This window comes from Denticeps clupeoides, chromosome 6 (assembly GCF_900700375.1).
Source record: "Denticeps clupeoides chromosome 6, fDenClu1.1, whole genome shotgun sequence".
NCBI classification, from domain to species: domain Eukaryota; kingdom Metazoa; phylum Chordata; class Actinopteri; order Clupeiformes; family Denticipitidae; genus Denticeps; species Denticeps clupeoides.
In genome coordinates, this window is record NC_041712.1 from 3,313,100 (window position 1) to 3,374,236 (window position 61,137).

General features: G+C 41.5%; 2 protein-coding genes across 5 annotated transcripts; one reads left to right on the forward strand and one right to left on the reverse strand.

Annotated features, from left to right (window-relative positions):
* The first annotated feature begins 19,697 nt into the window (after nucleotides 1-19,697).
* On the forward strand, nucleotides 19,698-33,874 carry samsn1b (SAM domain, SH3 domain and nuclear localisation signals 1b). Of its 3 annotated transcripts, XM_028982336.1 has the most exons (16): nucleotides 19,698-19,854; nucleotides 21,017-21,169; nucleotides 22,510-22,550; nucleotides 22,856-22,902; nucleotides 23,337-23,420; nucleotides 23,747-23,844; nucleotides 24,887-24,949; nucleotides 26,945-27,059; nucleotides 28,455-28,858; nucleotides 30,281-30,361; nucleotides 30,442-30,573; nucleotides 31,729-31,858; nucleotides 32,251-32,402; nucleotides 32,493-32,702; nucleotides 32,857-33,007; nucleotides 33,388-33,874. In XM_028982336.1, the coding sequence occupies exons 1-16, from the start codon at nucleotides 19,831-19,833 to the stop codon at nucleotides 33,558-33,560; spliced, it is 2,058 nt and encodes a 685-aa protein (XP_028838169.1). In that variant the 5' UTR covers nucleotides 19,698-19,830; the 3' UTR covers nucleotides 33,561-33,874. The 3 variants fall into 3 exon arrangements, with proteins under 3 accessions (XP_028838169.1, XP_028838170.1, XP_028838171.1); XM_028982337.1 differs by lacking the exons at nucleotides 19,698-19,854; nucleotides 21,017-21,169; nucleotides 22,510-22,550; nucleotides 22,856-22,902; nucleotides 26,945-27,059 and having other exon boundaries at nucleotides 23,362-23,844; XM_028982338.1 differs by lacking the exons at nucleotides 19,698-19,854; nucleotides 21,017-21,169; nucleotides 22,510-22,550; ... (4 more) ...; nucleotides 26,945-27,059; nucleotides 28,455-28,858 and adding an exon at nucleotides 28,868-29,933.
* Nucleotides 33,875-35,710: 1,836 nt separating this feature from the next.
* On the reverse strand, nucleotides 35,711-57,900 carry gdpd5a (glycerophosphodiester phosphodiesterase domain containing 5a). Of its 2 annotated transcripts, XM_028982339.1 has the most exons (17): nucleotides 57,029-57,899; nucleotides 51,537-51,711; nucleotides 46,442-46,545; nucleotides 45,804-45,897; nucleotides 45,548-45,607; nucleotides 45,076-45,174; nucleotides 44,768-44,861; nucleotides 44,503-44,648; nucleotides 42,779-42,861; nucleotides 41,669-41,819; nucleotides 38,752-38,973; nucleotides 38,444-38,601; nucleotides 37,678-37,825; nucleotides 37,480-37,562; nucleotides 36,931-36,945; nucleotides 36,472-36,584; nucleotides 35,711-36,386 (listed from the first exon to the last, which is right to left on the reverse strand). In XM_028982339.1, the coding sequence occupies exons 2-17, from the start codon at nucleotides 51,651-51,653 to the stop codon at nucleotides 36,283-36,285; spliced, it is 1,791 nt and encodes a 596-aa protein (XP_028838172.1). In that variant the 5' UTR covers nucleotides 51,654-51,711; nucleotides 57,029-57,899; the 3' UTR covers nucleotides 35,711-36,282. The 2 variants fall into 2 exon arrangements, with proteins under 2 accessions (XP_028838172.1, XP_028838173.1); XM_028982340.1 differs by lacking the exon at nucleotides 36,931-36,945 and having other exon boundaries at nucleotides 57,029-57,900.
* Nucleotides 57,901-61,137: the final 3,237 nt, after the last annotated feature.

The window sequence follows — 61,137 nt, forward strand, 5'->3', positions numbered from 1 at the left end:
ATTCAACAAGCCAGTATTTAACCTCCATAATGTCTTCTGAACATCTAGATGCCAGAGTGATCAGAAAGATCCCGCTGCCGCAGTAAAGTAATCTAGTAATCTATAAGTAATCTATACTTCAGTGCGCTGCATGTGGTGCTGAGTAAAATGTGCATCCTGGTGTTGATCCAGATGTAGCTCGCCATACTGACGTCAATAAGGTGATTTTTCACCTCTCAGCTGCAGAAAGATCAAAATCAGAATCATATTTTTTGGCCAAGTAAGTGCAAGCACATACAAGGAATATGATTCCGGTAGATGGTGTCTCTCAAGTAAAATGTAGGGAAAAAAAAACAACAACAACAACAACAATGTGCAAGGATGTGGTGTTATTGTCCAAGTTGTGGATTGTTTGTGATTTATAAATAACTATATCTACTTTTTATGAATAAATAGGCAAAAAACAAACTAAATCTTATATACAAGTGAACATAAAGTGCAGTGTGCAATGATGGAGGTGATTTACAGTATCAGTTGTTTAGGAGGGTGAGGGAGGAGGGTGGAGGGAGAGAGGTGTGACAGGGGTCATTGTCTCTGGGAAGGGGTGGGTGACAGAGGAGGATGGGGGGGAGTGTGATGGTGGTCATTGTCACTGGAGTGGGGTGGTTGAGGGGTCTGAATCTGTCCCTCTCAAACCTGCAGTAGAAGGTGTTAAGTTCTTCTGCCAAGTCTTTGTTTGCTGCAGCAGGGGGTGGGGGTCGTCTGTAGCTGGTGAACTCTCGCAGGCCTCTCCAGACTGACGCAGGGTCGTTGGCTGAGAAACGTTCTTTCAGTTTCTCAGAGTAGCTTCTTTTTGCCACTTTGATCTCCCTGGTCAGCGTGTTCCTGGCTTGCTTGTACAGGACCCTGTCACCACTTCTGTAGGCCTCCTCCTTGGCCTGGCGAAGATACTGCAGTTTGGGACTGAACCATGGTTTATTGTTGTTGTATGTGCAGAAGGTCTTGGTTGGTACGCACTAATCTTCACAGAAACTGATGTATGATGTCACAGTGTCTGTCAGTTCATCCAAATTTTTAGATGCAGTTTCAAAAACAGACCAATCAGTGCAGTCAAAACAGTCCTGCAGTTCCTGCTTTGCTGCATTGGTCCACTTCTTCACAGTTTTGACCACAGGCTTGGCCCGTTTGAGTTGTTGCCTGTAAACTGGAATAAGATGGACCAGGCAGTGATCAGAATGTCCCAAAGCTGCCCGGGGAACTTTTATGGTGTGTTGTAACAGTGGTCCAGTGTCATTTTTTCCCTGGTGGGGCAATCGATATGTTGTCTGTATTTTGGGAGTTCGTGATTCAGTTCTGCTCTGTTGAAGTCCCCGAGGACAATAAAAAGAGAATCAGGGAATTTCCTTTCCAGGGTGGTGATCTGGTCAGCCAGCGTTGGCCTGAGGAGGGATGTAAACTCCGACCAGAACAAAGGAAGAGAACTCCCGCGGTGAATAAAATGGTTTGCAGTGGGTGAAAAAAGTTTCCAGGTTTGGGCTGCAGAGTTTCTGCAACACTGTGACATCAGTGCACCAACCTTCGTTAATGTAGAAGCAGATTCCACCGCCCTTCGATTTCCCCGAGAGCTCCGATACGCGGTCTGCGCGGTGGAGGTGGAAGCCCGGCAGGTTTAGTGCCGCATCGGGGGTGCGTTCACTGAGCCAAGTTTCAGTGAAACAAAGAGCAGCAGAACATGCAAAGTCCATGTTGGTCCGGTTGAGAAGCAGCAGCTCGTCCATTTTGTTAGGAAGGGAGCGGAGGTTCGCCAGGTGGATGGAGGGGAGTGCAGTGCGGAATCCCCGCTGACGTAGTTTCACCAGCGCGCCCGCACGCGTCCCTCGTCTGCGTCTCCGCCAAGCCCCGCAGATAGCCGCTGCTCCTCCGACTAAAATCTCCAAAAAACTTTCCGGGTTTGTGAAGAAAGGGTAAGGAATGTTTTGAGGTGACTGCCTGAAGTTTAGCAGTTGATCTCTGGAGAACGTGATATGATCTGTGTGACCAAACACGCAGAAAATAAACAAAAAAAGACAAAGTAAGAGAGAGCAGTACCAAGGCTGCCATCCGCGGCGCCATCTTGGAGTTCCTGGCAGAACGCCACGCTTATCCTCTCCTTTTTCATTTTTGCAATAATATGTACTTCTTTTAAATGATTATTTAATCCATTTACGTCTTAGAAGCTTGTATTAAAGATTTCAAGTTTTTAAAAACTTTGGGGTCCTCATAGTTAAATATTGATGAATATGACTGATGGATCATAATGTTCACAAATGCATAAAGGCAGGTGTATTACGACTGAAAGGAACTAGTCGGTATTTTGAGATCTCTAGAAATTCCCTGTAGTCAGGGCACTAAAGGAGTTGCTGCATGGTGAGGAGCTTTGGTGGTCCAGGACTTTTCCCAGTAAGGTACAGGAACATGTCCTCTCCCAGTATCTGTATCCAGGTGTCCCGCTTCTCTTCCAGACTCTTCATGCATGATAAGCGAGACTGGTGAGTGAACATTAGTGAGATGTCCAAGGTGGAATGTAGATGCTGGCTTTCATATCTGAACCAATCTGAACTTTGAGAAACGTAACAGTCCCACATCTATCCCAGAATTATTTTCAAAAGCCAGATTGAGTCACAACCATCATACAGCATGTCGCGCAGGGCCATCAAGTTCAGCGTCTGTAACATCACAAACACTACTTAGAGTTAATTTGGACAATCTTTCAGCTTACCATACAGCATTAATAAATATAAGTCGTGGGGCTCAGACTCTTCTATACTTTATAGGAATGTTTACATATTTTGGGTTTCCAGCATACCTTGAACCCCTCTGTCACGAAAGAAGAAGGTGTCAAATGGGGTATCCCAAATATGATTGTGGTATTTGTCCAGCAAGTACGCATAATAATCATCATTTTTTCCATGTTATAATGGTTCCAACATGGCATCATTAGAACTGAGGTTTAATAACGATGAGCGTAATTTGTCCAGATGTTCTAAAGACTCTTTGTTTTTCAAACATTCTTTAAATTTTTATTCTATATCCATTTTTTTTTTGGAGAAAAGATGATCTCGCTTAAATAGATGAGTGTGTGACTGTAAATGCTCCGCGCACGTGGCTCGGCGGCCAGTGACAGATAGCACATCAAAAGGAAAATTGAAACAATAAGTTTAAATAAAATAAAGAAACTGTTTTGCACTTCATTGAGTGAAATAAGAATTTGAACCCCTACCAATCATTAAGAGTTCTGGCTCCCACAGAGTGGTTAGACACGCCTTCTCAATTGTCTTAACTAGTCACCTGTATAAAAGGCACCTGTCCACAGACTCAATCAATCAGGCAGACTCCAAACTCTCCAACATGGGAAAGACCAAAGAGCTGCCCAAGGATGTCAGAGGCAAAATTGTAGACCTTCACAAGGCTGGAATGGGATACAAAACCATTAGCAAGAAGCTGGGAGAGAAGGTGACAACTGTTGCTGCAATTGTTCGTAGATGGAAGGAGCACAAAATGACCATCAATCGAACTCGGTCTGGGGCTCCACGCTAGATCTCACCTCGTGGGGTCTCAATCATTCTGAGAAAGGTGAGAAATCATCCTAGAACTACACGGGAGGAGTTAGTTAATGACCTCAAAGTAGCTGGGACCACAGTCACCAAGAAAACCATTGGAAACACATTACACTGCAATGGATTAAAATCCTGCAGTGCTCGCAAGGTCCCCCTGCTCAAGAGGGCACATGTGCAGGCCCGTCTGAAGTTTGCCAATGAACACCTGAATGATTTAGAGAGTGACTGGGAGAAGGTGCTGTGGTCAGATGAGACCAAAATTGAGCTCTTTGGCATTAACTCAACTCGCCGTGTTTGGAGGAAGAAAAATGCTGCCTATGACCCCCAAAACACCGCCCCCACTGTCAAGCATGCAGGTGGAAACATTTTGCTTTGGGGGTGTTTTTCTGCTAAGGGCACAGGACAACTTCACCGCATCAACAGGAAAATGGACAGAGCCATGTATCGTAAAATCCTGAGCGACAAACCTTCTTCCCTCTGCCAGGAAATTGAAAATGGGTCGTGGATGGGTGCACCAGCACGACAATGACCCAAAACATACAGCAAAGGCAACAAAGGAGTGGCTCAAGAACAAGCATATTAAGGTCATGGAGTGGCCTAGTCAGTCTCCTGACCGTAATCAAATCGACAACCTATAGTCATTGCTGCGATCAGCGTTGTTTCGTATGTGTATGATACATTAAAGGATTATAAACCCTCAAGTCGCTCGAAAGATAAAAATTCCCTTGCATGTATCATATTTTACATTTTTTAAGTGTTTAAATTGATTCGTGTAAGAATTTAAATTCTTTATTGAAGAGTTTCTTTAATGATTTTCTTTATTATTCTGTGTTCTTTTAGTTCCCTTTAGTTTCACTGGTTTACTCACCATCTTCAAAAGATTTCTGCCGACATGTTATTTTAGAAAACAGTCTTATTTATGTTCGTTACATTATGACAGCCAGAAAATGTGTATTATGTAATTAAAAGTAATAGAGAAGAGTCATAAAAAAACAGATAACCAGTATTCATACTAGTGGTGGTCCGTTATCGGCGTTAACGTGCTGCGTTAACGTGAGACTCTTATGGGGCGATAAAAAAATATCGCCGTTAATCTAATCGTTGTGTGACGCGATGTTCTGACGCGACTTGCTTTTGTACAGTATTGTAAATTGTGAATGCTTTATGTTAATGTTCAGTTCTCTTGGACACATGGCGTGAGTTGTGAGAGAGAGAGGTGCAGAAAGACGCGATGTGTGACCCGATGTTCTGACGCGACCTTGCTTTTTGTACAGAATACACAGAAAATCTCTTGGGTATCAGCTCATCATTTGTGGTTCAAGAAACGAAATCAAAAAGTTACACAACGCAGAAGAAGAACCGCTACACTATGATGACTTTCACCTTGATATTTTAGCGCGGATGTATACCTAGCCGAATTGCACTGTAGGGGGCGAGAACGTGACGTGGAAAACATGGATGCAGCTATTTAACTGAATAAACAGTTGGTAAACACAAGTACATCTTATTGAACATAATTTATTTTCATCACCAATGATCATAGTAGAACAGCTTTCTCAAGCAGTTTGTGATGCTTTTTGGAAACAGGAGATGAGCCCCTGGTCTAATGCGCCACCTGGCTTGAGAAACCCGTTCTCAAAGACTTACTTTTAGTCATTATTTGGGTAGCACACATATTCTGAATGCCTTCATCAGAATTCAAATGAGCCAAATTAATCTAGAGTAAGCAAAATTAATCTAGATTAATGTAGATTAATCCTTTAATTTAGATTAATCTGATTAATTTTGCTTACTCTAGATTAATTTTTCTTACTCTAGATTAATTCCAATATTACAGTGAGATTAATCTAGATTAAGAAAATTAATATATGGTGTTGGTCTTATTTATCGCATACCAGGGATCATAGATTAGTTTGCATATTTCAAAATACTTGAAGAGGTCATGTTGTCTTATGCTGAAGAGGACATGCCCTTGAAATGGTTTGTTTCACCAAGACAATGACCCCAAATACTTTTTTCACAAAGCACAATAGCAAATGGTCTGGCCGAGCTATTAACGCTGATGAAACAGGGTAATTTCCCATTAGAATGCATTGAATGCTAATTTTAGCATTGGTAGCATTGGTAAAATGGGGCCCCTTTTAAGTGGTACTGCTACTGTGTCATTGCCAGCAAAGGGGGGTCCTACAAGGGGTACTGATACAGCAGCAGCGCCAGCACTGTAATTCAATGGCAGATTAAACCAGCAGCTTCATTAGGATGACAATCATCCACATTATTAAGACCACCTGGTCCTTTGGCTGCTTTATTAGGGACATTGTCCAAACATCACCAAATCTAACATGACGCATCTCGGCCACACCCTGTTAGCGTTTTTGATGTTAGCATTAGCATGCTAACATGCTAATTTTTAAACATGCTCCAAACGTCACCAAATTTACAGTGACGCATCTTGGCCACGCCCTGTTACCATTTTTTGATGTCAGCATTAGCATGCTAACATGCTAATTGTTAAACATGCTCCAAACATCACCAAATTTAACGTCACGCATCTTGGACACGCCCTGTTAGCGTTTCTGATGTTAGCATGCTAGCATTAGCATGCTAACATGCTAATTTTTTTAACATGCTCCAAACGTGACCAAATTTACAGTGACGCATCTTGGACACGCCCTGTTAGCGTTTTTGATGTTAGCATGCTAGCATTAGCATGCTAGCATGCTAATTTTTAAACATGCTCCAAACGTGACCAAATTTACAGTGACGCATCTTGGCCACGCCCTGTTACAATTTTTGATGTTAGCATCACGATGATATATTTTTTGTTTTGTCCCCATTTTTTAGTCCCCAAACAAGCAATCAATATGTCATTTTCGGCCTGACCTCTCCGTTTTTTTTTGTGCGTCTCACGGCCTTAGCGTGGCAGCCACAAATGCGAGACATGGCCTTTTTGGCCTCCTTCCCTATTTCCCATGTTTTCCTGACCACTGTTGGTGGTAGCAACACATCCAATATGTCAGATCGTGTGTCTCGGCGAGGCATGTTACACAATAACCAGAAAAAGTCATTTACACTCCCAACAAATTATGAGTGTTTTACATATAAGTTAAACTAAACATGAATGATTTCAAAACTCAAAAATGACCTTACTCTTCTTTAAGATTTACTAAACAGTATGATCATGTAGCTATATAAGAATTCAAAGAATGTCAATATATAAACCCATTTGGTGTAAAGGATATAACTAGAACGACAGAATGATTAAACAGTCTCTAGCAACATAACCAATTTTCAGAAGGCCTGCTGGAATGCTGATCTTCCTGTCCCAACTTCTTGTCTCCAAAACGTATCTTTACCTTTCTTACAAGTCCGTCCTTAGAAGTCACTGTCTCGATAACTCTAGCCAGCCTACACTCACCCCATGGCAAGTCATCTGTCTTCTCCGTGACTATGTCGTTGACCTTCAAGTTCCTTATTGGAGTATGCCAGCGTTGTCTGGTAGCAATATTGGAGAGATATTCTCTTTTCCATCAACTCAAGAATTGCTCTGCAAGATACTGAACATGACGGCACCGCTTGCGAGCATACATGTCTTCTCTGATGAATCTCCCAGGAGGTGGTAATGTCATCACAGGTTTTATGGCGAGTAGGTGGTTAGGGATAAGTGGTTCAGTGCTACCTGGATCATTCAGGTTTTCAAACCGTTAGTGGACGACTATTCACAATAGCCATCGCCTGCAGTGAGGCATCGTCTAGCCTTCCTGATGAGAGTGAGAGAGTGGAACGAAGAACATTCCTCACTGTCCTGATCTGTCTTTCCCATACACCTCCAACATGGCTTGAGTACGGCACATTCAAGTTGAAGTCACACTGCTTTTTCTGCCAAAAACGTTATCAGACGATTTCTGTCCACTTGCTTTAGAGCATCCTTCAGTTCATTTCTAGCTCCAACAAAATTACTTCCTTGATCACACCTTATTTCACGTACTGCTCCTCTTAAAGCTATAAAACACCTAAGGGCGTTGATGAAAACATCTGTTGACATGTCGACCAACATTTCAATGTGAATAGCTCGACAGCATAGACACGTGAAAGGAGTTCATATATTTTGTGTACCTTACGTCCTTCCTTAGTTAAAAACGGACCAAAGCAGTCCATTCCGCAGTAGGTGAATGGCGGTGATGGATCCACACGCTCTAAAGGCAGATCTGTAAATCTTCTGAGCTTCCGGCATTTGACACACTGATTGAATAAGTGTTGCAACAGTCCTATTGATTCCTGGAATCCAATATCCATTCGATCTTATCTAATTGATCGGCCCTTTCCTTGATGTCTGACTTGTTCATGATGATGAGAAATAATCATCTTGGTGATGTGATGATCCCTTGGAATAATCATAGGATGTTTCTCTGAAGTAGGGAGACATGCATTTTTCAGTCTTCCTCCCACCTTGAGGATTCCATTTTTATCAAGAAAGACATCCAAATGGTACAGCTTACTCTTAGAAAAAAATAGCATATAGTGATAAGTTCATTATTTCCTGTAATGTACTGATAAACATTAGACTTTCATATATTTTAGATTCATCACACACAACTGAAGGTAGGTCAAGCCTCTTATTGTTTTAATATGATGATTTTGGCATACAGCTCATGAAAATCCAAAGTTCCTATCTCAAGGGTTCTCTAAACGAGCAATTAACCTAATCATCTGAATCAACGAATTAACTCTAAAACACCTGCAAAAGATTCCTGAGGCCTTTAAAAACTCCCAGCCTGGTTCATTACTCAAAACCGCATTCATGGGTAAGACTGCCGACCTGACTGCTGTCCAGAAGGCCATCATTGACACCCTCAAGCAAGAGGGTAAGACATAGAAAGAAATGTCTGAACGAATAGGCTGTTCCCAGAGTGCTGTATCAAGGCACCTCAGTGGGAAGTCTGTGGGAAGGAAAAAGTGGGGCAGAAAATGCTGCACAACGAGAAGAGGTGACCGGACCCTGAGGAAGATTGTGGAGAAGGACCGATTCCAGACCTTGGGGGACCTGCAGAAGCAGTGGACTGAGTCTGGAGTAGAAACATCCAAAGCCACCGTGCACAGGCGTGTGCAGGAAATGGGCTACAGGTGCCGCATTCCCCTGGTCAAGCCACTTTTGAACCAGAAACAGCAGCAGAAGTGCCTGACCTGGGCTACAGAGGTCAGGATGAAAGCAAATTTTGCATGTCATTCGGAAATCAAGGTGCCAGAGTCTGGAGGAAGACTGGGCAGAAGGAAATGCCAAAATGCCTGAAGTCCAGTGTGAAGTACCCACAGTCAGTGATGGTCTAGGGTGCCATGTCAGCTGCTGGTGTTGGTCTTCTGTGTTTTATCAAGGGCAGGGTCAAAGCAGCTAGCTATAAGGATATTTTGGAGCACTTCATGCTTCCATCTGCTGAAAAGCTTTATGGAGATGAAGATTTCATTTTTCAGCACGACCTGGCACCTGCTCACAGTGCCAAAACCACTGGTAAATGGTTTACTGACCATGGTATTACTGTGCTCAATTGTCCTGCCAACTCTCCTGACCTGAACCCCATAGAGAATCTGTGGGATTTTGTGAAGAGAAAGTTGACAGACGCAAGACCCAACACTCTAGATGAGCTTAAGGCTGCTATCGAAGCATCCTGGGCCTCCATAACACCTCAGCAGTGCCACAGGCTGATTGCCTCCATTGAAGCAGTCATTTCTGCAAAAGGATTCCCGACCAAGTATTGAGTGCATAACTGAACATGATTATTTGAAGGTTGACTTTTTTTTTGTATTAAAAACACTTTTTTTTCCATTGGTCGGATGAAATATGCAAATTATTTGTGTGCTGTCCTCACAACACGTGACCATGTGAACAAATAACAGCCAACGAACAAATAAAAGAGGTCTCCACACAAGGCTTGCTTTTCTTGCTTTTACTGAAGAACTCTTCTTATATTGTACCTGAAAATTCAAAAAAGGAAAAATAAATGACTAGCTAATACACACGTTTCAATGCCACACTTAATTATTAGCCTAGCTTACACATGTGCACATTGCATTACATTAGCGTCATATTTTAAAAAAGGGATTCCCATACATATCTGCATGCTTTATGAACACATCAATACTCACAAAGACGAAGTTTCCCAAGGCACAAGCGTGTAGGGCACATTTAGCGTGTAAATGCGTTGTTTTCTCTCCTAATTCTGCCAAAGCACTCGTTCACATTTCCGGAGAAAATACGTCAAAGCGTCAAAGACAACTCCATTGTGAGAGCGCCCCCTCGCTCATGTTTCTGCACGTACAACACGTACAACAAGATCCTTTTTTGATACAGATGTCCCACTCGGATCAGATTTTAAACCCAAAACATTTTAACAGTTTTTAGCATGAATTTACTTATACTATTTTTAACTATGAACATATTTATCAAATTATTTATGAAGTAATTACTGCCTTTGACCTTGCAGTCACGTCGTTCTGTTTGTTGGATTGTGCGTAGACGTCATTCAGTCATTCCCTGTAGCTTCTCTACTTTTTGGCCTTTTACCGTTTTTAATAGAGCTGCCTTGGCTTTGAGCTTCTCCCCTAATGACTGCTTTAGTTTTCATCCCGTACAATACTAGGGTTTTCCTCTCCGTTGTCATTATCCTGTTTGAGGTCTGTCTCCATTGCCCTACTGAAGGCAGGATCATTCAACAAGCCAGTATTTAACCTCCATAATGTCTTCTGAACATCTAGATGCCAGAGTGATCAGAAAGATCCCGCTGCCGCAGTAAAGTAATCTAGTAATCTATAAGTAATCTATACTTCAGTGCGCTGCATGTGGTGCTGAGTAAAATGTGCATCCTGGTGTTGATCCAGATGTAGCTCGCCATACTGACGTCAATAAGGTGATTTTTCACCTCTCAGCTGCAGAAAGATCAAAATCAGAATCATATTTTTTGGCCAAGTAAGTGCAAGCACATACAAGGAATATGATTCCGGTAGATGGTGTCTCTCAAGTAAAATGTAGGGAAAAAAAAACAACAACAACAACAATGTGCAAGGATGTGGTGTTATTGTCCAAGTTGTGGATTGTTTGTGATTTATAAATAACTATATCTACTTTTTATGAATAAATAGGCAAAAAACAAACTAAATCTTATATACAAGTGAACATAAAGTGCAGTGTGCAATGATGGAGGTGATTTACAGTATCAGTTGTTTAGGAGGGTGAGGGAGGAGGGTGGAGGGAGAGAGGTGTGACAGGGGTCATTGTCTCTGGGAAGGGGTGGGTGACAGAGGAGGATGGGGGGGAGTGTGATGGTGGTCATTGTCACTGGAGTGGGGTGGTTGAGGGGTCTGAATCTGTCCCTCTCAAACCTGCAGTAGAAGGTGTTAAGTTCTTCTGCCAAGTCTTTGTTTGCTGCAGCAGGGGGTGGGGGTCGTCTGTAGCTGGTGAACTCTCGCAGGCCTCTCCAGACTGACGCAGGGTCGTTGGCTGAGAAACGTTCTTTCAGTTTCTCAGAGTAGCTTCTTTTTGCCACTTTGATCTCCCTGGTCAGCGTGTTCCTGGCTTGCTTGTACAGGACCCTGTCACCACTTCTGTAGGCCTCCTCCTTGGCCTGGCGAAGATACTGCAGTTTGGGACTGAACCATGGTTTATTGTTGTTGTATGTGCAGAAGGTCTTGGTTGGTACGCACTAATCTTCACAGAAACTGATGTATGATGTCACAGTGTCTGTCAGTTCATCCAAATTTTTAGATGCAGTTTCAAAAACAGACCAATCAGTGCAGTCAAAACAGTCCTGCAGTTCCTGCTTTGCTGCATTGGTCCACTTCTTCACAGTTTTGACCACAGGCTTGGTCCGTTTGAGTTGTTGCCTGTAAACTGGAATAAGATGGACCAGGCAGTGATCAGAATGTCCCAAAGCTGCCCGGGGAACTTTTATGGTGGTGTAACAGTGGTCCAGTGTCATTTTTTCCCTGGTGGGGCAATCGATATGTTGTCTGTATTTTGGGAGTTCGTGATTCAGTTCTGCTCTGTTGAAGTCCCCGAGGACAATAAAAAGAGAATCAGGGAATTTCCTTTCCAGGGTGGTGATCTGGTCAGCCAGCGTTGGCCTGAGGAGGGATGTAAACTCCGACCAGAACAAAGGAAGAGAACTCCCGCGGTGAATAAAATGGTTTGCAGTGGGTGAAAAAAGTTTCCAGGTTTGGGCTGCAGAGTTTCTGTAACACTGTGACATCAGTGCACCAACCTTCGTTAATGTAGAAGCAGATTCCACCGCCCTTCGATTTCCCCGAGAGCTCCGATACGCGGTCTGCGCGGTGGAGGTGGAAGCCCGGCAGGTTTAGTGCCGCATCGGGGGTGCGTTCACTGAGCCAAGTTTCAGTGAAACAAAGAGCAGCAGAACATGCAAAGTCCATGTTGGTCCGGTTTGAGAAGCAGCAGCTCGTCCATTTTGTTAGGAAGGGAGCGGAGGTTCGCCAGGTGGATGGAGGGGAGTGCAGTGCGGAATCCCCGCTGACGTAGTTTCACCAGCGCGCCCGCACGCGTCCCTCGTCTGCGTCTCCGCCAAGCCCCGCAGATAGCCGCTGCTCCTCCGACTAAAATCTCCAAAAAACTTTCCGGGTTTGTGAAGAAAGGGTAAGGAATGTTTTGAGGTGACTGCCTGAAGTTTAGCAGTTGATCTCTGGAGAACGTGATATGATCTGTGTGACCAAACACGCAGAAAATAAACAAAAAAAGACAAAGTAAGAGAGAGCAGTACCAAGGCTGCCATCCGCGGCGCCATCTTGGAGTTCCTGGCAGAACGCCACGCTTATCCTCTCCTTTTTCATTTTTGCAATAATATGTACTTCTTTTAAATGATTATTTAATCCATTTACGTCTTAGAAGCTTGTATTAAAGATTTCAAGTTTTTAAAAACTTTGGGGTCCTCATAGTTAAATATTGATGAATATGACTGATGGATCATAATGTTCACAAATGCATAAAATCAGTACTAAAGTCGGTACGTTATTATTATGTCAGGATCTTTATTTTTATGGTTAAGCACAGACAAAATGGAACCCATCAAGGTAGAACGTTCACGTAAATGCGTTAAAAATGAAGTTGTGATTCACTATTAAATGCTGAAAGTGAGATGTTTGATGTACCTGACCTGCATCACCAGACTCTTACAGAGAACGTTTGCTGCCACCAAATTCAGCATGGCCTTATATTTTTCTCACCTCAACATGTGACACACATTTCCTTTATTCGAATGTGTGTAAAATACAGTAATGATTGCTTTGCCGTCTCCTCTGATTCATTCAAATAATCTTATTAAAAAAAAGTAAGACAGGTGTATTACGACTGAAAGGAACTAGTCGGTATTTTGAGATCTCTAGAAATTCCCTGTAGTCAGGGCACTAAAGGAGTTGCTGCATGGTGAGGAGCTTTGGTGGTCCAGGACTTTTCCCAGTAAGGTACAGGAACTTGTCCTCTCCCAGTATCCGTATCCAGGTGTCCCGCTTCTCTTCCAGACTCTTCATGCATGATAAGCGAGACTGGTGAGTGAACATTAGTGAGATGTCCAAGGTGGAATGTAGATGCTGGCTTTCATATCTGAACCAATCTGAACTTTGAGAAACGTAACAGTCCCACATCTATCCCAGAATTATTTTCAAAAGCCAGATTGAGTCACAACCATCACACAGCATCTCGCGCAGGCCCATCAAGTTCATCGTCTGTAACATCACAAACACTACTTAGAGTTAATTTGGACAATCTTTCAGCTTACCATACAGCATTAATAAATATAAGTCGTGGGGCTCAGACTCTTCTATACTTTATAGGAATGTTTACATATTTTGGGTTTCCAGCATACCTTGAAGGAAGAAGGTGTCAAATGGGGTATCCCAAATATGAATGTGGTATTTGTCCAGCAAGTACGCATAATAATCATCATTTCCATGGTATAATGCTTAAAACATGGCATCATTGTCCAGATGTTCTAAAGACTCTTTGTTTTTCAAACATTCTTTAAATTTTTATTCTATATCCATTTTTTTTTTTGGAGAAAAGATGATCTCGCTTAAATAGATGAGTGTGTGACTGTAAATGCTCGCGCACGTGGCTCGGCGGCCAGTGACAGATAGCACATCAAAAGGAAAATTGAAACAATAAGTTTAAATAAAATAAAGAAACTGTTTTGCACTTCATTGAGTGAAATAAGAATTTGAACCCCTACCAATCATTAAGAGTTCTGGCTCCCACAGAGTGGTTAGACACGCCTTCTCAATTGTCTTAACTAGTCACCTGTATAAAAGGCACCTGTCCACAGACTCAATCAATCAGGCAGACTCCAAACTCTCCAACATGGGAAAGACCAAAGAGCTGCCCAAGGATGTCAGAGGCAAAATTGTAGACCTTCACAAGGCTGGAATGGGATACAAAACCATTAGCAAGAAGCTGGGAGAGAAGGTGACAACTGTTGCTGCAATTGTTCGTAAATGGAAGGAGCACAAAATGACCATCAATCGAACTCGGTCTGGGGCTCCACGCTAGATCTCACCTCGTGGGGTCTCAATCATTCTGAGAAAGGTGAGAAATCATCCTAGAACTACACGGGAGGAGTTAGTTAATGACCTCAAAGTAGCTGGGACCACAGTCACCAAGAAAACCATTGGAAACACATTACACTGCAATGGATTAAAATCCTGCAGTGCTCGCAAGGTCCCCCTGCTCAAGAGGGCACATGTGCAGGCCCGTCTGAAGTTTGCCAATGAACACCTGAATGATTTAGAGAGTGACTGGGAGAAGGTGCTGTGGTCAGATGAGACCAAAATTGAGCTCTTTGGCATTAACTCAACTCGCCGTGTTTGGAGGAAGAAAAATGCTGCCTATGACCCCCAAAACACCGCCCCCACTGTCAAGCATGCAGGTGGAAACATTTTGCTTTGGGGGTGTTTTTCTGCTAAGGGCACAGGACAACTTCACCGCATCAACAGGAAAATGGACAGAGCCATGTATCGTAAAATCCTGAGCGACAACCTTCTTCCCTCTGCCAGGAAATTGAAAATGGGTCGTGGATGGGTGCACCAGCACGACAATGACCCAAAACATACAGCAAAGGCAACAAAGGAGTGGCTCAAGAACAAGCATATTAAGGTCATGGAGTGGCCTAGTCAGTCTCCTGACCGTAATCAAATCGACAACCTATAGTCATTGCTGCGATCAGCGTTGTTTCGTATGTGTATGATACATTAAAGGATTAAACCCTCAAGTCGCTCGAAAGATAAAAATTCCCTTGCATGTATCATATTTTACATTTTTTAAGTGTTTTAAATTGATTCGTGTAAGAATTTAAATTCTTTATTGAAGAGTTTCTTTAATGATTTTCTTTATTATTCTGTGTTCTTTTAGTTCCCTTTAGTTTCACTGGTTTACTCACCATCTTCAAAAGATTTCTGCCGACATGTTATTTTAGAAAACAGTCTTATTTATGTTCGTTACATTATGACAGCCAGAAAATGTGTATTATGTAATTAAAAGTAATAGAGAAGAGTCATAAAAAACAGATAACCAGTATTCATACTAGTGGTGGTCCGTTATCGGCGTTAACGTGCTGCGTTAACGTGAGACTCTTATGGGGCGATAAAAAAAATATCGCCGTTAATCTAATCGTTGTGTGACGCGATGTTCTGACGCGACTTGCTTTTGTACAGTATTGTAAAATGTGAATGCTTTATGTTAATGTTCAGTTCTCTTGGACACATGGCGTGAGTTGTGAGAGAGAGAGGTGCAGAAAGACGCGATGTGTGACCCGATGTTCTGACGCGACCTTGCTTTTTGTACAGAATACACAGAAAATCTCTTGGGTATCAGCTCATCATTTGTGGTTCAAGAAACGAAATCAAAAAGTTACACAACGCAGAAGAAGAACCGCTACACTATGATGACTTTCACCTTGATATTTTAGCGCGGATGTATACCTAGCCGAATTGCACTGTAGGGGGCGAGAACGTGACGTGGAAACATGGATGCAGCTATTTAACTGAATAAACAGTTGGTAAACACAAGTACATCTTATTGAACATAATTTATTTTCATCACCAATGATCATAGTAGAACAGCTTTCTCAAGCAGTTTGTGATGCTTTTTGGAAACAGGAGATGAGCCCCTGGTCTAATGCGCCACCTGGCTTGAGAAACCCGTTCTCAAAGACTTACTTTTAGTCATTATTTGGGTAGCACACATATTCTGAATGCCTTCGTCAGAATTCAAATGAGCCAAATTAATCTAGAGTAAGCAAAATTAATCTAGATTAATGTAGATTAATCCTTTAATTTAGATTAATCTGATTAATTTTGCTTACTCTAGATTAATTTTTCTTACTCTAGATTAATTCCAATATTACAGTGAGATTAATCTAGATTAAGAAAATTAATATATGGTGTTGGTCTTATTTATCGCATACCAGGGATCATAGATTAGTTTGCATATTTCAAAATACTTGAAGAGGTCATGTTGTCTTATGCTGAAGAGGACATGCCCTTGAAATGGTTGTTTCACCAAGACAATGACCCCAAATACTTTTTTCACAAAGCACAATAGCAAATGGTCTGGCCGAGCTATTAACGCTGAAACAGGGTAATTTCCCATTAGAATGCATTGAATGCTAATTTTAGCATTGGTAGCATTGGTAAAATGGGGCCCCTTTTAAGTGGTACTGCTACTGTGTCATTGCCAGCAAAGGGGGTCCTACAAGGGGTACTGATACAGCAGCAGCGCCAGCACTGTAATTCAATGGCAGATTAAACCAGCAGCTTCATTAGGATGACAATCATCCACATTATTAAGACCACCTGGTCCTTTGGCTGCTTTATTAGGGACATTGTCCAAACATCACCAAATCTAACATGACGCATCTCGGCCACACCCTGTTAGCGTTTTTGATGTTAGCATTAGCATGCTAACATGCTAATTGTTAAACATGCTCCAAACATCACCAAATTTAACGTCACACATCTTGGACACGCCCTGTTAGCGTTTCTGATGTTAGCATGCTAGCATTAGCATGCTAGCATGCTAATTTTTAAACATGCTCCAAACGTGACCAAATTTACAGTGACGCATCTTGGCCACGCCCTGTTACAATTTTTGATGTTAGCATTAGCATGCTAACATGCTAATTTTTAAACATGCTCCAAACGACACCAAATTTCATGTGAAGCACCTTGGCCAAGCCCTGTTAGCATTTTTGATGTTAGCATGCCCGCGCTCCTACGAAAAACGCCCGGACAGGCCCATCAAAATTTCCCCTGGAATTTTGGCTTCTAGTTGGGTCTGTCAGGAAGACAGACCATTTATTATTGTGCTATGAATGGCAAAAAAGAACATGTCTCATGTTAAAGACCGCCACGCGAAGACCGTCAAACGTAAAGAAACAACGGAGTGGTCAGGCCGAAGGCCTGACCACTCCGCACACGATGATATATTTTTTGTTTTGTCCCCATTTTTTAGTCCCCAAACAAGCAATCAATATGTCTCCGTTTTTTTTGTGCGTCTCACGGCCTTAGCGTGGCAGCCACAAATGCGAGACATGGCCTTTTTGGCCTCCTTCCCTATTTCCCATGTTTTCCTGACCACTGTTGGTGGTAGCAACACATCCAATATGTCAGACCGAAGGCCTGACCTCTCTACACACAATGACGTATTGGTTGCTTCTTTGGGGATTACAGGAGGGCCACAAATCGCGTCCAAAACATTAAAAGTGTAAAAAAATCTGGTTTCCAAGAATTTACGATGAAACGCTTCACAGCACACACACGAATCTCATATCAAATCGTGCGGCTTGTCGTTACGCACGGTTTGACGTATGGCTCGGCTCGGCCGGATTTACGGTCCGCGCGCAATTAGCCAAAAAGCGTTTTCGGATCGTGTCAGATCGTGTGCCTCCCGTGTCTCTAGCTTTTACGGCTGGTCACAGGGAGCTGAAAACCTCTTCCTCTGCGCAACAGTAAACTGTACTTTTTACTTCGGCCTGACCACTCCGTTGTTTCTGTGCGTTTGACGGTCTTCGCGTGGCGGCCTTGGACGTAAGACGTGTCCTTTTTTGCCATTCATAGCACAATAATAAATGGTCTGTCTTCCTGACAGACCCAATAATACATATTAATTTGTGTCAAGAATTGGCAAAACACAGACTACAACAAATAAAATGGTTTGTTTTTTGATGGTGGGTCAGGTGGTTGGTGTTGTTTTCCTCACACCTCCAAGGTTGTGAGTTGAACCAGTATCCTCTGGGTTCTCCAGATTTCATGTAAACAAGGTGGACTGCTGATTGTAAATTGACCATAGGTGTGTGTGTGTGTGTATATGCCCAGTGGTGGGTTGGCGCCCCGTCCCGTGTGAGTGCTCCCAGTATCCCAGGATGGGCTCTGGCATCCATGACCAAGAGCAACAGGACTAAGAGGTTCAGGATAGTAAGTGAGTGTTTAGTTGACAGGCCATCAATTTTTGTTGCAAAAATCATTTCTCTCCACCAGATGATGCTGTTTGCACATATTGTAAACAGCTTTCCACTTCAGCAGTTCCTGCCATGGTTTATTGGCCAAGTATGTGCAAACACATACAAGGAATTTGATTGTTAGAGACAGAGACAGTATTCTGGGACTGCATGGCAATTAATATGAAATTAATGTGAGTTAACCAACTGCTGAGTTTTTGTATGTTGTACTCACTGTCCACAGGTATAAATTGTGAGGAGTGTTATTAAACTTTAATTTAAGGAAAACTGTTGATTTGCTATGTTTTGGGGCATTTGACATTTTGATTGTCAAAAATATGGAAAATCTGAAAGTTGATTTCTCATTGTAGTCCTAGAGTGGCTTGTTTTAAGGTCAACAATCTTTTTCAACATTAATCAACATCACTTTCTGTTTGGTCTCTGAAGTTTCATTAACTCGTTGTTTAAATTAGTGTGAATCATGGGTCATGAGCAATATATCATATCATATTATGTCTGTTTTTAGTGTGGTGGTGGTTACTTAGTGTGGTGGAGAGAGGATAACCTTTCAAAAGAATAGCTATTCCCAGTGCATGACAAACAAGATTCTATGGTCTGATGAAACAAAGACTGAACTCTTTTAAAAGATCATGAACTTTGATCTTTAATAGGAAAAAGTTCATTTTTGAGTCCATGTGAACAGACTGGCATACACTTCAACAGCAGAAAAAGAGTCAGTAGAAGAAGAACAAGTAGATGATAACAAGGAGTGAAGTGAAAGTGAAGTGATTGTCATTGTGAAACACTGCAGCACAGCACACGGTGACATGGTGAAATGTGTCCACTGCATTTAACAATCACCCTTGGTGTGCAGTGGACAGCCATGACAGGCGCCTGGGTAGCAGGGTGTGGGGACGATGCTTTTCTCAGTGGCACCTTGGTGATTCGGGTTATGGCAACCATCTGATTACGGGCCTGTTTCCATACATGCTATACCACCACTGGCCCAGGATGCTCCTTGAAAAAATGGATGAAGAACCACACCCTCTATCCAGTGCGTTTTTTTCAAGGTTCAATTTTCTTTCACTTGTGAATATTTCTTGGCTTTGCTTATTTTGGCTTGCCTCCTTTCTCCATATATCTAACGTTAGATGTATTTTAATTAATGTTCTGAAATAAGCATGTGAAGCATGTGTATAATTGTTAGTATTAGAAATTATGTGTTATCCCCCTATATTGATTGATGGCTATGCATTTGGGATATTTAATCATTTATATCATAAGCCGTAATAATCTGAAAATGTCTGCAATTTATTGGAAATCACATGCAAATAATATTAATAAAATTACAGATTTTGGTAGATCATATATAAATTATGTCATATTTGAAGAGCTTTAATGAATAAATCCCAATTAAACTACAATGGCTTGCCTTAGTGCATCAGGCTGTTACTATCCAAGAAAAAAACTAATTTGAGACTAATGTCCATGCGTTTGCTTGCTGTGTGTGCCAGCAGAGTGATTAGGGGACCCCGCCTGCCAGTGAGGGCCGTAGTGGTGAATAATGGCTCCCTGCATCTATTGGATTATGGGAGGGATTTTCAACTTGCATTAATCTGTGGGTCCACAGCCAGCCAGCCAGCCAGCAGAGTAAGACTCAGACGGAGGGTTTGTGTTTGTGTATCTACATGCACACACGCAGTCACACTGGTGTTGCTCTCTGCTGTATGTAACTGGAGGTTGAGGACCACCCGACTTGTCTCAAAATGAATCTCTTTTGCTTCAGTCTGGTAAGACTGACTTTTCCTTCTTAATCTTGCTGGCTGTTCAAATTTGGAGATGAGGACTGTTCATTACATTACATTACATTACATTACATACTGCTGTGCAATTGTTTAATGTTTTCTGGAAATCATTTTCTAAATTATTAAAAATAATAATGTTGAGCCTGTATATGCACTAGATAATCATTCGTATTGAACATACTGGATATACAACACCAGTGAGTTTTTATTTTAATGCTTTTTTTATCTTGAAGCATAAGCATGTAAACATGTGAGATGCCTGAAAGGGACTGGGACAATGGTCAGCACAGTTCAGGATTAATGAGTGAAAACAGCCGAGAGGCTCTTAAAGCAGATCACTGATCACCAGATTGTGTAGTGAGGAACGTGTCTTATTCATGGTTTGGGAATAAGTAACCACCTACGGCAAACTAAGATTCAGTCATTCTGCTAATATAAGCACAATGCAAGCAACAGGATGGCTCACTGATAACATCCAATAATTACATGGACCATATTTCATGGAAGAAATTATTCAGACTCATCCTGGATGACTACAAGCAGCCTTGCACCAGTGATGACTGTAAACTAACAGTCAAACTGTGGTGGTGGTGCTAGTTATGGAGACTAAGATGGAGCCGTTTTGAAGAATCCAATGCAATAAACCTATTTAGTATATTTTGTATCAGGAGAAAATGAAGTATGTTTGGCAACCTTTTACCTTTTTGCTTCATTTTTTTTATTATTATATAACCTCACATTTTATTTCATAGTCCTGTGTCTTCAGTTTTGATCTATAATGTAATAAATGAAAGAGTAGGTGTGTCCAAACCACTATTTCATTAGATTTTACTTAATTGGCCTAAGTTTCATATACATTAGCTTTTGCGTTCTGCTCCCTGAAAGCATGCTTGATAACACTAATGTCCCAGTTTTTGTCCTTTTTATGCCTCCCACGTTCTTAACCTCACACACTGACGTTAACACACTGATCCATACATTGCGTTAATGCCAGTGTTAATGCTCCATTAAACAATTTGGAACAGATCATTTACCACACCCTTAATTATATAATTCTGTCACAAAATGTCTGATAATGATGCAGTTCACTTTAAAAATACATTTTAAACATTTAAATGCAATTTTATCCTGTCTGGATTTTGTTCAGGAGGGTTCAACGGACAGTTTATATGAACCAACACAAGGCTTTAGTGGTTTGCATGAAAAAAATTATGCCAGGAGGCCGTGCAACCCACCATTTTTGCAGGAGCGCACCAAGTGGAGTGGGTCAGAGCCGAACATCCCCCTTGCAGAACTCAAGGTATTGTGTGGGAGTTTTCCACATTTTCTCATGCTGCAGCGTTTCGCACAGAAGTTTTACATGCAGATTTGAAACAGCTTTTTGTGTGTTTTGTCCTCTGCTGATGTATGTGACCATTCACTGTTTAAATGGCAAGGTAGATAATATTAATAAGCATTAAAGGGCACAATCTGGACAGTCACCGACTAATCTTCCATGCAGGAACAATCACTTGGAAAATTGTCATTTCAATGACTTATGGATCATTTTGTTATGTTCTGCTTAGTAGTATATGCTTGGGCACTGAACTCTCATTCATAAATCTCATATTCTGGCCTATAGAACAGACTTTGGGTTTATGAGGGGAAGTGCACATTGAGGAAGGTGAGGCAGGCTTCAGAACTCTCCAGCACATCCCAAAGGTCTGGACCCTGTTGTGGCCAATGCATGAGTGAAAATGATGTCTCATGCTCCCCGAACCACTCTTTCAAAATGAATCCTGGTATTGTCATCAGGGAAGAAAAAAATCCCTGATGGAAAACATGGTTATTCAGTATATATTCAGGTAGTCAGTTTACGTCACTGTTTAGGGACATAACATTGCTGAGCCGCGACCGGACTAATCACAGCACTGGCCCCAACATTACGATAGGAACCGTTCATGTTCATCTCTTCTTTGCATGCACCATCACTCTGGAACCTGGTCATCCTGGACTCATCCGGCCATACAACCCTATTCCATTTTCAGATTAGTTTCACTAATTAATGGGTTTCTTAAGGCTACACGGCTGTTTAATCCCAATCCCTTGAGTTCCCTTTGCATTGTTCATGTGGAAGTGTTCGGACGGTCACTGGTAAACATGGCCATAATTGTATTTCTTTCTACTGACTGCACCAGTTCAAATAGCTTGTTGCCAGCTGAAACATAATCATCATGCAGTAATTATCCAATGGGCGTCTCTAACCTATTTGCTTTGTTAACTCCAGGCATTTTTTAACACTTTTAGTCGGTGTAATTCAACACAGGTTGAAACACAATACCACACACACACTGCTTGCTATACACTCATATATGTTTGTATATCTTGGTTTCACTCATGGTTTCATCCATCCAGGGAATTTTGTCCTGCCCACTGCCCTTTTGAACCATTTTATATTACATATCTTAAATGGGTGCTGCTTGCAGGTGTACTGTATAATATTTGCTCTTATTAGATACCCTTGATAGGTGCATCAAAATATAATGGCATGCCGTTACCATTTACAACCCTAACTTTAATTGCAAAATGGTTTATAACATTTTGTTTTGTGGTTACAACTACTGACTAAAAAACATGACATTTTCTCTTTTACCATTTTAGGAAAATACTCACTCACCAAGTCTAAAAAAGTCAAAAAGAAAGTAAGTTTCCCTGCATTTTACATTTTCGCTTGTAAAAGCGAAAGCACACACAGCTTAGCCAGCCTCCTGAAGATAATGGATTAAGGTGAGGCTCTTAACATGCCTGCACTTTAAATCTGTCCCAATGAAGCCCTTCTCACTGCTTATTAGCGCTCAGCTTACAACACAAAGTACAGAGTAATATATTCTGAAGATTCCTACGCCAAAATATTATTAGTGCTCTATGCATGATAACCTTACAAAATCATGTCAAAAATCTGTAACACTATTACACTTCACCATCCTCTCTGCTCTTTGTTTTTCAGATCACATACACTCACAACTACATTATCGTCTGACCATGAAGCTAATGGCAAGTATAATTTTTGTATTATAATATTTTGTTGCATAACACAATGCAACACAAAACATAACCAGTGAATGGGCATCAGGATCATGGGTGGTTAAGGCTCACTGGAGCACATGGGAAGTCATCCATGTTGTCTGATCCAATAGAAGAGCTACTGAAGGAGCTACCTGGTTAATGCAGGTTTTGATGATAACATATCAGAACATGCTTCCACAGGTTAGGGCTGGCGGGAACGGAAGGACGCAAACAGCCGATTTACTAAACTCAAATAATCGACACACAGAAATGGTGAAAAAGGGACAGCGGCGTGTAAAACATTGATGAATGGACACGGACATGACACAACATGATATATTTATGAACATAGACACAGATGAAACCATTTAGGTACACACACACAAAACTTCATGGTTTCAACCTTCCCCTTCCCTCATCAGACACGGCAGATGACATTCATGCTCGCTGGCATTCATGCAGAAGGAGAAAGGATTTGGCAGATACCATGAGCAGTCAGAAGGAAGGTGAGTGCTCACGTGAGGTCAGTAGCGTCGTAATGTGTTTCCCTGATTGGCGTGGTGCTCCGTGTGTCTCACAAAATGGCACAAATCCATGCCGGGGCTCTATGCTGTGACGAATGGGAGATTGTCTACAGTCACTCTGGATTTACTGATAAAGGCATAATGGCGTGGAGATGATTGGTGAACGAGACCATACCTCTCATGTAGAGCAGCTCACACACTTTCATGGTCCAAAAACAAAAAAAATTCTTCAAACACAGATGGAAGGACTAACAGGTTCTTAGGATATTGCTGGAGACTAATGTAATTCAGTTGACTATGACTTTCAGGATCGGATAAAGACTTTCAAACATCTGGCTTATTATCTGGGTTGGACCGAGTGCAGAATGTGAACGCAGAGCGAAAAGAGAAAGATCACCCAGTTCAGGTAATCCAACACCTTCAATGCTGTTGAAGACAGACAGTTTGCATTCCAACTCACACTGTTTACAATATGCAACATTCATTTTGAGGCTATTATGATCGTTTTGGATCTGTGGACTGTGAAATATAACCTTAGACAATACCACTTGTCACAATATGTGTTAGTCGCTACACAGTTCATCTACTTTGGACCCATGTAGGCACATTTGTAGAAATGAAACGAATGTCATGCTTCTCTGCAAATAAATAAATAACAACATATTTCTCAGTGTTCCCATAAATCCTGTGATTGTCATCTAGAGTCTTAATGAAATTATTTGTTTCGCTTGTGACATTGGTGTCAGTTTAGAGAAACAATGAAACTGCTCTGCACCCAGACACCATACCCATAGATCCTGAACCCAAACACAAAAGAATATTGAACTGCCAAGGCATCAATGTCCCCACACACTACTCCCTGGGGCCCTTTCATGGCTGCTCACTGCTCACTAAAGGTGATGGTTAAATGCAGAGGACATATTTCATTGTGTCACCATGTTCTGTGCTTGCTGTGCATCACAATGACAATCACTTCACTTTAAAACATTGCATTAAATGTAACATGAAATGTTCTTATGCTCATTTGACTAATACAACAGAAAAGCAATCATGATTGTAGTAAAGGATATGAGGTGCTGATTAGACTGCAGGTAGTTAACTGGATCAGTGCTGACTAACAGACATCCATACAGTCTGGGCCTGTAAGCGCATTGTTGGCCATCATGCCGACAGAATACGTTTGATTAAAGCTTTGGGACAAGCAAAGTCATATCTGATTATCTGTATTGTTCTGTCAAAAATTTTAGGCAAATCAAGTCACATGTCTGAAAATGTGGCCCACCTTTGCATGATATAATCTTTTGCTGATTAAATTGTTCATTTTGTTAATGCAGTCCATCCAGATGAGCTCCCCTCCACTGTGAATCAGAAATCCGTCAATGTCATGTTCTCAGCTAAAAACTGAGTGTGTAGTGGAGATGCTATGACACCTAAACGTTTTCTTACAGCTGGTAAATTTTGAGGCCTGGAACCCTAACTGGGACTGCTGCGATGCCCGACAACAGGATTTGGTGAGTTTCTTCATGCACCCTTTATTTGCATCAGCACAATCACACGTGATCTCAGAAGAGCCTCAGCCAAAGACCTGAAGTTATAGATTATCATTAATTATGGAGCAGTTCATACTTAAAAAAGAAAACAGCCATTTATAACAGAAAAACTATTTGTTACACCTAATTTAGAAGATAGCAATGCACAAGGACGGAGAAGCATCTGAGAGTCAGCCAGGATGTTTTATACAGTGGGCAAAGACAGCTGCCAGATCACATCTCACTCAGCAAATGATGATTATTTGTAATGGAGTACAGATGGCAGGGTGTTTAATCTCTTTCTGTGCAGCAGGCCTGTCATGATGGCCTGTGATGATGGGTGTGTCTATCACTAGTACAGTGACAAACCATTTTACTATTCATTGGTGTGTGAAACCAGTGTGAAAGTGCTATGTGAAGTAGGGCGTGGACCATATTTATAAAGGGTGCTTTCAAAGCTGCTTCCAGTGAGTGTTTTAAGAGTTTGTAGAAGTGTGTACATACATTTGATAAAAAAAATTATACATTTGCACATTACTATGCAGTGTAAACCAAAATAGATTTTTTTAGTTTATGATTGGCAGACCCTCAGTTGTATTATATGTACATATGCTATAACTATATACATCTATGTACATATCTATCTACATATGTACATTTTTTTCAAGGGTCACAATGCCTTTTAGTATAACTGGGCAAACAGAATGAGAAGAAGAAATGAGAATGAAATCCTTTCCAATTAATCTGTAGCAGACTTTATGAGACCTTTTTACAGAAACAGTGCTGACCCTAACAAATTTTAAGCCCTAGACAAGATTTTAGGTGGCACCCCCATGCATTGCAAAAATTCTAAAATGCAGTAAGAGTAGAGGGGCAAAAAGGAGTCAGCATGAGGCATTTGGCATTAGGAAGAAGCGAAGGTGAGTAGCAATCAAAGATAACAATATTTATAGAGGATGTGGACCTCTTCTTCGTCTGTAAGTAAATGCCATTCATTAATCCAATGCACAGTTCCCATGTCAATATTGGGCCAGACAGGTAACCACCATTTCTAATAGCTCAGAATTTTGAGTGGGCACAGATATCCTCACCATATACAGATTTAAAACATACTTTATTTCTGAAGCAGATTTCCTGGCTAAACTATACAATACAATTGCAGCCTGCAAATTGAATAAGGAGCTAACTTCAGCGCCATGTTTTATTTTTTGATCTGGTTATTAGATGCTGCTCCAGCCAGTCAGAGAATGTCCTGCTGCCCCCTCCCTCTGAGAGCAAGCCGCTGACGCACCTTGTAAAATGAGGTTGTTCATACTTCCTGCAAATGGGGAATCAAAAACCAATTAGTGCCAATTCAATCATAATGTCATGATGGCAGCATGGACGTGTGCAAAAAAAAAAATGCTGATGCCCATGATGCCGCTCCCACCACGAGGCCTCCCTGGGCTGCCCATGTCGTCCATATCAAAAACCACCACTCGTTGCATGAATGAGAGATCGTGGCTCGGTCCTGATTAATTTGCCAAGTTTGTGACAGCCCTGAGTATAGGAATTAGCACCAGCCTGTCTGACTTGTGGGGGGCATCTGGTCTCAGTGGAAAGGTTTGCGCACTCTTGAGTTTGTGGCCCAGGCTTCACCCCTGGACAGGATGCCCCTCATCTATAGTCTGACCTCTGGACCTGCATTGGAGAGGGAGAGGCGTTCCAGATCCTGGGTTTATGAACAAAGAATGCACCAAAGGTTCTTTTATTAGGAATGATTCTTATGTCCCAGTTGGATTAGCTGTGCAGGCTTATGACCAGACTCCCCCAGCGTGTGTCCCCTACACTGAGGTCATGAACCCCGCATGACCGATTCCAGGGTCCGTGTAACTTTAGCTGAAGGCTACACATTGCACACTTACCTTAATCTCAGTCACATGGCCAAGGTAAATTGACTAGCCCAGCAGTGATCACTGAAATGCCTCTGCTCATCAGAATGAGGAGGCATTGGAATCGCGAAGAACACTCAGACGAATCCAGAAACTTGTGAAGGTGAAAAAAGGCAGGCAGAGCGGCTCTGAAGAGGGGAAGGCTGCAGTGGAGACTGGTGGTGAGTAAACTGCCTTCAGGAGTAAATCAATTTATTCTGGGCTATACAAATATTGGCCCATATTTGTAATGATGTCAGAAGGAATATCACAATTTAGTAAGTGCTACAGGGTGGCTGAGGTGGAGGCAGTCAAATCTGGTTTCAGCACAGTGCAGTATTAGCATGCAAACAAAACTTTCAAATGTCCATAAGATGCGTTAGTAGAGAATTCAAATGGGGATGGGCTAACAAATATATGATGACACCTGGCTAGTAGATGCTTGCCAGTCTTCTCCCAGATAAGACTCCCCTCTGTCATAACACCAAGGAAGAGGAGGACCCTGGTGCAGGTGCTTTGTACAAAAACCAGTTTATTGAATTACAAAGGATTCTACTTTGGTGAAGGGGAAGTGGAAACGGCCACACACGACAACACCTGAAATAAAAAAGACAACACTGAAACAAGACAAAGACCCCACGGAGTGCACAGGGTCTGCCTGGTGGCCAGAATGGAGCACCACGGCCACACCAGCCCACTGACCATACACTGTACATGTGGCAGTGGTGGCCTAGTGGTCAAGAAAGTAGACCCATAATCAGAAGGGTGCTCAAACACTGAGGTATCACTGATTAAAGCACCATTCCCGCACACACTGCACCCTGGGCACCTGTCATGGCTGCCCGCTGCTCACCAAGGGTGATGGGTTAAAAGCAGAGGACACCTTTCATTGTATGAGCCGTGTGCTGTGGTGTGTTTCACAAACACTTCACTTTCTCTTTACTTTCACATACTCACACACTGTGACGCTGACAAACAAACAAGACTGGAATCCTGGTGCAGATAATCTTTAAACGGTGGGGGATTCAGGGGGGGTGTGGCCTGCACTTAGTGCCCTGTAACCGGTGATCACGCCCAGCTTATGCTGGACGCCAGGGATGATCTTTACACCCCAATTAAGAAGTACCACCACCTTGGGGAAAAAAATTAATAAAAAAGTCTCCAAAATAGTACAACAATCCAAAACTAAATCAATAAAAAACTGTATATACAACGAAACACACTCGATCATCCATGCATTTAATAGAAACATGGTTTCTCCCAGTGTAGCTATGGAAATTTCCATCTAAATACTAACCTGCAGATGTGAGTGTTGCTGCAGTTTAGATGTGACCTGGACAAATTGTCATCTGTAAGATGTGATATGAACATTGAGATCTATTCTTGCCTGACAAATGCCTATTTTGTAAATGCATCATCTGCAACATTATTAGATGTAAAAACCACATTATTTTTTCAAACTACACGTTTTTGAGGTCACTGCAGTCTAGCTGTACACATTTTAAAGGTGGATTTATGTTAGGCAGATGCCAAATCATTTCATTCATAATTACATTTTTTTCATTAACTTCATCTAGGTCCTTCAGCTGACTTCGTTTTTGAGCACACCAATCCAGTGGTGATGTGCATTGGTCTGGCAAAAAGGCCTGAGCGGAAGTATGGAAAAGAGACACCACAGGATCAGCAGCACACACAACCAACAGTCAAGGAGGTGGATGATGATGATGTGGAGACACTGTGGAGTCCTGGACTGTTCCACCATGGATGGAATACCACAGAAAGTGCTTTTGCCTGGGAAAGCCATTACCATACTTGCCAGAGAACAGCTGAAACCCGAATGCACAACTTCAACTTTACCCTGCCCCGTGGCACAGACTGGGACAAGTACGAGTGTCTGATTCATGAGCTGGACATCAAGGAAGAACATCTGCCTCAGCGCATCATTCGCTCCATTACTGATCTGGATATCTCTGACCCCATGGTACGTACCCATTTCTTCAAGAGCCAGTTTTAACCTCAAGATTGGATAAGATTTAGATTAGATAAGAATGGAAACTGATTTGTGAAACACTGCAGCACAGCACACGGTGACACAACGAAATGTGTCCTCTGCTTTTAACCATCACCCTTGGTGAGAGGTCGGGCTACAATGAAAGGGACGGTATTTTGCCCAGTGGCACCTCAGTGGCACCTTGGTGGTTCGGGATTCAAACCCACAACCTTTGATTAGGGGTCCGCCTCCTTACCCGCTAGGCCACCACTGCCCCACCTTTGACAATAGAAGCAGTAAGAGGAGTCATATCTTTACCTTCCTAAAATACCCTTTCCTGGGAAGATTTCTATGATGACCATGATAAACATGATTAAAAAAATGGGGCAGATGTGTCAATCGTGTCCATCATAAATGCTTCGTTAGAGCAAAAGTGCAGAAAAAAGTGCAATATTTGTAATATTGAAGTCAATAGCAGTCTCAAAAGCATTTCACTGCATATCATGCCATGTATGACTGTCTATGTGACAAATAAAATTTGAAATAAAACAATAATAATAATTTGCTATTTTACAACTGTTAAAGTCAGCACCAGAGTAATGGTGCTGATGCTCTCCTAAATCTTCAGTTTGCCATTTATTTCAAGGGAAGCTGTGATGTAATGAACATTATGTAATTAGAGCAGAAACTGAGAGCTTCGCCTTGTTCACTTGACTCGCTGAATTCTTGAAACGTGTCAATGAAATGCATTTGTATAAAGGATTTTCTTTATTTTAATGAATTGGTTTTTTTTACTTGACACTCATATACATAATATTTATTTTATTAGTTCAACATATTTTAGGGCGTTTCATTTCATTTCTGTAACATTTATCTTGATGATGAAAGATGAAGGACATGCAAATTCACCCACATCCTGTCTACTTTTGAGGAAGTCTAAACTGTCACAGCTGCTGAAATTACTGTGGTCATGTGTGGCAATTCTCTAGAGCTGATCAAAATTAACTAAAAAATGCTTCATAGAAAACCGGCAAACATTTCAGATACACCCAAGAACAAGCCAAAGGTAAGATGTGAAAAAGTCCTGTTTACCGTCTTGTTTCAACATTTTACAATGTTTTTACAATGTTGTACATCTAACGATAGATGTAGAATGTGGATCTGCTCGTGTCTTGACTTTGAAGGTTATACCCAATTTGTATAGGGCAATTATAGGGTCAAGGGTCAAGTTTGTGATCATGCAGCTTGTGAAGGCAATATCTCTTGTAAATGATATGACACACATAGACTGAAAAGTTCAATCAGTTTTTCAAGCTTTCTCACAGGACAGCCATGAACAAGACATCATTATCTTATTTAGTTCATTTCAATATTCATGATAAAAGATCGATTCTATGATGTCATCTTCTTCAGAGGTCATCAAGCTTTGGAAAATTTGATTCCTTCAGACATCATACAGCCCAAGTCAAGTCTGATGAGAATGGAGGCAATGTGGTAAGTCATGGTCTATGTATGTCTTTAATCTCACTGTGTATAGTCTGATATTTGCTGCCTTTTTTCATCTGTTGCCATAGTCCACAGAGGTCGAGGCACCTGATGTTGATCACAACAAGCCAGGAAGCATTGGAAAGAAGATGAAGGCCATCTCATTGACCATGCGCAAAAGGATGGGAAAGAAATATGCCAAAGCCCTGTCAGAGGAAATGGTGAGCAGTGTTATAGCATGGCATCTTGGCCATACACATTTACATATATGGCATTTGGCTGATGATCTTGTCCAAAGTGATTTACGAGGTGCTTTCAGGTCACCATCAGTGAAGTAATCAGTTGTGGTTCAATAGGACCATAACTATGAATACACTCATTCTATGTTCTCTATGTACTTTGTAGTCCATTATGTTTGGCTCTCAAGAATCTTGGAGTATGTTCCTTTGACTTTGATTGGGGCTGCCCAAATATTCAGATCAAATATTTATTTTTATGGAATTTATCAGACAGCCTTATCAAAAGCGACTGGTAATCAGCAGTTTATATAAAGCAATATTGAATGCTGCAAATGAATAATGACTGCTGTCAATAGGTTTTGTGCTTCAGGTTGCAGGCCTGTATCGCTATACATTGGGGTAGAAACGAAGCACTATTTTCCAATTAATTTGAATTGTTATAGCTAATGTAAGACTGTTGAGAAGTGGTTGCAGGCCCAGTTTACAACATAGTTTACAACTTTCTGTGAGGCCTGACTAGCTGCATTACCAGCTGGACCAAATATTTTCCCTGATCATACAATAAAAATGTAACAAAACCATTGTAGTGTCCCTTACATAGAGAATTTCATAAAGATGTGGATGGCAGAGTGAAAGGAAATCCAGTTGCTTATGTTTGAACCACATACTAGCATACTTACTAAAAATATCATTTTCCAGGCCTTTTAAGGCCATGCAGCCAGCCCCCATCTTTACCAAATTTTGTGAAAACTGGTTTAAGCTATATAGTTAGCAACAGGAAACTTTGTGTGTGTGTGACATTTGCTGTGGATTATGAACACCTGCCATGCCTCAGTTATAAATGGCAAGGAAGCTCGCTGGGATTAAGGAGGTCCGTGCCCTTGCATAAACTAGGGTACTGAGCTGCTTTGGCACATGTGGAATTAAACACGTCACAGCTTAGGCCCCGTCCCTGACTGCTCTCTGTTTAATACATTTCTCTAATGGCAGCAGCAGATTGAAGGCACTCCCCAGACCATGAGAGTGCAGCAAGTGCTGTCTGCTTTTTTTTAAAGGAAAGAGATTTCCAAACCCAGTGCTGGACAGAATCTGAAGCTCAGAATACAGTGGACATTTTATTTTGTGTTATCTGTCTAGGGTGAGATGACAGAGGGAGACCGTGAGGCCTGTGCAGACGAGGTCAGTGGCATTTTAACAAAGGACAGCATGAGATCCTGCAACTCGCTGGAGAGCCTTTACAGCCTGAACAGTGGACAAAGCTCCTCCAGTAAGCAACGTGTGCTTCTGCCAGGAACTTAAAATGTGTACAATCTTTCATCACCTAAACACTTGAGGGTAAAATAAATGAATACATCACACTGCTATAGCTGCTCAGGACTTCAGACGTCTGGGACAAGATCATGCATTGTTGTGTTTCAACTAAGCTAATAATGTTCACTTGCCTATGAAAAAGTCCATTGCAAACCTGCAAATCGTCATGTTCAAAATCCTCGCATCTTCCTATTATTAAGGTCCTGCGAGCTCAAAGTAAGGAGTCAAGGACAGGAATGTATTTACTAATTGATTAAAGTTTACTTCCTTGATGTTCATCCTGACGTTACAAAGGAAATGAATTTAGTTAAATAAATGAGCCTTAGTTTTTATAATGATTCTACTCAGGTGGTGTCACGAGTGGTTCTGAGGGTTCTAGTAACAGAGACAGTCTGAGGCTGGAAGAAGAGACCCAATACACAGGCCAGTTTTGTGGCAAAGCCAAGGTCCACACAGACTTTGTTCCAAGTCCATATGACACAGAGTCTTTAAAACTCAAGGTAAAGTGAACTTTCAATGTGTGAGTTTAAAAAAACAAATATGGTATATGAGTGTGCAATTTACACTAATATCTCTTTTATACAATATAGGTTGGGGACATGATTGACATAATTCGTAAGCCACCTATGGGCATATGGACTGGAATGTTAAACAACAAAGTGGGCACATTCAAGTTCATCTATGTTGATGTTGTGGTAGAGAAGGAGTCAGAGCCTCAGCACAGAATTCGTACTCACAGGAGAAGCAAGAGACCCCGGCCCAAAACCCTACAGGAGCTCCTGGAGCGGCTTAATTTAGAGGTACACCAGCTACATGCTTCATCCATCTTCATTCTATTCAGAGGCTTCAGCCACATTCTAACACAGGATGCTTGTTGGCTGATTGAACTGATTGTTGCTAAGGGTAATGGTGACTAAACCGAATTTTACTGACCACAGTCTCACTTCGTTACAGGATCTTGCATCATCACTGATGCTCAATGGGTACGAGACAGTAGAGGACCTGAAAGATCTCAAGGAGCAACATCTCATTGAGCTAAATGTGACCAATCCAGAGCAGAGACACAGGCTGCTGGCTGCTGCAGAGTGCCTCCAAGAAGCTGAATGTGAGTGATTTGAACAGTGAATGTGAAAAGCGATTCATTCACATGGAGTGATTCACTCATTTGGGCAATGGTCATTAATTACCGTACAGTTTCATGAAATACAGCGCATTTGCTAACTAAAAAAAGAAGAGTGTTGTGTTGAGACACAGTAGACCCTCTGACAGGAAATGTACTCTGCGGTGGTGAGTTACTGTGGTTTAGGTGTTGATCTATACACACTCCTCTTTGAATACATAACAGTTATGTATACATGTACATTATATGTATTTATGATGTATGTGTCATTCTATTCAGAATGTTGGCATTGGTGTATGAAAGGTGATTCAGCAGCATGCCGAGCTGGTAGGAGATAAAGTTTTTTTTTTATTTTGCTCTTTCAGATTACAGTCAAAAAAGTGAAAATGAAGTCGTTGAAGAACCCACATCACCATCCAAAACCCTAAAAGTCGAAATCAACGACTGCCCCAGAGACTCTGGCTGTTACATAACGTCGGACAGCAAGGAGGAGCCTGAAAACTTGCTTTCAGTGCACCCTCCACCAGCTGAGGGCTGACCACGCCACACGTCAAGACTCTGAAGACCCTCGGCATTTGCCTGTTGCATGTGTGTGTGGTGGGGACAACCATGCTTCAGCCACATGCGCAGCTATTGAGAAACTCTCTGGTAGCATCCATACTTCTGTTCAATTTGCCTTCCAATGTTTTTATGTGAGTGAACAACAGACTTTTTAAAAAATGTTTAAACAAAACTGTGACATTTTCAATGCATTGTTTTAAAAATGACTGTAAATAATTATCATCTAGCTGGTCTTCAATGAGGTGTTGATGAATGAAAAATGCATTTTGTGTAATAAAACAAGTGAAATAAGCAGAGAACCTTTGATATTATTACAGAAAGAGTTGGTAGCTGGGGTTCTGCAGATAATCAACACTGTCATAAAATATATTAATAATAGCAATAGTAATAGCAACATAATTTTCTGACCACATAAACAAATCTATTATGAGTCCTGCAGTCCTGTGATTCAAGGACTTCTATGAAAAACCTAGATAGCTTTCATGATCTGGTGTCTTTTGTCTTGTAGGCATGTATTTTCCTGGATGGTGTGATATTCTGTGGCTGAAAGTGAGATGCATTCTTCCTGGTTTCATATGATTAGCTGACACTGGTCATCTATTACACAAAACCACACTACCAATTGTCCCAGTGTCACTTTCTCAAATAAAGCATTGATAATCTGTGCGTTGGGTGTGTTGGAATGTAGGGTGATGAATAAGAACTGTGAGAGGTGTCTTCTCTTTTGGCTCCTCCCTTTTTTGGGTTTGTTTTTAAAAAAACATTGAAAAGTTTTTGGTGGGCAGTTAGTTCCTCCTCTCCGAGGTTCAGAAGACATAACAAGCAATCCTAGTGATGCTGGTGAATGAACTTCAGAGCCGTTATCACACCTCGCACTGCACCTTGCATTCTCTGACCCTCCAGCACTGCTCGAAGGTACGAGGAAGACACTCATCTAGACTCTTCTCTGTCTTGGCCCCTAGGTGGTGGAATGAACTTCCCCTCGAGGTCAGTTGCTGAGTATCTTAAGAATTTACTTTTTAGAGAATACTTACTTTTAGAGAATACTTTAGAGTAACTTGTAACTTTCTTTAAAAAGGGAAACTACAATAGATTGAATAAAATGATTCACTGATTACTTCATTGATGGTAACATGAAAGCACGTTGTAAGTCGCTCTGGATAAGGGCGTCCGCCAAATGCCACAAATGTAAATGTAAAACCAAAGTGCAATGCTTTGCTGCATCAGCAAATATTTATTTATAATTAATTAAAAGTCCCATGACATTATTATTTTTTTTTTTTGCTTTTCTTCTTATAGTGATCTCCTTCCTAAGTTTTTTTTTTTTTTTTACAAAATTCAGCCTTTGTTCAGAATTACATCCACTTTGATCCAGTCCCACAATGAGATTTCCCCAGGATGCACAGTTTCTGTGTCTGTAGCTTTAAATGGTAATGAGGTCGAGAGATGCGCTACGAGGAGGTTCTATCTTGCACAATGGAACTAAAAAACATGTTTGTGCTCATCCAATCACCGAACAATTGCAATGCTTTGCACATTTGAAAGTGAAGTGATTGTCATTGTGAAACACATCAGCACAGCACACGGTGCACACAGTCAAATTTGTCCTCTGAATTTCAACCCATCACCCAGTTGTGAGCAGTGGGCAGCCATGACAGGGGCCCGGGGAGCAGTGTGTGGGGACGGTGCTTCGCTCAGTGGCACCTTGGTGGATTGGGATTCGAACCGGCAACCTTCTGATTACGGGGCTGCTTCCTTTAATCGCTAGGCCCCCACTGCCCTAAATCAAATACTGATACTAAACTTTCCGATTATGAGACTGACGCGCTACCTACTGCACTAACAAGGTTTGGAAGCCATGACAGTCAGTGGAGCTACTATTTAGGGGAGGTGACCTTTAAAGCCTTGATTGGAATAGAATAAAATACTTTCAGCAGCATGATTTTTTTTCAATATGACTCTATTTGGCAACTTGCCTCTGGATTACATTACAGAAATTGAACACACTATAAAACAATGCAATTCATTTAGCATTTCTCAGAGATACTAAAAAAAAGTGCTTTATGTCACATCAATGACAGTCATGGAACAGCATTCACCTGCGGAAGGGAGAATTATCATAGTGTATTTAAAAACAAACTGCACTGGCTTTAATACCAATTAGAATAGCACAATAAGGTAAAAAAAAATCTCAGGTATGAATATTACAACATAACATCTATTTACAATGTCATTCCATGAACCTGCACATTTTTACAAATTAATCTGTCACATACCAGGCAGTGCAGATGTACAAAGTTTACCAGAACTATTATATAACTCTGTTTTGGTTCAGATAAGACACTTTTAGTTTAGTTTTCTTGAAATAATTTTGATGCATTTTGACAATGAGCACAGTAATTGAAAAGTCAAAGCCAATAATAATAATACAACAATTCTGCATTCGTTTGTACAGTGAAGGCAACAAAGTGAACAACAAATTTAAATAAAGTGTAGACAAAAAAACAGCTTATCTCTATAAACGCGCCCATGCCATCATTTTCATCAACTTAGCAGAAAATGACCGTTAACAGAGTGAAAGTACAGTGACAAAAAAAGTAGATTTACGCTACATAATTTTAAAAAGCTACAGCTGTATGCTAAATCAGTTTTTTTATAAAATGTTGAAGATGGAACAGTTCAAGTTCAGACTGTAGACTTTAAAAGTGATCCGACTGACCAAGGGTGCCATGTGTGTAGCGGTCATATCCGTTCTCTGTGTAAAGGGACAGCTCGTCCGTGCTGCCAACATCACTGTTAACTTCTACATTGGAAATGTAAAAGAAAATTGGTCAATTTGATCACATCATTTTTGCATTAAAATGGCCTTTCGTCTATTTAAACTTCACCTGAAAATATGAGCTTCTCCTTCATGATATTGACGTTACGACTCGGCCTGCGGACAACTGCGCTCAGCATGATCTGTTCTGGGTTGTAGCTACGCATGCCGCTTGCTTTCCACCTACAGCAGAAAAAGAAGGCATCTCTCAAATTATAATAAATCCTGAAAGGTGCCGGGTGTCTAAACAGATTTTGGGGGTAAAACTTTCTCACTAATGATCAAACCTACATACACAGTGGTCTTCGGTGGACATGAAGGAAGGGAACTAATTCACAATACTAGTAGCATCTCAAAACCAGCAAGCAAGAAAACCTCCAACTCGATACCCTTCATGACATGAAATACATTTTTAAAATATACCAACATTATTAACCAACAATATTAAAACAGAAAGTGACTGGATTCAATAGATCTGTACAAAGGAAAGAGGTGGAAAGCATGATGGGCCTAAAATTATTCTTATTACCTGATCACGTGATAGCTGGGTGATGTCAGATAACAGCAGAGGAAAGAAGCATGCACATCAGGCAGAGAGAATAGAGAGAGCCGAGCACAGAGGGGCGGGGCATGTGGAAATGAGAAAGAGAGAGAGAGAGAGAGAAAGCCAACAAATCAGATCAAAAGCAGCAACTGGCTCAGCTCAGGTGAAGCAAGCACAACCATGCAAAATTGTGTGTGTGTGTGTGTGTGTGTGTGTGTGTGTGTGTGTGTGTGTGTATGTGTGTGTATACACTACAGGGCAGAGATTTAGGTCCATTTTCTGATTTTTTTAATGCATTGATATGGAAAGGGTTTAGAGGCAAGTTATCTCCAAAAATGACTAGAACGTTTAGTTTAAATGTTATATGTTATTACCCTAGGCCTTCTAAAAGATGTAAAAAAAAAACCATGTATATACATGGTGTGTGTATGTTGGTGTGTAGCAGAGGCCCTTTTTCATCTATAAGAGCCAAACGAGGCACAAACTAAGCGTGTTTGTATGTCTGAAACTGACATGACCCAAACATTCACTTACTTCTGATAGAGGAATGTTCCAACAATGACAGCAAAGGAGACCAAATCTGCTGCGATCCAGATCAAGCAGTACCCCTCTGGACTCTGAAACACATGACACCACTAGAGGTCACTACAGTCACATAAATCAACATAAAGGTCAAACGTTGACACAGCTCAGTGGGGAGCAGGTGTGGAGCAAAGGCTGTGACATGCTCACCATGGTCCAGATGGGGAAAGGCACCTTTCGGAGGATGTGAGGAGCTTCAGACGAGACTGAGGACACTCCACTGCACCAGAGCACCGAGAAGAGCCAGGGCTCATTCACTGTGTAGACATTCAGGCTCACATTTCTCTTCAGGAACTGCCTGTCCATCACAAACACGCAAAGGTGAAACTTAACACCCAACTACACAGGCAGTAGTGCTGGATTATTCTTACTATTCAGAGGCTACAACTAACAGGAAGAACATCATTGGTGCACCGCAGCTAAGAACCAACTAAGGAGCAGTACAAATAGTCACTGATCCCTCACAATCCTCTACATTCCATTCATTTCCATTCTACAAATCCTCATTCCCATTCACTACACACATCACACTGCACTTCATGTCTGTCTTCTAAATAATCTGTATATTTGTGTGTTGACAGCAAACACGATTTCCAAGCAGTTTGCCAATTTTGCCACTACAAGCAGATTGCTGTCAATCACATTTAGTTTTTGACCACAGATGACCATGTTTTGTGGGATTGTGGGTGTGGGATTATTACTAGCACAGTAACATAGATGTGGTACACTATAAAAAAAAAAGTTCACTCCTATATTCACGCCTATGACAACTACATGGGTTCGAAGTTGAGGGAATTTAGAAATGCTTCACAAAAAATGGTGCAGCATTTGAGGAGTTAACTTCCGTGACCTGGATCACTTCCTAAGCACAAATTTAAACCCATACTACTGGGCTGTAGTCTCTTGTGCACAGTACCTGATGTCTGGATCTTGAGCCTGGCTGTAGTGAAGAGTCAGGGCTGTGATGCCCCTCTGCTGGAGCTGCAGCATTGGCAGCTTCTCCTGCGAAGTCTGCTGCAGCTGCGGAGCCTCCCGCTGAACCTTCTCTCTCTCTGAGTCAGGGGTCCACATCACCTGAAAGATGAAAAAGCAAATGAAATGAATTTGATGGGACAATGGGAAGTGTCAGGTTATCATATGAAGCCAGGAATAATGCAGCTCACTTTCAGCCACAGAATATTAACAACATCAGATGTGAGCGAGCCAGCCTTCTTGAGGTCTGACCTTGCTAAGTGGAATTCTGGACTTCTGCACTGTCCTCAGGGTGTCATTGATCCAGAAGTGGTGGCGTGGATGCTGAAGCGGTGGTCTGCGTAGACTGAAGATGACTGAGCAATTGGCCCTCAAGGCCAGACGCAGCAACTCCGCAAGGCTACAAACAGACTGGTTGCCAACACGGTTGCGCTCTCGAGTTGTCATGGATGACACTGTCCCAAAAGGGTCCTCCTACAAGAGAAGCAAGAATCACTGTTGGAAAAACCCATGAACCAAGTTTTGAATGTTATGAAATCTGTTTTGGGTCCAGTTTTAAAATTTAAGGGTCATATAGAAATGTAATAAAAAAAAAAAAACATGAAAAGTGTTTTCACAAAATATTACAAATGAATATAAAATTAAATAATGAATAAACATTTACACAGTTTTAATAATTATTTTGTTATATCGTCATCTGCTGATGCACTAGATACTGTATTATTGTGAATAATCAGTATCACTGTGTCACGTCTGCGAGCTCACGGGGGAAGGAAGCGGGACATTCTGTCAAGCAATGATTTCTTAAACATAAACCAAAACGGCGCGAGGGCCGAAAACAGGGGAAATAAAGGGGAGAACGAAAACAAACCCGCAGGCGTGTGGCGATTGCCAGAAATTAAAACAACATTACACAACAGTTGCAGGGTTCACAAAAATGGCACAGCCGACGATGGGCAGCTCCACAGCGCCTTTTAACCGCCCTCCCGATTGGTCCCAGGTGTGTCTCCAGGTGCAGGCACTGTTCAGTGCCACTGTTTTCAGATCATTGCAAACAGTTTTCTAATAACCAGTGAAGTGACATGCTTGTGTAAATTTAACAAACACAGAATTCTATTGGAACTTAAAGTAGGTCATTGTGGATAGATTCCATAATTAACAGTTATTTCCAGCTAATATAATAATTTACAACAGTTTTGAACCATTTGCTGTATTTTTAATGCACCAAATAATTATTTCTTATCAAAAACAAGGATGTGTAAATGACTAAACTTTTCAATGGTTGTGTATACATAGATTTAAGAAATTACACTGGTAGAATTAATTAATTAATTAAGAAACGTGATTTCCCCTTATCAGCTCCTTATGAATTTGCTCGCTCACTCCTTAACCACCTTTGGTCATGTTACTCAGTTTCACGGCTGCCGGAGCCCATCATGGGATGCTGGGAACAGGGTGGGGACTCACCCAGGGTGCTGCACCAGCCCACCACAGGGTGCACACACACACCATTCACTCATACACTTACACCACACCAATTTAGAGTCCCAATCCACCCAGTGTACATGCCTTGGAGCGGGGCGAGGAAACCCGAGAACCCAGAGGAAACTCACAAGAAAACTTGGGGAGAGCAGAGCACACAAGGTCCGAGCTGAGATTTGAACATGAACATGATTTGAACAGCCATGAAGGTGTAAGAATGGACATCACGGGAACCTGTTTTTGCCTTGCATAACAGATGTGACATTCCTGTGTCGACGTTGTGGGTGAAGATTCGGCACCCCTGTTTTACATGCCTTTTGTCGTTGACGGTTGTGGATGAAGATTCGGCACCCCTGTTTTACATGCCTTTTGTCTGACGGCAACGTGTGAAGTTTCAGCCGTCAGGAACGCCCACCCCCTTTGTCTTCCCCAAATGGGAGACACCGGGGGCGTGACATCAGAAACAACAGGTTCTGATTGGTCAGTGACAACTTCCTGTAGGCCAGTGACAACTTCCTGTAGGCCAGGGGTATAAAGGTCTGCTCACATGTGGAAAAGGGGACTCTGGGCTCTCTTGCTCAGAGGTTTTTCCATCGGAAGCCGGAAGGTTTCTGAGTCTTTCTCTCCCCCTCTTTTTCTCTTCTTCCTCTTTACTCTTTCTTCTCATTTTTATTTTCTCTGTAACCTTGGTACCTTTTTACATTCAATATTCACATGTAACTACAATAATTATTTACCGGTGTTAATAAATTAGAAAGAGTTTTTCTACACACTCTATTCTCTTCTACCACACCACATGGTCATTGTTTTACAAATCACCATTTGTAAAACAATGACCATGTGGTGTGGTAGAAGAGAATAGAGTGTAGAAAAACTCTTTCTCCCTCCACACAAAGCACTGTATTCAACCACTCCAATTTGATGTTACCTGGCAGAAAGAGGCATGGCACAATAGAGGTTAAAAATGAACAGTTTCTAATTTATTAACACCGGTAAATAATTATTGTAGTTACATGTGAATATTGAATGTAAAAAAGGTACCAAGGTTACAGAGAAAATAAAAATTAGAAGAAAGAGTAAAGAGGGAGTAGAGAAAAAGAGGGGGAGAGAAAGACTCAGAAACCTTCCGGCTTCCGATGGAAAAACCTCTGTTATAGCTAACAAGTTATAGCTAAAACAAGTTGGTAAGGAAAGTATTCAGACCCACTTAAATTTTTCACTCTTTGTTATATTTCAGCCATTTGATAATAACATTTTCTTTTTTCTCCTCATTAATGTATACCCCATATTGACAAAAAAAGTTGACATTTTTAAAAACTCAAATATCACATCCTCCTAAGTATTCAGACCCACAACTCTGTGACTGTTCTTGAATGGCCCAGCCAGAGCCCTGATTTAAACCCAATTGAGCATCTCTGGAGAGACCTAAAAATGGCGGTCCACCAACGTTTACCATCCAACCTGCAAGAACTGGAGAGGATCTACAAGGAGAAATCCCCAAATCCACAACAAATGTCAACAATTCTGTGCTTTTCTGTCAATATGGGGTGCTGTGTGTATATTAATGAGGAACAAAAATTTACTTAAATTATTTAGGGGGTGTACAGCATACCCACTGTATGTTGAAACCAACATTGTGTAAAAGTGTAACTTTCATCTCATCTCCACATTTGTCTTTCTATCTCACCTTAAGAAACCACAATCCTGAGTTGAGAGAGCGTAGTTCAGTCCAGTTGAAAAGGGAGGCATCATCAGCCTGCCGTTCTGGGAAAAGTCTGCCGACATCTGTTGTTCTTTTCAGCGTTCTGTCACGCATAAGGAATGGTACTCCCTCCAAACTAAGAGGGAAACGTCAGATGTACACATCAGTGGTGTTCACATAAAAAGTGACAGATTGCATCTCTAAAAAGTGCCAAATCCAGATTTCAATTTGATCTCAAGGTATAGCTTCTAAGATACATATGTTCTGATTATTCTAAAGTTGTCCCAGCTTGAATATATCTTCAATATAACACTGTGTTGAAAGGTTACATCACAAGACTGAATTTGCTCCAGTTTGTTGCCTTAATTTGAGACATAAATCTGCTCTTCTCAAATCCTATATATGTGGTCCTAGATGTGGTATGTATCAATGAGAATTATCATAAACACGGCCTTGCAATTATGAAGGAAATCAATGAAGCTTCCAGTGTCTATGGAGCCAAAAGGCATGAGTGAACTGCAATATAAAAAACAATTCATAAATAGTGTGATTTAGAGCTTGAATGTGACAGCTATTAAAGATGCACCACCTAAATAAAGATGTTCACAGTGAGCTCAGCAATACTGGAGTGGAGCTGTGACTTGTTCATGTCCAGCTCTGATGCAGGTAAGCTGGCGTTAAATATCCCAGCATAATGCCGGGAGCAGAGGAGAACAGAGCTTCTTCACCAATCCCCTCAACACACTGACTCATTTCAGACCCTCCAGTGGGTAACACACTCGCCTATGAACCAGAAGACCCAGGTTCAAATCCCACTTACTACCATTGGGTACCATTGTGTCCCTGAGCAAGACACTTTACCCTAAGTTACTGATTGTAAGTCGATCTGGATTAGGGCGTCTGATAAATGCTGTAATTGTAAATGTGAATGTATTCAGTGGGATCATTATTGGTCTCTATGAAGCCCTCATGCCCTCCGAAGCAGATATTTAGCTTAATGGGAGGAAATTTTGTGTTCAAACAGATCAAACTGATATCCTGCTGTTACTTTTATATGCTATAGGCTTTAGGCATTTATTGCCATAGATTGGTTACCTGATGGCCACATCAGCTTCCAGGGCACTGACACCATGCTGCAAAGCTTTGTTGAAGGACATAAGAGTATTCTCAGGAGCCAGCTGAAGAACAAACGGAACAGGCACTGTGAGACTGGCAAAAACAAAAATTCCATAAATTCACACTAAAATGCTCAACATAACTAATAATGTTCATGTTCTTGGGCTCAGGGTGCCCAAGAAAGTCCATCAAGCGCCAGGACCTTCTCCTAAAGATGACTCAGCTGTGGGATTGGGGTGCCACCAATGCAGAGCTTGCTCAGGAATGGCAGCAGGCAGGTGTGAGTGCATCTGAATGCAGTGAGGCTTTTGGAGGATGTCAAGGCATGGTGTGAAGAAGGGCGTCAAAGAAGCCACAACTCTCCATGAAAAACATCAAGGACAGACTGACATTCTGGACTGCTGAGGACAGGGTAAAGGCATTTTCTCTTATGAAGGCCCTTTCCGATTGTTGGCAATCTGTAAATATGTCCGGAGATGAAAAGGTGAGCGCTACTATCAGTCCTGTCTCATGCCAACAGTAAAGTATCCTGAGACCATTCATGTGTGGGGCTGCTTCTCATCCAAGGGTGTGGGATCACTCACAATTTTTGCCTAAGAACACAAACATTAATAAAAAATGGTACCAAAACATCCTCCAATGGCAACTTCTTCCAACCGTTGGAAGCACAAGCACAGTTTGGTGAAGAACAATGCCTTTTCCAGCATGATGGAGCACCGTGCCATGAGGCCAAAGTGATAACTAAGTGGCTCAGGGAACAAAACATTTGGGGCCATGGCCAGGAAACTCCCTGGACCTAAATCCAATTGAAAACTTGTGGTCAAATCTTCAACAGGCGGGTGGACAAACAAAAGAAACGTGTACTTCAATACATAAAATGACCTAACAACACTGGAGCAGCAAACTTTGTGAAAACAATTTTTTTAATTAATTCTCAAAACATTTGGCCACCAGTGTATAATGCAACTCAGTGGTCATAATATAAATCAAAAGCGTAAGTGATTGTTTTTGTCATTGTGTTACACAGCAACCACAGCACATGGTGTCCTCTGCATTTAACCCATCGCCCTTACTGAGCAGTAGGTAGCCGTGACAGGCGCCCGGGGAGCAGTGTGTGGGGACCGTACCTTGATCAAGGGGACATCAGTGGCACTTTGGCAGTTTGGGATTTGAACCCGCAACCTTCCGGTTACGAGTCCACTTCCTCACCCACTAGGCCACACCTGGATGATCAAATAAAACCAAAAAACATAACTGAAACTTTCAGAGATGACATGAAACATCAGACGACTTCCACATCACAAAAGTACATCTGAGACTGGATTGACCAATTGTACGCTTCAATGCCCTTGGGTTTGGCGTATGGTGGCATGTTCCAACATGTTGGAAGGATGAAGCCCTGCATGTGCCTTTTGTGTCAGAGCCCAGCAGGCTGTCTCGGCTCATGGTTACCTCCCAGCAGGAGGCAGGTTCCTTAGCAACAGTCAACATTTGTTTATGCAGCTTAACTGTTCAATCCATCCATGGCAAATTACATTAGCTATGACCTTGGACATAAGGCATGGGAAATAATGTCATTTATACCGGTTCACCCATCACAATCCTTGTATTAAGGCACTGATATTATTTTATTATTATCTGTTAAGTGGGCTTTAGTAGTGCCCAACAAAAACAAAACAGCTTAGTTTCACCAGCTAACACACCATTGGTGATCCTCTGCGCCCAGTGACTGTTGGCCGGGGTTGGAGGCTGCTTCGGTCCATGAGGCATGGTGAGGTGATGGTGAGAGGGGCCAAATAAAGAGCAAGTAGGACAAGAAGGTACAGCAGGAGCAAACCCATCTGAAATCCTGGGTAATACGGGAGAGGGCATTATTATCGTAATACAACTAATGCTTATTTGTGATGTTATTCTATTCAGACCTGAGTCTGGAACATACTTAGGAACAGTTGAGATGGATACACTTACTTGATCGTTCTCCACGCACCACCAGGCCAGCAACCAGCCATCCCAGTGCAGTAACAGCAGCGAGGGCTACAATATGGAGGAAAGGGCCTGTGAACTGCAGGCAGGAAGACAGCAGCCATTAGACCAAACCCTGATGTGTGAGAATGAATTTCTTTGTCCTCTGTGCTCTTTTATTCCATTATTGACAGTGTGTTTTGAACCTCTGTCCTCATCCCCATAGGGGGTTGGTTTATTACAATGTAAAGCTGATTTCACATTACAACAAGAGGATCTCAATTTAATCCAAACTACCACAGAGAAGTTGAGACCTGGAGAGAGATGAGAACGATGTCCCATTCATTCCTCCACAGGTTGTCAATGGAGACCACTCCTGTGATGGTGGCAATAAACACAGCCAGGACTCCAATCTATAAATGACAGTCATTGCACATATCAACTGCATATCAGAACACAAATTAAATATCAGCACGAATCAGGTGCTAACTGAACGTATTTAAAATATGCATCTGGTCCTCAAAATCTTTTAATAAATGCATTATGTATATGTAAAATTACTTTATTATAATACAAGAAGTCTGCAGACATTGACTTGTGGACTTTTTTTCTACATTTTATGTAAAAAACGGGTAGGCGTGTTTTCTGTAACCATGAAAAGAAATCATGGACATTCAAACTGTGTTTTTGGTCTAGGTTCACATATGAATACAGCCTTATTATTTGCATATAAAAAGTAAAAGTGACACCTTATTTTTATTAAACTAACCAGTGGAAAAGTTCTACCTTATGAAGCCAGTATAAGTTCAGCTGCTGTCCCAGTGCAATATGACAAAGTGCTAAAACCTAAAAAGGAAAATAATAAAGGGTTTACAATGCATGAGCATAGGTACAAACCTTCTTTGCACAAGTTCATTTCTATTTTCAATCTCAAATGGCACTTTCTAAGATAGGGCATGGCCCAGAACATCTGTAGCCCCGCCTATCAGGACACGTCACACTATATCCTATTGTACATGCATGCGGTGTAGAGCACACTCACCATTAAAAATGCAGTGTATGTGAAGCAAACTACTGTAGAGATAAGAATGGGGAGTATCCCATCACTCCATTCTCCTGAGCGGTTATATAACAACCTGCACAAAAGCACAGCAAGATGACACCACTGTCTCTCAGGTGAAATACTTCTACCCTGGACTTCTTCCCAGGAAATGCTCTTGCTGGGAAAAATGATCTTGTAATAATTTTTTTTAGTAATTCAGCAGATACGTATTCATGCGTATGATGTATGAAACAATATGATTAAGTGCCATTGCATGTCTGGTATGTGTGTACTGGTCTTCAGTGCCATGAGTTTGGATATGGACATATTATAAACCATTTATAGTTATTTTGAAGCTCTTTCCAGAAATCTGTTTGTGGAATTTTACACAGGTCTTCATCCTGCATCATCATTCAGCCGGCTGGCACTAGCAGCTACATTCACTGTCAGTCTCTTTTGAAATATGGAACACTTTTGACTATAAAGAGAGCTGACCTCTGAGTGTGCATGTGTGATACAGAGCACCAGATTTAAATATACACAGAATATACAGGTAAATTAGTACGTCATCTGACCACGTGACGAAGTCAATGTGTACATCATACCATCACAGAACATTAACTAATTCCTATACTCACCAGTTAAATTCATTGTAGTCATTCTGGGCCTCCCACCAAAAGTAGGACCAGACAAGAAGTAGAAAGAATGAACAACAGAGAAGGAAAAACCATGTGCTCTCCCACTGTAACACAAAACCAGACAGCTTGCTTAATATCTTCACAGTTCCCCAATTATGTAAGCATTAAAAATGTACCATTTACTGTATTTTTTTTATTGTGTAACCAAACGTATTCTTATTCCTAATACAACAACATTCATTATACACTTCCTTCAATCTTTACGTTGTAATAATATTCATTTTGTGTACTGGACTCGGTTGAGAAATTTGAAGAATTATTTTAAAAATATGGTATAGTACATACTGCTGTCTTGCTGATTTGAGAGACTAAGTGATGTTGCCTCCAGTCTACAGTAGTTTTTTTTTGACTGCACATGTTATTTCCACGAGATCATAACAATAAAATCACTTAATCATCTGTCAACTAACAAGGGTTCAAGGCCACCCAGGGATGATTGAGGGTATTACTGGAGGGTGGAGCAGACTGCTCACCTTGCAAAAGTCTGGAGGAACAGAATTACAGAATCACAGAGGTAGAAAAAAGGGTCGACCTCAAGAGATTCTTTGAACATTTGTTATAGATCTTGCAGTTTTTGGAATAAACTGCAAGATCTGTCTTTTGGTCTGCTCACTACAGTTAGCAGGGGGTGGTTGTAAATGGAAATGTAATGTAAATGTTTGGAACAAGTCAGCCACCGGAGAAGAAGAACTAGCAAATTATATAACTGCACAGGTGAAGCATTTCAAGCCATACAACATGCAACTGAAGATTTGTCACATTAAAATTCGCAGTTGCCTGAACCTGAATCAGTCACTCCTTTGGCAAAACCATAAGCAATTTTATTGTCATTTTGATGTACCTGTGTTGCATAATGGTAGCAAAAGTTAAACACAATTAAAGCTCTGGTGTCACCAGTTGAACACAGCAACTCAAAATTTATCACACTTGTGGCTAATGATGTGAGGGTACACATAAGCCAGACCACTGGTTTGTGAGGCACTACAATGGATAGAAATCTAAGAAGAGGAGTTTGTGTGAGAGCAGGTCGAGGTGGTCAGCGAGGACAAAGAACAGTAATATCAGATGAAATCAGAGCTACTGTGATTGACCATGTTCTTGTCCATGGTATGACAATGAAGGTAAATGTCAACATTTACATACTATAATGTCAAAAAAGGTTCACTAAATCTTCAGAATATTGTGGACACAGTGAATCTACTGAGGTACTAAAGGTACAACCAAACATCAGTAGATTCACTGTTTCGCCCATAATCCTAAGATTTTGAGAACCTTTTTTGACATTATAGTATATAAATGTTGACAACAATTACATATGTACAATGACTGTACTATATACTGCACCACAGTAAACATGTTTCAGTAAATCACTGTGCCAGTGTACTGTAGTATTGTAATGGAGGGTTAGTCTGACTAATGTTTGTAGGCATATTCCATGTATGTATTTTTGAAAGTGCATGGTCTCTTTGTGTAGAATTGAAAGACTGCCAAATGGGGGTAGTAGGACATCTATGTTCTCCAAACACAAAGAGACCCTAGTTGTCGACATGGTCCATGAGAACAACACCATTAAACTGCGTGAAATTTAGCTGAGGACCATTGAGGACCATGTGTGTTTTGAGGGTATCTACAGTGTCAGCCTCTTTACTGTTGACCGTGTCCTCAAGCGCAACAGACTGCACATGAAACAGCTGTACAGAGTTCCCTCTGAATGCAACAAAAATTCCAGTATGGTATATACAGGTTGGTATATATCTAGACACATAAATGTTGGTTATTTACTCTAATAGTGATTTACTGAAGTTGGCCTACTTCACTTACAAATATATATATCTATTTCTACAGAGTTTTTGAACTGGATTCAATGTGGAAACTCCATGAATACATCTACATGGATGAAGCTGGGTTTAATCTCACCAAAAGGAGAAGGTGAGGCCGTAGTGTGGTTGGCCAACGGGCCATTATTGGTGTTATTGGTCAGTGTGGTGGCAATGTCAAATTGTGTGCTGCCATCAGCAATCAAAGACAACCTAGGGTCCTACAACACTCTCCAGCTCCTCATTTTCCTCAAACACATGCGAGATGCTCTGTTAGGGCAGCAGGATGAGCAGCCCGCCTATGTTGTTGTATTGTTGTAAAATTGGGTTTGTTGTAGCTTGAAAATTGGGTTTTGTGTTCCAGGAATGTGTCTCAGCAATCGAGAAAAACTGTGAACAGAGACACGCAGCTGCCAGGGCTCCCTGATGCCTGCAACGTAAATTTACACGTACATTTCTGCAGTGACCTCTTCACTTAGCACCAAGTGTTAAATTACTTCAGAAAAAAGCACACAGACAGAGTTAACCTTCAGAACAAGAAAGAAAAGAACAGAGGACACAGCATGGAACAGGAATCTAATCTCCTGGGAGATGGCTATCAACAGAAAGAAGAGGAGAGGAGAGGAGAGGAGAGGAGAGGAGAGAAGAGAAGAGAAGAGAAGAGAAGAGAGGAGAGGAGGGGAGGGGAGGGGAGGGGAGGGGAGGGGAGAGGAGAGGAGAGGAGAGGAGAGGACAGGAGTGAAGAGGGGAGTGGAGTGGACAGGAGAGGAGAGGCGAGGTAAAGAGAAAAGAGGAGAGGAGAGGAATGGAGACAAGAGGAGAGGAGTGGAGTAGGGAGGAGTGAAGAGAAGAGGAGAGGTGAAGAGAGGAGAGGAGAGGAGAGGAGATGAGAGGAGAGGGGAGTGGAGTGGAGTGGAGTGGAGAGGAGAGGCGAGGTAAAGAGAAAAGAGGAGAAAAGAGGAGAGGAGAGGAATGGAGACAAGAGGAGTGGAGTAGGGAGGAGTGAAGAGAAGAGGAGAGGTGAAGAGAGGAGTGGAGAGTGGAGGAGAGAAGAGGAGAGCCGATAATAAGAAGCGACAGGAGGTGGGGCACCTAAAACCTTGTCGGATGGATCAGTGGGATTGCGAGATGGGATTGTGGTTAACTCGCGTCCAGGTGGCGTGTGGCACTGCGAAAGTAAACAGGGTCAGTCACGTGGAGGACAGCCTTGAAGGTGTAAACGTGTGCCCGAGACGTGCAAGGTCACTCCGACTGTCACCTCGCTGCCAACTGAACTGTCTTTAGGTTACAAGCACATTCTCTGCCAAAGGCAACAATTACTCATTGAATTCATCTTCAAGCAGATGGCTGTTCTGTCCCTCAGCCTGCATCTCCAAAAAACCACCATATTCTGCAAACCATAGAAAATAACTGGTCTCCCTCAATGACATGCTAACTGAAAATGTGTTACTTTTAAAAAAGAAATGAAAACATTAATTATTGAGGCTGTGTTGCTATGCAGCAACGCTGAGATCCAATGAACAAGAGAGTTATAAATAGATGGATAAAAGAGATCAGTGTTAATTCTCTTAAGCATTACTGCAAACACTCTCCTGCTGAGAAAACATGGCCTGCCAGTATTACGCATTAAACCCACGGCACTCTTCTCTACGGCAGAACCCACACCCTGTTTCTCCAGGAATTTCATGCATCCGACACGATTTCCTCAGAATCTAACTCATCAGAATAATAGATGAACAATGAATACGAAGCTAATTTCCGTTTCAACTGAGGAGTAAATCTGGAGTAAATTTCTCAATTTCACCTTGACTTGAAAATGCTACAGTTGCACATAAATTCATGTTTGGATCTTAAAAGAGTACAGCTGCATGGAGACCTCTGGCCACCTTGTCGATCAGAAGGGGAGTGTGCAAATGGAAAATTGTTCAATTATTACTGAAGCGTTATCTGGTTTCAGCACAGTCCCCATCTGACATTCTGTCCCAGAAAAGGACACACCGTCCCATCCAGCAGCAGCAGCAGCAGCATGTGTTGTGCGGACTGCTGGTTTGTCGCGATTTCTGCATAAAAAGTTGCTATTTCTATGGCGTGGGAGTACAAACCCACATGGAAAGTGTATGCAGCTGAACCTCATGCATGTTTCAGGTCTGCATTGGCATGACATGTAAACATGGAAGTTGGCTGTCACTGTGGCAGCTCACATTACTGTAAATAAGTTTCCTTCCAGATTAATCATACACACAGACACAGCAGACAAAGCACATCCTGCTGCCGTTGTATAGTGATGGTCCAACACGTTAACACTTCCCTATATCAGGGTTTGCCTTTGTCTTATCCCGTTTATTCATTAATAAATTACAAAAAAGTTTCCACAAAAAGTTAATTAATTGGACAAATAATTGACATTTTTATTGACATTATATTATTTCTTTGCAGGTTTTTTTTTACGAATTGGTTTTAAATGAGAGTTACATTTATTGTCCTTAGTTATTTTAAATGTCTGTTTTGTGTAAAAAAAAAAAAAAAAAAAAAAAAAAGCTAAATGTCAGTTGACCACCAATCGTAACCTCACTGTTCTGAGAAATCAAAATCGTAAAATGTTTATTCCATTATTGGGATGTCATATACAATATTACCTTTTGGGCTGTGAGGGGGGTTCAGTATTTGCATTTTTTAACCATTTTTAAACCATTCTAAGGACTAAAAAAAAGCCAGATAACAGTGACAATGCCTGCTGTCACTTTCTGCATCAGGAAACCTTTAGATGCCATTCTGAGCAGATACAGACCTATCTAAATATTGCTCTTCCATGCCCTAATTAGTAATATATCTTATCAAATAAGCTTTAAAATAGAATCTATTAAACTCAGACATGAATCTGCGTATATTGTGAGTTTCCTGCTGCAGCAGCTATTCCATCTGCTCTAGACCAATCGCTTTTTCATTTAATAAAGTAACATTCACTTTGTTTTAATGCTTCAAATACTTATAAATACTTTAGCTACACTGAAAAAGGGCTTTTGAAGTAAAAAAATATATTTTTTTAAAATTTAAAGTTGAGCCAGGGTTTACTTTTTTCTTTATTAGTGGTACATGATTAATTTTTTGGTCATTTTTATCTTCAGATACGTATTTACTGAGGATGAAAAAAAGCAATATACTAGCATAAGACTATTGTCAGCCCTGGTCCCATCTACATTTTAAACATATTTTCTTACTATGGTGGTGTCATCATGGGAGCGCTGGTATCGTTTCCATCGGCACCCATAGATCCCAGTTAGACAAGACAAACACAGTTGTCTCTCATAGACCTGCAAAGGCTGGTGTTTCACCATCCTCCTTTAGCCTCAGCTCCACACCAGTCCGCTTGCATCCCATAAACAACAAGAAACCCTGCAAAAAAACAGATACAGACATACAAACCGATCAGCAACAACATTAATACCGTTAATATACCAGTACAATATGTTAGCAGCTGATCATGTATATCCTTATATTGTGAGTTAGGAGCTCCATAGGACTTCCATGGATCAAGAGTACTATATGTCACATCATGGAGTAAATTAAGTTCATTTATGAGGTACCTGGAGCAAGGTCTGTGTCAGTGAAAAGGTTAAGCAGCTCTAAATTGCAGCTTGTGTCAATCCTAGCTTTGGGAGCAGGAGAGTCCATGTCTTAGAGGCTTCATTATATGAGGAAATGGAAGAATCATTCACTGATTGGCCACTGAATCATGGCTTCCAGCAGCTATTAACCCGGTCCCGATTAGAGGAACAGTATAACCTCAAATGTAATCCATGAAGTAATTCAGCATTTCACAAAACGTTCCAGCCTTAGATGGAAGTTCACACACAAACTTTCTGCACAGATTATTACTGCAGATTGTTCGAGGCTTGGTCAGTGCCTGGGCAGCCCTGGGTTCAATGTCCTCAGTAGAGCAGTACAACGTAATCATGCATGGTGTTACACAAAAACGATGGAAGAATGCAAACTTTATAGCACTTATAGCAGGTGTCTATGTGTCAGAAAAAAAATCCTATACACATGGTTTTTGCATGTAATTTTCACGTTTTCACAATTGATCTTTCTATTTCATTTATTTTATCATGACAAAATTAGTCATGGTAAGATTCTTAAATCAGTGACACAAAAACCACAAATGGAATCATATTAAGGAATCATGTAAGTTAGTAAATTAATTTCTAAATAAAAAGTATTAACATTCTATATCTAAATTTATAGCATAAAGTTACATTTTATATTGTTTAAATAAAAGAAAATAAATATGACTGATGAAACATGGAATATAAAATTGCTGAGAGATTTTGATAAATATTGTTGCAAAATATCTGTTACATTCGTGCCACCTCTGCCACGCCCCCAGCGGTCGACCTCTCCCATGTATTAGTGTGTGTTCTTCCGGGGCTCACTAGCACCCTGATTATTCCCACCTGTTCTTCATCACAGCTAAGTGGTGGTAATCACGGGTGCTTAGCGGGATAATGACTTCTGATCGGTGATTGGTTAGTTTAGCGGTAACGGGTCTGTCCACTCCTCTTTATAACCAGCCGGTCCCTTTAGTCCTGCGTTTGGTCTCCCTCACACAACCTGAGTTCATTGCTGCACCGCATGCTATCCTTAATGGCAATGAACCCCCACGGTAGGACTGGAACTCAACTCTCCCCTCTAGTCTCACTACAGCTCCGCCACGCCAATTAGAGGCCTGTGAAAGACAAAGGCGATCTTCGGCTCTTGCTGAGGGCCTCGCTGAAGATCCCGCAACACGACCTCTAGAGGAGAGGCGTGGCACTACAAGCAAGGACATTTCAGTTATTTTATTTTCAAATAAAATACGCATTTCTCATTTTCCAATCTGTGTCCTCCATTTATCACCTGACAATATCTTATGGAAATGGGGTAAAATGTTTCACACATTCCATCTCTCCAATCATTAATTAACAAAGCTCTCCATGCTGGAATTAATTATTGTCTGTAACCAGAAACATAAGATGGACAACGGTAAACTACATCCAATATTATATCCAGCCATCCAGAGGAAGTGGAAAAGAGTCACAGCACTTCATCTACAGGATAACAAGAACACACACATTCTTTTGCAACTAAAGGTCCCAGGTTAACCATGAATGATCATTAACATGCCTGCAAGTGTCCAAATAAGGACGTTGTTGTTTTAAAAGAGGTGTGAGATTAGTTGAAGCAAACTGAAATATCGTGATGCCATTAAGTCAGTCCAGTCCAGGAAGAGGAAGACCACTTCCAAGCGGCCCCTTGAAAACATTCCTGCCAGCAGGAACAAAAAGGGCATCAGCCTATGAAACATTACCCAGTGCACGCTGACTAGGACAATGCCCTACCCACTCAACTCACTGCCGTAGTGCTGGTCGTCGTGGCAACATCTTGGCAGAAAGTGTGTATATATTTTAGTACATACTAAAACGAAGAGACTGATTTGTAAAACTTGCTTGTCTCATACTTAATGCCTATTTGAAGAGTGCTGCACAGGACCATCACGTTTCACACCCTGGTATTATAGTGTTTCTTTAATGCCCAGTGTCTCGATATATCGGCAGTGTATCATTTATTTTTTATACTCATATTTAGACAGGTACTGATAACTAAATTGTATCATCATTAGTAGTTACTCATCTAGTATAGAGGCTAGTATAATGTAATAACCAATTCTGCCACAACACAAGAGCAGATGCCTGGGCTGTAAAATATTGCATTAAATTGATTCATTATGAAGGAAAATCATTTTCCCAGTGATGATGATATAAACATTTAAACATTGACAATTTTTGAAATTTGGCAATATGAGTGTCATATTTGTGGGTTTTCAGGCAAAGCAGGTGCTTTTTGCTGTTTTCTCGACGTGCCCCATTCTTACACCTGGAGGACAGATCCAGTCCCTGCCAGAGATGCCGGACAGGGGTGGGACGTCCGTTGGCCTGCTTAGATAGCCAGATGTCAGCTATATTTGCATGACCCTTGAGCGCATTCAAATCTGCACTCAAGCATCATACAGTTCTGCAAGCTGGAGGTCCTTGCAAATGATTTGAATGAAGCGATCTGAAATGGGAAATATTAATCAAGCGACATGACCAGCTTGTACCCTCATTACTTTCATCAATAACACTTTAGTTTTCTTTACAGAAGGTGCCAGTGACAGCTGAATTCCTGCTTAGAGACAGCGGAGACCATAAATAGTGACCCTTTTCATTGTCCCGTCTCGAGCCTGGCCCTTTATCTGAAAAGCGTCACGCGCGCTGTCCCTGGGCCGAGGGCAGCGCTGGACAATGCGCACACTGCAGCTGCATGCTTCTCTCAGCTGTGTTTGTTCCAGTTTCCATGACACTGCGGCTCACCCCCCCACCACCACCAAATGAAATTCATGCACTAAAAAAGCGCCCGAGGAATGCAGACTTCGCTTACGGGATGTTTTCTGGCTGAGCATCAGTGCAGGTTGCTTTGTGACGTCCATTAATCAAAAGATACCGCATGGGCTCTGCTAACAACATCCTTATCAACGGCGAAAGAATGCAGAGTCACAGGCAGCCATTGTGGAGTCATGAGAACTTCTGATAAACTACTTCAAAGTTATCTTGGAGTCTGGAAAAAGCGTTTGGCAGAAGTCGGGGTATCACAGAGCATCCAGCTGCTAATTCATTGTTCATCTCGGAGGGGAACTCCTGAGCCCATGGGATAGATTTCAGACCAATGGGGTTGATGGCAGAGGGCCAGCAAAGTGAAGAGGCTCTAATCAGGTCTGCAATGGGAGCTCAGAGTTTACCCTGGGTCAGCCTGTTCAGCCCAGCTTCACAATAAAAAGACGAGCAAGAACATGGATATCACAGAGTCTGTTCAAGTTGTTGCTTTTAAATCGATCTTGTTGGTCCCCTAATACTGTCTCTGACATGCTGCATACAAGACAGTCACTGAGCAACTGCTTTGCACGTTTTCAAGCCATGACGGTCGGTGGAGAGGAGGGGTGGGAAATTTTCTGGCCGAAAAAAGCATGACAAAGGGTAACCTTTCTCCTTATGATGACATAAGGGGACAAATTCCAAATTCGTCTCCACATTTTTTTGGATTTTTGGAACTGTTTTCAATCACATCAAACAATGTACCAAATTATCGATTTTCCAAAGGGCTTGAACCATGGCATCAAACAGGAAGCGAGTTCATTGCCCAGCCCAAATTTGGTAATTTATGATAAAAGTTGCTGTGAGTGATGAGAGCCATCCCCCTGGCATCCTAACATGATGTCTGGCCCCGTTATTGCTGCTTATTTGCTTCAAGTCATATTGTTAATTCTTTAATAAAAAAAATATATGTAACTGGCACAAACCCTTGCTGTTGACAATCAGTGACTACGGGTTATAAAACTTTATGTATTTATGTCCCATTATAAATGATTAAGCATCCTGGAAACCAGCAACAAAGATTAAACCCTGAAGATGCACAATGCTGAACATGAAGCTGTAGAAGCAATGAAGTTGGTGTTCATGTGCCTGATTATTAATAATGAAAATACAGATGCTACAACATCTGGATGAACCCAGACAAGCTTTCTAGATTTGCATAGCTACTGTCCTACTTATGACATAAAGTATGCGTGACATTAAAGAAACATATAGCAAATGTCATATAAGGTAAGATGATCCTTTATTAGTTACATATTTACTGTCACATTGGCCTGGATCATGACATTTACATATATGGCATAGTATAGTTTCTGTGAGATTTTTTGGCTAATCTTTAGACTTAAATATTTAAAAAAAAACTGGGTTTAAGAGAAGTTTTACTTTTACTTTTACTTTTACTTTACTTTACTTTATTTAGCAGACGCTTTTATCCAAAGCGACTTACAAGAGGAAGACACCAGCAATTCTCGTTCGATTTCTATAGAACTACTATAGAAATCACACTACTGTTTTGGTCTGGAGCTGAGTAAACAGAATTACCCACTATTTAAATGTCTGGCATGTCATGTCCCCCCTTTCTTTACTTCCTAAGGCGAACTCAGTAATTATATCTTTTTCATAGAATCGCTGTTGCAGGTTTCAGAGTGCAGGACTATCACACAGAAGCTGAGGTTTTCCTTTATTTACACCCATATGATGCCACTGAATGTAGATCTCCAGGATGTTGCAGCAAGCAGGTCAAGCACAAAGCATTTACACCGCTTACGCAGCATTTACACCGTTTAAGCAGCAATTACACCGCTTACGCAGCATTTACACCATTTGCACAATATTTACACCATTTACGCAGCATTTACACCGTTTACGCAGCATTTACACAAATTGTGCAGCATTTACACCTTTTACGCAGTATTTACACCATTTAAGAAGCATTTATACCGTTTCCGCAGCATGTACACCATTTCAGCAGCATTTACACCGTTTAAGCAGTATTTACACAATTTGTGCAGCATTTACACCGTTTAAGCAGTATTTACACCGTTTACGCAGCATTTACACCATTTCAGCAGCATTTACACCGTTTAAGCAGTATTTACACAATTTGTGCAGCATTTACACCGTTTAAGCAGTATTTACACCGTTTACGCAGCATTTACACCATTTCAGCAGCATTTACACCGTTTAAGCAGTATTTACACAATTTGTGCAGCATTTACACCTTTTAAGCAGTGTTTACGCAGCATTTACACCGTTTACGCAGGTACCTGTGGCATGTAACGCCGATGAAGTTGCCGCGCACCTCCACGCCCGCTTCACCCGCCGCCGGCCAGCCCGCTGCGGCTACATCCCCGCCGCCCGCAGCCTCCGAGGCGCGACGAGGAGGGCGAGACTGTCCGAGGTCCCCGGTGTCGCCGGGTTGTCGCCGCGGGAGCGCGCCCGCGCGGGGACGCTAGTAGTGTGGGCGGAGCCGCGTCCCGGACGGGGGACGCGTTTCACCAAACTTTACTGAACTTCGCTGGATCAGCGCGCCATTACGCGTTTTACACCAGCACTACCCACTGCTTACTCTAATATATACCGCACACTACTGTAGTAATAATTACACAACTCGCCTCATCGCTCAACACAGACAACTGTAACATTTGTGACCATTTTAGTATCTGCATTTTAAAGAGCCTCTCTGGATGGACCGGAATATTCTATTCCGAGAATGACAGATACAGATTAACCCCGCCGAGGTGGTGACGTCACGGCCGTCTAATCTGTAGCAAGCGAGTCGCTCACTGGTGGCTCCATTAAACTAAATCCGATCCATTTGGCGTGGTGTGTTGTGGGAGTGTGCAAATTACTCAAATTATTAAAAGCAAATGAATTAAAATGCACCAAGATAATCAACATATACAGCATACATATACAATAACGCGCAAACAATAAATACCATCATGTGGAACTATGGAACTATGCGAGCCAGGTAAAATATATTCCGTGGAGTGACGAGATGGACGAGATGCACAGTTCTGCTTCTTTCTTCTAACAAGATCAGATAGAGTAAGAGTTCCTACCCCTGTTCATGTTACCACAAATCTCCATTCGAATCCCCCACAATCCTGCAAAGCACACAATCCTACGCAGCGACAAAGGACATGCATCATGACATGAGAAGTGACACGGTGTAGTGTCGTGATTTTAGCGACACCAAGTGGCACCCAGTTAGCAATTATTAAACTCAAACATTATATATGTATGTCTTATATATAACTTTAACTGCCATAAATGTAAATTACGTCAAGTTGTTTAATTGATTGTGTTTACTTATTTTCTTCATTTTATAAACATTGTTTCGTTTATGGGTAGGAACCAAGTTACATTCCGTGTTGCACACAGTCACATTTAAGTGACGCAAAAGGGTTAAGAAGCTAGAAGATGCCGTAAATTAAAGAAGGCATAAATAAGTTGTTAAAGGTGAAAGTAAGCTGTGAAGAAGAGAAAGAAAAAGTTGGAAGTGTTTCGTGTTAAGTTTTGTTCTAAAGCAAATGTATTCCCTCACGGTTACGTGCAGCCAGCGAGGTACGTTTTACTGTGTTTCTGTTTTATTGTGCATTTGTCAATTTTAGTTTAAATGTTTATTTGTTATATTTACATTGATCATTCTGTACATTTATGTAATGACAGTTTGACGGTGGATTTATGGTGGATTGGCGGAGAAGTTTAACGAAGGAATAAATCCATCTGTGACTGATGAACCGCGGTGTCGTGTATTATCTGGAGGGAGTAAAAGTCAAACTCGACTGTGATCGTCGCCGCCGCATCCGAGTCTCCGGTCTCCTGCTCCTGCCCAGACTCGCCCGACCTGTGCACAACGTACAGCTCGTCGAGACAGGAACACAGATAAGCCAGCGTTTAACGTAAAGGACACATATGCTCATAAGGTTTTCATGAAGAAGTCTATAAGTCACTGCGACGGTGTTTCACGTACATTTACTTAATTGGTGTAAATTCATGTTCAACTGAACAGTTATTCTTTTACAAGTTCAGTGTATGAAAAGGTTATAATAAGAACTCTGTTAAAGTGTAATTGGGTCTGTCAGGAAGACAGACCATTTATTATTGTGCTATGAATGGCAAAAAAGAACATGTCTTACGTTAAAGACCGCCACGCGAAGACCGTCAAACGTAAAGAAACAACGGAGTGGTCAGTCCGAAGGCAGTACCACATTAAAGAATTCCCATTTTACAAATTCCATGCCCGCAGCTGTGACCAATGCTCGGACAGACCCATCAAAATTTCCCCTGGAATTTTGGCTTCTAGTTTACTCTGTAATATTCCAGATGTATATGGGCTAATTTGAACGACAGTAATTTCATTTAGTTAAGACCATTTATTCAGTATTTGCGAATTTTTTTGCCTGTATATATATATATATATAATGTCTAAATAATTAGAATGTCACATACAAGTAAAGAAGCACAGGGTGCAGCAGCTGCCCTGGAAGAAGAATCAAGTATTATGCAAGGAATAACACAGCCTAAAGAGCCTCGTAGAAGTGAAAGAGCCCGGATATTAACAGAAAAAGGAAAGGAGTTTCAGAAAGAGCAAATTAAGGGGCTATTGCTTCGCTTTGACAGCAAATACGAACGATGGAAAGCTCTGATTAAGGTAGCTAAAAGATCTGTGTTAAAACAGGATCCTAGTGACATCCTACAAGAACACAGTATCAGTATTCAAAGGGAATTATCTGAGTTGAATAATGCTTATGATGATTACCGAAGAATTGATCGTCCAGACCATGACATGCGTCGCAAGATGGATAACTGCATCTCGATCACTAAAACTGTAGTACAAAATGCTCAATCTGAAATGCAGGGAACAGCGGAGGAGTTGACTTGGCCAGATCATAGTTCTGTATTCTCATCCTCAGCTTCCAGTGTTTCACCTCCTGCCTCTAATGGTTCTAAAGCATTTTCCATTCGCTCTAATGTATCCTCAGTCAAAAGACAAGAAGCTGCTGCTGAGTATGCAGCTACACAAGCTGTATTGCAGATTATGGCTGAACAAGAGGACTACCAAGAGAAACTGCAAAAACTTGAAGCTGAAGAGAAGTTGATTGTTGCAGACCAAGAAGCAGCTGCATTAGCTCGTCGTCTTGAAGGAGAAAGGGAAGAAACTGAACGTAGGCTAGAAAGAAAGAAACATGAGTCTGCTTTCTTAAAGAAACAGCAAGAAGAGAATGCTGCAAGAAGAAGGACTGTAGAAAACCTAAAGAGAGAACTTGAGCGTTTGGAGGAACTGAAAAAGCTGAATGCAGCCAAAGCAAGGCTTCAAGTGTATGATGAAAGTGAGCTCAATCCAGCCCAAGAGGTTGCTCCACAGAGCTTTGTGCTACATAAAGTCAGACAGTCAGTCAATCAGGTGAATCCTGAGGACCAGCACTTACAACCACCAAAGGATGCAGCACCAAAACGCATGCTTCAAGATGACACAGGAGAGCTTGTGAAAGTCTTAGCTGAGGCTATATCAGCAAACAGGCTACCCATTCCAGAGCCCACAGTTTTTAGTGGTGATCCACTCAAGTTTAATCATTGGAAGTCATCCTTTCAAACACTAATTGAAAAGAAAAACATTCCAAGTTCAGAGAAGATATTCTTCCTTCAGAAATATGTTGGAGGAGCAGCTAGAGAGGCCTTGGAAGGTTATTTTCTGATCGGTTCAGATACTGCATATGCTGCTGCATGGGAACTGCTCGATGAACGATATGGCCAGCCCTTTATGATTGCCAAAGCCTGTCGAGACAAATTACATGCCTGGCCAAAAATAGCGTCAAGAGAGAGTTCTGACTTAAGGAAATTTGTGGACTTTTTACGCAGTTGCCAATGTGCCATGGCTCATAATGAGAGTTTGCATGTTCTTGATGATGGCGCTGAAAATCAAAAACTGACAGCCAAGTTGCCTGACTGGTTAAGCAACAGATGGAACCGGAAAGCCACACAGTACCAGCTGGAGCATGGAAGGTTCCCAGATTTCAAGTATTTTGTAACATTCACATTTACATTTACATTTACAGCATTTATCAGACGCCCTTATCCAGAGCGACTTACAATCAGTAGTTACAGGGACAGTCTCCCTGGAGCAATTTAGGGTTAAGTGTCTTGCTCAGGGACACAATGGTAGTGAGTGGGATTCGAACCCGGGTCTTCTGGTTCATAGGCGAGTGTGTTACCCACTAGGCTACTACCACCTACCACATTCTTGACAATGGAGGATCGTATTGCTTGTAACCCTGTTACATCTTACTATGCCTTGCGGCAAGGGGAGCTGGAAAGGACAAGGTCTAAACCTCAGAATGTAGTGACCTCTAAGAACCAAGCAGCAAGT

Excerpts from the sequence above, each read along its gene's own strand:
- gdpd5a (XM_028982339.1), bottom strand. The coding sequence starts at position 51,653 with ATGGTGAAACACCAGCCTTTGCAGGTCTATGAGAGACAACTGTGTTTG. Across the intron at positions 45,898-46,441 it reads GACTACAATGAATTTAACTG|GTTGTTATATAACCGCTCAG; the intron begins GTGAGTATAGGA and ends GCTTTTGTGCAG. Across the intron at positions 37,563-37,677 it reads CTTTCCCCATCTGGACCATG|AGTCCAGAGGGGTACTGCTT; the intron begins GTGAGCATGTCA and ends CATGTGTTTCAG.
- samsn1b (XM_028982336.1), top strand. The coding sequence starts at position 19,831 with ATGAATCTCTTTTGCTTCAGTCTG. Across the intron at positions 23,421-23,746 it reads CATGAGCAGTCAGAAGGAAG|GATCGGATAAAGACTTTCAA; the intron begins GTGAGTGCTCAC and ends TATGACTTTCAG. Across the intron at positions 32,703-32,856 it reads TGGAGCGGCTTAATTTAGAG|GATCTTGCATCATCACTGAT; the intron begins GTACACCAGCTA and ends ACTTCGTTACAG.